This window comes from Dipteris shenzhenensis, chromosome 17 (assembly GCF_047967505.1).
Source record: "Dipteris shenzhenensis isolate YYH24624 ecotype China chromosome 17, Dip_SZ_1.0, whole genome shotgun sequence".
Classification (NCBI taxonomy): domain Eukaryota; kingdom Viridiplantae; phylum Streptophyta; class Polypodiopsida; order Gleicheniales; family Dipteridaceae; genus Dipteris; species Dipteris shenzhenensis.
In genome coordinates this window covers 11897982-11970070 of record NC_141612.1, presented here as the reverse complement: position 1 = coordinate 11970070, position 72089 = coordinate 11897982, and the positions used below count along the sequence as shown (strand labels likewise).

The window sequence follows — 72089 nt, the reverse complement described above, 5'->3', positions numbered from 1 at the left end:
CCACGACTGCAAATGCGATTGCTCGTGGCACACTCGATCGAAGGTCACTTCTAGACAATCCTCTGATATCTTGGCGAAACGTCCCACTAAGATCGGCTCAAGAAATCGTGACGAACGAGCTATCAGGTGTGCTCGCATACAACATCGAGAACAATCCAATATTGCGCAAGTACAATTCTTTAGCAGAGCATGCGGACATCAAGATGGGTATGTGCATCTTGAGTCCTCAAACCATTGCAGGTATCTTGGAACTACACGATGAGACAGCTCCCTTCGAGTTAATGTCAATAGCGGAATCTCAGCCTGAGCTCCTGCTTTTGCAAAACATGGTGGACCCCGCGAACCGTCACGCCTTTGATGCAAGGGACAAGCATGAGTTTGCCTCCATACAGCTACGGGGTACAGAAATGCTTTCAGAGAGGGTCGCTTCATTCCACGTCGACGGAGTAGCAGCAGCTGGCAGTGCGTGCGTTGACATAACCATGGAGTCAGCAGTGTTCCCCTTCCTGTTCCCTTTCGGACGGGGCTACTATGATGGCTGCATACAGTTTAGCAACTATGTGAAAATGAGAATATGCACCTTATTCTCTATCTACACGCTCTACAAGCCGTACTTGTTGATCATGTTCCAGTTAAAACAGGCAGTGATGATTGCCAATTCAAGCAACTCTACATGCTTGCAACGAGACATCGACCAATATAGGAAAGCTAACCCTGCCATGACCGATGAAGACGCAATGAGACACGTGCTTCGCTACAGCATGCCATCAACAATGCCGAGGTCCCCATCGTGGCATCGATGGCAACTGAAGGACCTCATAACGATGGTCGATGCTTGGGGCCTCCCAGATTTCTTTCTGACATTCACTGCAGACGAGGTCACCGATACATGGTGGCAAGAAATTAATGTGATCGAGAGCATCGCAACACATTATAATGCGCAATTCACTTGGAAGGACTATCCTGTTGAATGCGTGGCACTTTTCCACGCACGCTTCCACATGTTCATGCGCAAGCATTTGCTTTCATCCGACGGTCTGCTTGGCCGAATACAACACCATGTCGTTCGTTATGAGATACAAAACAGGGGCTCCCTACACGCCCATGTCATATTGTGGGTCCACCATGATGACCGTCAGCGAATTGCAAATGAGATTGCGGCTTACGTCCCCAGGGACGAGGCCCTGGATCCTCGAAACACAAGGCTGCGAGAACTAGTTCTCAGGAAGCAGTTGCACGTATGCAGGAAAGCGTGCTACGTCGGACCGTCACACCACAGTTGCAAGCACAGCTTCCCTTTCGCAACACAGCCAGAATATGAACCCATCCTCGACCCTCTGACGCAACGTTGGTTGTATTACCCGCCGGGACATGAGCACCGAAACGTTGTCCCTTACCACCCTTCCGTGTTACTGTTGTGGGGTGCACACATGAACATACAGCGGGTGACAAACTCTTCAATCTCTCACTACCTCGTCAAGTACGCGATGAAATCTGAACCAATGGGCAAACTGAACATCCGTTCAGAAGACGCCTCACGTTTGGGGTTGCAACATCTCGACGAAGTAAAGCTGAAACTCATTGCCGTGAGCCTCCTATCAAAACCAACCTCTCCAACAGAGGCCACGCTAAACTGCATGCAGATACCAACAATCACAAGGAGCGAGACCGTTCACTATGTCGACTCCTCGCCACCATCTCTAAGACAATGCATCGTCTCGCGAAACAACAACGTCACCCTGCACCCGGTCGACATATACTGCGGGAGACCGAGCGTCATCGAGGATAGCACGTTCTACGGTTACCATAGGCAATATGTGATCCGAAAGCCCAAGGAAACGCAACGTGGAACGGTCGGCCGGTCTTGACCTCTTCGGCAACAGGATCGCAAAATGTGAGCGAGTAGTCAGATTCTCAGACTACCACCTTGGACATCAACCAGAGGGGTACTTCTACAACGTGCTCTTGCAAAAACTTAGCTTCGGGAATGAAACGGAGCTCATATCACCTGCCAACACAGTTGGATCCTACTTTGTCGAATGCCAAATGCGCGGCCTCATATTGAGCAACGAGGACCTCGAGATGTTTGTGACCGAATACATGCAAAGGAACTTACTACTGACCACACGGACCAGTTGATCAATATGATATTGCAAAAGGTTGCGATCATCCGAGATTGCCCAATGGAAGCGCCTAACATCGACCAGCAAACCGTCGAAGGGCCAACACGCGCGAGGATGTTGGAAGAAATGGCCGAGTTTCACACCGTCGCCAATGCCGCATTGACAGTAGAACAACAAAGAGTCTTCGAAAGCCTGGCTTCAACAAGCTCGGGGCTACACGTTGTCTGTGGAACACCAGGTAGCGGCAAAAGCTTCTTGATACGGTACTATGTTTCGCATCTGGTAGCACAAAACAAAACGGTAATACTCTGTGCATCAACAGGGGCGGCTGCAACGCGGCTGAGCGGGATTGCAACCACTGTACACTACCAATTCAAGATCCCTGTGCGCAGCAGTCAATACCCACTGAACATCCATGAGACGGATGAGCGACACCTCGCAATCAAGGAAGCCAACGCGATCATCATTGACGAGATGTCCATGCTAACAAGGATGACTTTCGATCTCGTGGTAAGACAAATCGTCAATGTCACTAATGGCACATTGCATGAGCCATTCAGACACAAAATGCTCATAATTTTTGGTGACCTGGCGCAATTACCGCCAGTCTACAAACACCGCGAGGATCTCTGCGAGCCGTGCCACATCACGTCCTCCGCGAACTGGGCTGCAGCGAAAATGTACCACATGCAATTCTCGGTGCGACATGCACGAGACATGCCGTTCCTGGCATTCTTGCATACCATAAGACTCAGGACACCCACAACTGACGAGATTTCCGACTGTTTGGGGCAGTGCTTTGTCGACAGGGAAGGTGCATGCCACTTCATCGATGCCGAAACAACCATCATTTGCACGCACAGAGTCGATGTCGCTACCTTCAACGATGAGCTTGTGGAGAAATTCAACACTCCCGAGATGATTGTGCATGTTCAAATACACAGTAACGCCGCGAGCGAACCAGCTCTCAAAGAATGGTTGGAGGACAAAAGCTTCAACAAGATAGGAAAAATTTACGTGGGGGCGAAGGCAATGATAACGGAAAACATCGACCTCGCAATAGGTGCCGCAAATGGAGCAATGTGCAAAATCAAGAGCATCAATGCAACTAGCAGGGGAGAAATCAATGGTATCATTGTCGTCGTGGACACAACAGCGGCCATGCTCACATTACGACGCTCGAAGCATCAACGAAAGGCAATAAATGGAAAATGGTTCCACAAGTCCACATTTCCACTAACCCTAGCATACGCTATCAAGGGACACAAATCCCAAGGCGTAACCATATCCAACAAAGCACTGCTCATATTTCGAGGAGTGTTTGCCCCTGGCCTAGCATACGTGATGTTGTCCAGAGTGACTGAGAGAACGAGGCTGCGCATACTACATTGCCCACATCCAGACATATTCAGACCAATTCCACGAGAGTTCTCATAGCCGACAACACAACCACGCGCATAAAGGTATTCACTACCAGAGATTGAAAAAGGCATAGGCAAGTCATGAATATGTTACGTCAAACATGCGTGCAAGGAAAATGGTTTTAATATCTTGTCTGTTGTCGAGAACAGGTGCAGAGAATCAAAAAGCTCGGGACATTGCAGCACAAGACATGGACGCAGACAAGGTAAATTCCACATGCATGAAAGAATCTTTTTTTCTTGAAGATTTAAAAAGACGGCTCATTTGAAAAGACGGTGTAATAAGTCGTGCCTGCAAGCAGCTATTTGAGCTATACAAAAGCAACGCGAAGGCAACAAAACCTCCACCAGCAAAGAGGAGGTTCTTCCTAACCACAAAGCAATTCCAGCTAGCAAACAATGCAGGAGAACGTCCGAGAGCTTACATCAACGGCTTCAACACGTATGCAGAACTAAGCGACTTCATTGACAACTGCAATAGGCGTTTGCCAGCTAAAAGAGAGCCGGGAGGCTTGAGATTCGCAAATGGTGCGTAATGCTTCCGAAAATTAAAAATAACCGCAACAATTGAGAAAAAGAATTAACGAGTTGCAAGAACAACAAACTCATCATGGATTGCACTTCTCCTGCAGGACTCCTCAAAGAGATCCTTGTCGAGCTTGACATTGAGTTCGATGAGACCGATAGGATGATGGAAAGTTTGGAGGGGCAAAAGCTACTAGACACGAAGACGAAAGGGATCACAGCGTATGCGTGCGAGCTGCTGTATTACGGGTACAACGTATCCTTGGAGTTGCTGAGGGACACGACGCGCGATCAAGCAATGGCTATACTCGAACAATTCATGGAACAATTTGGAGGGACGAATGACGCGACGCACCCGGTGACGACAATGGAGAAGCTTACGTATATTTTCGACAGGGACTTATACGAGGAGCGCTTCGGTATTGGAAACGATCCTTTCACACCAACAGAGAAAAACCAGGGCAAGTAAATAAATGCATTCTATTATGGACCTCAAACGGAAAAAAAAAGACCGAAAACCTCGATGACTAATGTAATTGTCAATGTTTACGCAGGTACGACATTGAAAGACGCGAGCCTCCAGATGAAGGAGGAGCCGCCCGCGCAAGGGAATCGCGCGAGCCTCGTCGTCTACTGCATCACGTGCAAGCCCAACAACAGAAAATACATAGGGAGCACGACGGACCTGCCGCGGAGGATCAAACAGCACAATAAAAAACCACCGGCGAAAATGAAAAAGGACTTGCAGCGTTACAAGCCCTTCGAAGAAAATTTCGAAATCAAAGTTTTGGAAACAACAGACACTGTAGACAAAGCACGAACTTTAGAGCAGTACTACATAAGGAGCCATAACATAGTAGGTCCATTAGGTTACAACACGCTCGAGGGCCATCCGGCTAGAGCGCGGAAGTACTATTTCCTAAAGCGTAGGAACATAATTTCACCCAAAAAATAAACATTTGTGCCTTCGAAAAAAGAGATCCAATGAAGTTGCAAATGGTGCTGGAACTTTTGTCATACATGCAATGCAGCTTTGGGTTTGGATTTTTCCTGTCACAGTTACATGCTTCTGGCTCAATTTGGTTTTGATTTATTATTTATACATTTCTGAAATACATCTCCCCATTGTTCGCTCGAAGTGGAATGACAATAGATTTGCTTACAGTGCAAAGAATAGGAATTTGTCTTCCTCCGAAAAAAAGAAAAACTACGCTTTACTGTCGACATGAACGACATCCAGTGCAAGCAGGACTGGATGATAACGAAATCTCTAGAAAAGGTTGCATGCAATTGAACATCAATCTTCTGCATCATTTCTGACAACGTCACTCATGTGAACCTCAACAAGATAGCAAAAGAGAGAAGTATTCATCAAGAGCCCAGCTGGCCAAGTACTCTAGTTTTTTTTTTTTTAAGGTTGAGTAGGAAGCAAGAAAGGAAGCATGACGTGTGCATTTGGGAGGTGGGTATATTCTTGAAATAGAGGATTATACATAAGATCTAAAAAGAGTCCAAGGAAATATCCCTGTTCTTCTCTGCTTTCTCATTTTGCTTGCGAGTGTCAAAGGGTGCAAGGTGCGTTGAAGTTTGAAGTTTGGATCACTGAGCAAAGTCCAATGGACCCTTACAACAGAGGCTATCAAGATTTCCACAACTTCCACTATCCTCCTCCTCCTGCTCCTCCGGCACAACAGCAAGGTTGCTGCTCTGATGGCTCAGGCTCAGACTCAGACTCAGACTCGGAAGACAGTCCTTGTGCTGCTCGAGGTAATTCACAGTTTCATCAATACCCCTCAAATTTCCCTCCTCCTCCTCCTCCTCCTCATCAATATCCCCCCTTCTTTCCTCCTCCTAATTCTTCTCAGTATCCTCCTCCTCAATTCCCTCCTCCCCACTTCCCCCCCTCAGATCACTCCACCCATCCTCCCCCTCATGCATCCCTTTACCCCCCCCAGTTTCCCTCTGCCCACTTCCCCCCCCATTATCCCCCTAGCTTTTCAGATCAGCAATTGCCCTCCGCCCCTTTCCCGTCCTCTCAGAACGAAACCCACCTCCCTCCCACCACAGAATCCCCTCAGGAACAGCTCGTCGTCCTTTCTTGCAAAGGGAACCCCAGCTTTAACTTGGCCGTCGAAAACAATGGCGTTGTCATGGTACCTGCCAATGCCCAAGACGAGGCACAGGTACTTGTCTTTGAGTGGTTTCTTGTCCTTTTCTCAGTCCGTGAAATAATTAAATAGAGCGTGTCTTTACCGTAAATTTATACGGAGGAAATATCGCAATCGGGGTTCTTTGGAAAAGCAAAAAGTATCGCAACCGGAGTAATAGGTCAGTAGAGAATCTTTTCAAGTTATCAGCTACTTATGCTGTTGTCAGAAACGTTCTGAGTGTGCGCTGCAATGAGTAGCATCATCAATCACCTTCAACATTTTTTACTCCTCATACACTATGGTGATCATCCCTGGTGGTAATTAGACACACGGACAGTCATTCAAAATCTTAACTATTGACGTAACGTTTGTTTCATTGAAATATTAGAAATAATAATGCATATAAATCTATCAAGGATGAAAGATGATGCATTTATGTTTGGGATGCTTTTTGTAGCAATGGGTGAAGGACCGTTCCTATGGCATGCGCATTACGGACAACTATGGACATCCTGCCTTTAGCCTGATCAATAAGGCCACCAAGAAAATCCTTACGCATGGAAAGAGGAAAGGCCAGCAGGTATTGACCTCTGCAGTTGTTTTCCAACCACTACCAGCTAGTATGTCCTATCTCCACTACTTTAAACGATAGTTCAGGTCGTTTGCCTGTGAAATACAGGTTCACTACTTGCATTTGGACACTTTGCTTTGTTGCCATGATGGCTAGCTTGCTATTTCTGAGTGTTTGAATCTGTGAGACAGGTGCTTTTCACGGAGTACCGCACGAACTTGAGAGACGACGATATTTTGTGGACAGAGAGCCAAGACCTTGGGGAGGGTTTTAAGACTGTCCGTTCTGCCAGTGATACTCTCCTCAACTTGACAGTTTTTGAAGGAAACAAGAAGATAAGGAATGGTTCTGCCTTGGTACTTGACTCATGGCATCAAGGAGATCATCAGCTGTGGAAGTTGTTACCCCTATGTGAGTTTTTCAACCCTCACCTAGTCATTTCTAGACCTAGCCGTCTCTTGAATGTAAACTTCAAATGTAACTTGTACTTGTCGTCACATATTTGACAGTTTTGGAGTAAAAGTAACAAACGGCGAGCATTTAAGGCAAGTATGGTCCTCACTATTGATATTGATGTTCTGCAGAACGCAACTTGGTTATGGACTCAGTGAATTGGTACAGCTTTCCACAATGCCTGGATAATGGGCGGTCAGTGATTAGCATAATATAATGTGGTTTGGTCAGTCATCCTGTGATTGAACAAGCCAACCAGGGAAAGTCTAAGGTGAAGGTAGATCTTCATTTGAAAAAACTTGATTAGCACTTCCCCTAAAGGCAGTGCTTTAGGGACATTTGGGGTCAGTAAATGTATGCGTTTGAAATTGTGTTAAAAATTTGTATGATAACATAATTATTATTTTCAAATTACCTTCTTTCCTCAATAGCAACTTCACCTTAGAATGGGTGTTCATACATGGATGGGGATGCCAATGACAACAGAACTACTGCATGGTAGCACCCGGAAGAGTGTTTGTACTTAGTACCATTTCCACTCACCGTATATAGCATTCATCATCTGAGTTCACTCTGATTGGCTTATTTCTTCTTAGTAGAGTAGCCTTGCCTTGTGGAGTACTTTCACAGATGTAATTGAGAATGTTTGGTATGGACAGAGCTTGCAAACCATGCCTTTGTCTTCATGTGTGTTACGGTATTTATACGGATAGATGTAATTGAGAATGTTTGGTATGGACAGAGCTTGCAAACCATGCCCTTGTCTTCATCTGTGTTACGGTATTTATACTGATGGGTATATTCGTGCTAGAAACTGGATTATGCAAAAATGCCTTGATTGCTCTCTAGACAATGCGCTTGTACAGTTTGACTGGGAGTCAGGTATAGCAGGCAAATAGGAGCTTAACAGACAAGGTGGTTGTACATGAGGATTCCGTGGACCTGTATATATCTGAAGCCTGTAAAGTAATTATTATTCTGGATTGGACCTGGGCAGAGGAGCTTGGAAAAGCATAGATCACCAAAGAAGACAAGGAGACCTTTGACAAATCTCTCTCAGTTTGTATATCTGGATCATTTAGCATCTGCTTATGTTTATGAAGATAATGTCAAGCAGTCCTTCAAAAATCCGAAGGCATGACTCAAGAAATGGAAGTTCTGACTGATCACTTTTGAGGTATAAGGGTAAAAGTCTGACATACGATTACAGTCTATAGTAGCAGTGGTGCTATGTTTTCCACCTTCCCTCATGCTTATTAGTACAACTGTGGTCTTTATGTCATGCTGGCGAACACTTGTGCCAGGTGTTTTGGTAAAGAAGGCATATGGCACTGACTTTTGGAGTCTCAATTTTGAATTTGAGATTGGGCCAAGTGAGCCATGTGTGTGCTGAGAAGGATTAGAACCATAGATGTCTTGCATGTGTGATGGTTGGGCCCTGCGCTATCATCATAGTGCCTTCAAATTTTACATAAAATTCCATAGGAGTTCAAAACAGAGATTGTGTCATGAAGAATCTCTTGCATAGGGGGCTACTGTTAGGTTATGTCAGTAAGCTTAACATAACTGATTCTGTTAAATTAAAGATAAGTAGAACAAGGGAATTACATTCCCATTGGTTGGTACCCACTATGTTATACACTAAGTGATTAAACTTCGGGGAGGGGGGAGGGTTCACATAAATTGGTTTTTTCATCAATCTAAAGTCCGATCTTTAAAGTTGAGGTCAGCAATGGATTCATCTTTTTTCAAAACCCGAGATGGTAGCTCATGCTTGTGTACTCGTGAGAACATCTTTGCTTACTAAGTTATTATTATTCTTTATTTTTTTTCCGTTACTCATAAATTTCTTAGGAGTTGCTTATAAACTCTCTTTCATTTGTTGTAGTCTTATGAAGGTATATATTGTGTCATGGAGAGTTTAAGGAAATGGAAAGTGTGTTGTCACTATCATGGTAATGTATATGTTGCAAGCCGAGCAGAAGCTGATACGAAATATTTAAAATGGTTGTTTTCTTAATAAATGCATCCCTAGTAAGGTAGCCTAAAGGTTGCAGTGTGTGTTGTCACTATCTTGGTAATCTATATGTTGCAATCCGAGCAGAAGTTAGTACATATACACGATACCAAAGATATAAAATGGTTGTTTTCTCTATAAATGCATCCCTAGCAAGGTAGCCTAAAGGTTGGACTAATATCCTAGATTGCTTTGAATATACCAGGAATGCATATGGATGCTAGGTTTTGTAACCCAGCTCTATGCAGCAACGATGTTTTCCCTCAGTGGCTTAATTTTCAAACCTTCATGTTTGAAGCTTGGAAGCTTTTGTTGCTTATACAGTCAGTGTTGCCAAAGTTGCAATGGAAACATTCTGACTTTCCTAAAGACTAGATTTATATTCCTACATAATCATTTTTGCTTAGTTTTACAATGCATGCCTTAGCTTATTGGTACATTGCCTTTTCCATCTTTGCCCTCTGAGGGCAAGGCCATAGTTGTTGTCTCTTCATCAAGCTAAATGTTGGACTTGTGGCTATTTGCAAAACATGACAAAGGGGTTCCAAATGCCTCCATTTTACTTTTAAGGCTTTGCCTAGCAATCATCCCATTGCATTTGTCTTTGATTGGCATCCTTGGAATAGGTACGATTTTTTAGTGTGGAATCTACACGACATGTCTCGTAGGTAGGTGTTAGAGCAAAAACGGTTGCCATTCTTTTTATGGCATTCACATCAAATTTGTGATTTGTTGAAAAGTGCTCTACAATTGACCTTGTACCATTATGTTTTACCTTGTCAACACATGCTCAACACTTGCAAGGTATAACCATTTACATTTTAAAAATAGTGTTTTCGAAAAAATGTTTCCATATCTTTATCATCACACGTGTTGCTATTCAATTTGAAAATTCCATTGCACTTTGGGACATTTCCAACCTACAACTTAAAATTTTCTTAGATGCAATATCACTGCCCTCTCTCACAACCATGTGATGTTTTGGACTCATGTAGGAGCAGCCATATGTTCCTTTTTTAGGGTGAGAAAACGATCCTCTTGAATGGCCACAAGAAAAGCATGTTTTGACTATCATTGGATGATCCTCAATGCTTTTAATAGGATAAGTTGTGTCTACATGAGTAGCCCATAGATGAGTGCCTCAAGTTAGTAGACAAGAGATGCCTACTCTCAAACACCACCATCTTTGACTATGGTTGTTAGACACAAGTGAAAGCCAGCACATGACAAGTAGAGGAAGGTGGTTTCAATTAATGAATTAGTCCACCATTGGTGTTGCAGAAGTTGCAAATGCTTATAGGTTGAAGTGTCAAAGAGCATGGCACATTTTTACTGTGGGAGAAGTATCTGAAAAATGTTAGATGTGCCAATGCTAAAAAAGAACCTGCTTTCATTTTCAGCCTTATGTGATGATGGGAATGATGTTCTTTTGACAAAATCTAAAATGCACAAAAAAATATTCCTTCACCAAGGTTATTGGCTTGGGCAATAGATATGGAAAATTCTATACATTTAATGGCTTAGTGATGAAGCTGGAACATGCATGTTCTATATTAAAAGAGTTCACAATTGACTTTTGTCACAAGAGGTGGCTAAGATCAATCCCAAAATCCTTTGCATGCCAGAAATATCTTTGGAAAGGCAACCTATGCATCCACTTCATAAATACAACCCTCACAAAAAGAGAGATCTTGCTATACCCAACCTAGGGCATCCACCATGTTAAACGAGTAGAAAAGGGCACTGTCCAATGTTGGTCTTGTGTGCATAGACTTGGTTGGGCCTATGAACACTCAAAATTTTTGCAAAAAGAAATATATCCTGACTTTCATCAATGACTATTCCAAAAACCTTTGGGTGTACATCAAGTAAGAAAGCGTAGACATTTCTCAACTTTGCAAATTCAAGGCTCTTCTTGAGAAAGTGGGAAAATGTTAGGAAGATCAAAATTTTGAGATATGGCATAGGGGGTGAATATGAAAGCAGTTAAAAGACTTTGCAAGAAGAAATGCCGTCAAGAGCAGTTGACCACACTGCCTCCATTCCGCGATAGAATGGAGAGATAGACAGAAAGAATCTATATCTAACTAAGGCAACTAGGTCTGTGCTCAAAGACATTGTATGCCAAACATTTTTTAGGCAAAAGGGGTGTGCTATATATGTGCTTAGCAGGTGTCCCAACAGAGCATTGAATAACATGACACTCTATGAAGCTTGGTTTTTTTTTTAAAGGCCAAGTGTCATGTATTTTGGTTGTATGTTATGCATATGTTTCAAAACAACAAAGGTAGAAGATGGACAACAGAGCAAACAAATGCATTTTCATTGGGTATAGGGAGCAAAGAAAAGGGTACAAGCTATACCCTTGTGAATACTATAGCATAATCATTAGCAAGGATGTCATCTTTAGAGATAGGGGAAAGTCCACCAAAAAAAAAAGACTTTGTGATAGGTGAAGAGGAGAAAGTGGAAGGGCATGCTTACCAACCTTTGTCACCCAAAAGGATTTGCGGTAGGAAATCTTGTCCCCTTGTGGAAAAACAATATCAACAACAATTGCAACAGTCTAAAGAAACCAAGAAAAATCTTGAGAAATTACGAGAATGGTTGTGAAGATAATGGAGGATGTGGAATTATAGAACATTTATTAGAATAACAAAAAGAGGCAACCACCCAAGTTACATCAACCCAGGGACAGTGGAAATGCAAAGCTCATGAGGCATGTGTTTGGATAATAATGCCCCTCAGAGTATGCATGTGAAGACAATGGAGGATGCAAAATTGTTGGACATTCTTGAGGGTAGCAAAAGGAGACGACCAGGTAAATTACATCACCCATAACCCTCATGATGCATGTGTTTGTGTATTGGAAGAATGCCATGGGATAGAAAATGGATGTCAAGGATGACACTTGCAGCCCTTCCACCTAGAAAAATGTGGTAGGATGGCAAGTGAGTATACAAGAAGAAACTCAAAGTAGATGGATAGAAATGGTAGGATGCAAGTAGTGTACAAGAACAAAGTCAAGTAAATGGATCCATTGACAAGTACAAAGCAAGCGGATAGACTTTTCAAAGACTCTTTGCAATAGTTCCAAAGTCTACTACTAAAAATGCTTTCCATGGCAGCATATTTCTCATGGCCTCTATGACAAGTGGATGTCTTTTTGAATGCTAATTTGGATGAGGAGGTTTATATGGATCAAGCACCTAGATTTGTGTAAAAGTACCAATACCAAAAAGTTTGCAAGATTGACAAGTCACTTTATTGGCTAAAGCAAGTAGCCAGATTATGTGCATAAAGATAGATGCCTCCTTTAAAAGTTTTGACATGAAACAGGCCATTCCAGACCCCAATCTCTTTATGCTACCAAATAATGACAATGCCATACTTATCATTCTCTATGTGGATTATCTATAAGGAATGATCAAACAAACAAATTTTGCTAAAGGCTTGATGGAGAAATTTCACATGCAAGACAACAAATCAATTTCAACTCTCATGGAAACATGATTGAAGTTGGACATCGATGTGGATGCGAGAATGTATAGGCAATTACTAGGCATCTTGATTTATCTATGTTAACTAGGACTGACATCTCTTATGTGATAGTTGTGTGAATCAGTATATGCCATACCAGTCATTGGCATGGGTAGAGAAAAGGATCCTTGAGTATAGAGGTGTTGTGCAATTTTGGAATCTTGCATGGGTAGCTTAAAACTCTACAACTACAAGGGTTTTGTAACAATGATCGGCCGAGTATGTTTGGATAGGTATATGGAAGCAAATATGAAGTGATTTGACTCCGAAGATTACTTGGTGATCTTGGTATACCATAGAAGGGTTTAATTCCTATTGGTTGTGACAACCAATCTTGCATTTCTTGGCCAAGAATATTGTGGATCGTTCTACGCCTAAGCACGTTGATTTTTGATATCACTTCATCCCTAAGAAGATGGAAAATCAACAAATCTAGATGATCTATTATTCTATCAAGGACAATCCATCATATATATTCACCAAGCCTCTTGTGTAGTCTCAACGGTGACTCACGTGTCGTGGGGATCCTGAAGGAATGCCGATGGAGCCTCCACTCTAAGCTACTCCTTGTGAGAGCAATGCAAAGCACGAGCCATCCACAAGTGTCACTCAAGCAGCTCCCGGATTGTTGCAATGTGTTTCCCTGAGAGAAAGAGTGAAAGGGGAGAGGGGAGAAGAGAGGGAGAAGGGGAGGAGAATGAATGGGGTGGAGCAGCAAACACAAAGTCACTACAAAGGAAATAAGAGAACACCAAAAACACTCTTGGAAGAGAAGAGGGAACTTGTATTCCAAACTTGTGCATCCAACAATGAAGACCAAAGTCAACCACTTGACCTTTTATACATGTCACCTTTTGAAGGGAGGGCCAACCCTTATCTCTTTATACCACTCTCTCTTCTCATTCTTTTACCATCCTCTTGGGCCCATCTAGCTCCAAGACACAATCCTAGCTCTATGGACTTGCCACTGTCCATTAAATCACATCACTAACCACCGGTGGCATATTGTTAACCAATTGGTTAACATGCCTCCCTTCCTGATCTCGATCCAGTCCTCTGGATCGTGCAATGTTCATGGTTGTTGGAGTGTTGTCAATGAATATCATGTAAAGTAGTCTTTCTTGTGCACTGGGCTGAATCTTCTTTTGGTTCATTGCAGCAGAGGGATGTAGTGGCTCCTTGTTATAGAATGATTGTTGGAAGTATGGATGAGTGATTCTTTTGGAGCTGGCATCATCAGGGTTTGAGTGAGCCGAGTTGAGTACTTGTGACCATTCAAAGAACGAAGAAGAAAAGAAAAAGAAAAATTCAAGGGGTAAGTTATTAGGAAGAAGGTGTGAGTAGGGACTGATGTAAGATCCTAGTGGTGTTAGTGTTAGCAGAGTAAGTAAAGTGCATTCGCATGCTCCTCTTAAGTCCCATATTTGATTTGAGTGGGACTTCTAATGGATTCTCATCAGACTATGTCTTTAACATGCCATGTTTGAACGTTTGGAGTTGAGCATGACATTGTGTCTTGCTTCTCTACATTGAAGTTCCTTTAAAATCCATTTTATGGATTATATTTCATTGAGGGCTTTGCTTGGAAGTATTTGATCCCAATAAGGTTGTGGCACCATCTGGAGCTTTATTTGTCTGTATCATTAAATCAAAATGAGTCTAATAATACACCATACAAACCCCTAAAATGAGGACTATGGCTGAAGAGGTTTATAAAAGGGGGATTTTAGAAAAGGCTTCTAAGCTAGAACTGAAAGATAAATAAAAATAAAGAAAAGAGGATGAGTAGAAGTTAGATCATTAATGGTGATGTTAGTAAAGGAATGTGAAAAAAGTGTTGAGGGTCATAAGAAACTCATTCAAACCCATATTGGTGTAATCACCTTCAACCTGGAGTTGAATGCATCCTTGAGAGCTACTTGTAGAGAAGCACTTGTCGTTCCATGTGTGAACTCAAATTCAAGACCCTGATGACTTAGGCATAAGTTAGTGCCTTGTTCTATTTTGGCTCTACTGATGGGATTTGTTGTTGATGTTGATTGCTGTATGATTTGCGGTAGTGTTTGTAACTTATCTTCCCAACCAAGGAGCCCTTGGGCCGATCCACATGTTATAAATTTATTGCTCTTTATGGACACATCTAGACCTATCACTTGGAACTGAGTTGCTATTCACCCAAATGACTTTATTACCTATGAGTACATCACAAGGTCAGTGCAGTGACATATTTACCAATTGTGACCCAAACCTAGCAAGAACATCATTTTGTAGACCACCACAGGAATATGAATTGTATAGCTATTTGGGACCTCATGTAAGTTTGATAATCACTTCAAAGGAGAGTACTAAGACATCATTGGAGATCTTTGTTGGTGAGCAGTTGTCATCCCATTGGCAGCAACATTGCTTGAAGTTCTTCGAGATCCTTGATTATTGCAATAGCACATTCTTGTGGAGCTAGTCATTTTTAGGAGCAGGTTCTTGTGGATCTACTATTGGCATGTTTCTTATTGTTAGTGTTGCACCATTGAACATTGCGATCTCCCACATGTACCACTTCTATGATGCTCATCGAAATAAAGTAATATACGGAGGATATATGTTCTATGTATCAAATGTGAGTAGGATCACAATGTCTCAGAGATCTTTTGCTTTTGTTCAAACCAAGTTTCAGCTGAGAAAGTTGTCAAGGATGAAGATAATTCATTGTTCACATTGGAAGGTTCTTGTCAGATTTCCGTTGTGATGGTCATTACTTGTGTGGCTGATTCGTGCGTAGCTACCCTGATGATAGATGCCAAATTTCTTAGTAAGGAAGGTTCTTATGTGGCTCCCAATGTGGATTCATCTTTTGTCATGGTAGGTTCTTGTGTTACTATCTCTTTTCAAGACAGGTTCTTGTGTTACTGCCAGTTGCCTTGAAGATGATGCAATAAATTGACATCCTTTTGATAGACTTGCGGTAGAGCAGGTTCTTGTGTTATTGTCTCCCTTTTTGAGATAGGTTCTTGTGTAACTACTCGAGAGGAGGTAGATGAATTCCTTCACGTATGATCCTCCTGCATTGGTGTTTTCCCTTATCCTTGCAAGAAGTTTCTCACTATTCTTAGCATCTTTGCAAAGTAGGTTCTTGTGTGATTATTACTAGTGCATTTGTACTCGTCGTTGATGCTTTTGTATTGATAGAGTTGGGCCTCTGCTCCTACTTTTCTGATGGTGTACATTTAGGCTTACAAGACAAGCATGAATGAGCCGTTGATTGTTCTAGCGAGGCTTGGGTACCCATATGTAAGAGTTTCCAAGGTAATATCCCTAGGCCTCTAGTAGTCTTGTGGGAATCCATTCCTTAGTGGGATGATTTCCATTTCATACCCCACACCATATGTTATCTCTTTATAGACTCTAGATGGGTGTCGCTAGGAGCATCTTTTAGTGCTTCTATCTTCCATTGTTGGCTCAACTTGTTTAATAGATCTGTGGCCAATTCTTCCATGTTGAGCACCTTGGGTGTCATGCTTGCATCCCTAGCTACTTCTAACGTTGAAGCCTTTATCGTTTGGGACATATTAGAGGAACCTAAGGATTTATCCTTTTGGGGCTTTTCCCTCATGTTATCCCCTAATCGTATCGCCGTCTTGCTACATAGCTCAAACGATGTGGGATTCATAGCAAACAAATGATCATGCAGCTTAGCATCTCGTAGCCCTATGACGAATCACTCATCCTCTCATGGGGTTCACATTGCAAGTTCAAATGTTTAATCTTGGCAATATAGTTTCTTAAGGACTCAGTTTCCTTCTGCTTCACGTCATAAAGCTGGTTAATTGGGCTCCACTTGGGACCACGGGGGGTAAACCCCAAAATGAAAGATTTACGCAATGTGTCCCAATTTATTTTCTCCTTAGGGTTTAAGGCTCTAAACCATTGTCCAACCTTGCCATTAAGACTCAAGCTAAAAACATTGACCTTGTCTAGATCCATGATATCACCAAACGTCTCACAGATTTGTTCAAATTTCTCAACAAGGGAGACTAGGTCTCCTTCTCCTACAAACTTGGTGGTTAGCTTGGAGATTGTGACAGGCTTGCTCCTATAGGGGTTGGTATCCCTTCTTGGAAACATTGGTTGTGGAGCAGCGGCCCCCCTTCCTAGTGCTTGTACTAGGATTCTCATAGCTTCATCTGTCGAGACCCTATGAGGCACAGGAGGAGGTTGTGGAAGGCTAGGCCCTATCCCGTACATTAGCAGTCTTGATGAAGGGTTCCATGGATTTGATGGCATGAGGTTGGGATGGGAGGATCCAAGCCCACTAGGCATTTTCATTATGACTTGGGTCGGGTTGGGTCTAACAGGTTGGACTAGAGGTCCTTTATGGAGCGGTATGTTCCCTATAAGCATAGGCCTATAAGGGGCACTTGTTGGGTAGGGAATATCTCCCATGTTTTGTTGCCAAGGAGGCATCATAGGGGCTTCTGAGAGGTGGACAATCTTTACTCCTCCTCCCCCTTTACTGTAGCATTTGGGACCCTTGTGAGAATGTGGGTCTAGATCCATCCCCATAGGATTGTCTATCATCAAAGAATTGGTACAATGGGGGTTGATAACCATTAGGTATTGTGGGACTTGGTTCCCTGAGTATTTCTTCTGACATCGATATGGTTGGGCTAGCACTTGAGGCTCTTCTGGTGCTCTAGTTTTTCGAGCAAATAAGTTTAGTAAATCAGCTAGGTCTATCAATTCAAACCTTCCCATGATGTTGGAAAAGGTTTCCCTTAATCTTGCTGCTACTATAGATGGGGTAGGAGAGTGGAGATCATTGGGTATGGAGTTTAGAGCTATTGAGGCTCTAACATTGGAGGGTTCACCCATGTCGCCATCCTGACTTAGGGACTCTTCCGAGCTAGATAACTCACCTGATGGTGGTTCTTGCAATGAGTGAAAATCGACTTTTGAGCTTGCTAACCCTAAGGATGCTAAGCTAGGTATGGAGGTCGACAAGATGGTATTTGGGGCATGCCTTTAGGCTCAGGGTGACCTTGTAGGACTCTTCTTGATCTCAAGATCATGAGTTGATTTGCACAATCGAGGCCCCAATTCTAAATTGAGTTCACCTCAATGCGGGGTCAAGGGTGGCAGCCCCTTATGCCACAGCAAGGCAGGGTCTAGGGACAACGTCCCGGGGGGGGTGCGAGGGTAGCGCCCCAGTGATCTTTTTGCAAAATGGGGTTTACTTCAATGCAATTTGCATGCAAATTTCATCATTTCTTGATGCTTGGGGTCCCAATTTTCATGTGCTCTTTCCTGATTTTTGTGTTCCTGGAGCTATCCCTATGGACGTGGGGATAGAGCTAAGGCAACCACCCATGGGGATAGAGCTAAGGCAATAACTCGTGAGGATAGAACTATAGCAATGACCCTTGGGGATAGAGCTATGGCAACGACCCATGGGGATAGAGCTAAGGAAACAACCCGTGGGGATAGAGCTAAGGCAACGACCCGTGGGGATAGCACGTTAGCGAGATAGAGCTAAGGCATCGGGTCAAAACTTGTTTGACTGGTGGGATAGCTTACTTATAGTAATTAATTAGGGGAGTGGGTTAGGTACTGACATGTGTCAAGTCATGGGAATCGAGCTAAGCCAATGGGTCAACGCATGTTTGACCGACAACGAGATAGAGCTAAGGCGATGGGTCGTGGGAATAGGAGCTAAGGTGATGACCCATGGGGATAGGAACACATAGTGTTGCCATCTGGTTTTTTATTATTCTTGACAATTTTGGAGTTTCTGTTCAAGTCTTTTTTGTGATAGGGGGATGCTGAACTACCTAGTCTACCTACTCAATGCAAAAAACAAGAAAGAAAAACAACATTTGAATCTAAAATGAGAGATTTCTTGAAGAGGTGATTGTCAAAACTCAAAACCACTTTCATTTTCAGCATGATTCATCAGTCTTGGTTGTTTTTTGTGAGTTTTGTCACCATACACTCACTAATGCCATGTCCGATGGAAAAAGATTAAGATGAAAAGAGGTTTATAAAGAAGATTGATGTCTCCAAACTCACCCCCGTGATATTTAGAATCCCATCCAAGACTTATGCAATCCAAGTGATTAACCATTGAACCATGATTGAGTGTTCCTTTTCATGATGTGGAAGTTATCTTTTCATGTTACCAAAAATGAGAAAAAATGTTGGTTACCACTGTCATATGCTAGTTAATGCTATTAAGCACTTATAGTTCCTAGTAACCACTATCATATGCTAGATAGAACCTATAATGCTAGCTACCATTACTAATGCTAGGGAACACTATCTCTGAGTCCTCTCCCTAAAATGATACACTACCCTTCCTAATGCCTCTCATGTAGTCTTTGTCTTCTTTTCACTATGCTAGCATCTTGATCTTAATCACCTTTCTCGTTTTACCTTATATAGTAGGAAAATAAACCTTTCTCCATGTTGATTACCTTTTCCTTCTCACATCATTATGGATGTAAAATATTATATCACATGCCATCATTCGGATTGCATAGTTTCCGAGCAAAAACCTACGAGCAGAAAAGTCCGAGCTATAATTTTTTACACCAACCATGCTAGTATATTTCTCAAAGGAATATACAATTCTTTCTTAATTTCTCATTTATGGAACCATATACTTACTTATTTTTCATTATAACCCTCATTTTAGAGAACATCGTCTATATATGAACAAATAGTGAAGACTTTAGAAACTCCTATAAATACCTCCCTACCATACTCTCTTTTGAGGATTATGGTAATTCAATCAATTTAAAAGAGTTTCCCTAATCTTTAGCAATCCCATATTTGAAGCTCTCATCTAACAATGTATACCATATTCCTTGGATGAGTAGAAAAAAGATATTGGAAACCTCATACTTGAAGCCTAGGCCGTCGACTAAATATGTAATATATTATTAGCCTCATCCAAAATCTAGGGTATGGGGGGACAAGGTCCATATATAATATGCATGTGCAAGGGAAAAATATGAAAATTTCATGTCCCCCCAACCTCAAAATATAAGGTATATACCCTTGAAAAATATGCAAGATTTTCATATTTGTACATATTTTTCATAATATGTGAGGCCCAAGGGGGGGGGGTCTTTTGGATGAGGGGGGTAAAACAAAAAATACACTTAAATATGAAAACCCATCTCCTTTCAAATTGATGTAACTTTTTCATGTGTTACCCAAATTTCAAGGTGCAAAGACATATTTGAAGCTCTTTTAGTGTAGAACACAACCATGTTAATTTGAATAATTTCTACTCATGGCATATTGTTAAATTCATCTCATACTCACAAGACTCTGATGGGTTTCCTTACTAAAGGGAGTTGGCGCCCTAGGACTTGAAGCCATTATAATCAATGATAAATTAATCTCTAATACATTATCAAATATGGAAAGGCAAGGGAGGGATTTTCAAAATATTCCCAATTCTCCAAACCTAAGTACTTTCAAGGAAATGTAGTCCCTACTAAACTCCTTCCTACCATAATATGAATTAGGGAGAAGTTGTAACTCTCATATACATCCTGAAATTTTCAATTTATCTCTTTTATACCTATAAAAAATTTATAATTTTAAGCCTACCATTGCATAGATCATGAAATTTTGAATATTTTTCCTGTTTACAGCTCCTCAATCTGAGCTAAGGGCAAAAGTTATGACCCCTTCTACGTAGGCTTTCCAAGGCTATTCCGCTGACGGAATAGGATTGGGGCAAGCTCTTTAAACCATATTCCTCTGGAGAATACACTTAGAGGGTCTATTAAAAAGGCATTATATATTTTTCTTAGGTCATCCTGAGGAATTGTAATGAGGATTTTTGCTCAAAATTTCATGATCCAACCAATGGTGAAAGGAAAAGAAATGATTTTTGAAAGTCATAAAATAAGTCACCACTTGGACATTATATATGTATATTATATAAAGGTATATTTATAAGTATATCTATTTATCAATATTTCATATTTACTTACATATTCCTTGAAATAATATGGAATTTTTTGCTCCCCAAAAATGATGAGCCTATATATTTTGACACCTCCCACCTTTTGTGTGCTCGTCGCTCGGGGGTATTTGCTCAAAAAATGGAAACCCCCCCATCATGATAGGAATATATACATAAACAAAAATTGCAAAGATTGTCTTTTATGTACATGGTCATTAGTCATCATAGCGTGGTTGAGTTGATATTGTTTGGCAAGAAATAGCCATGCTTCATATAACAAAAATGGATCCACAATGCAATTTGAACACCCATAACATAACCAGCATTACTCAAGTAGTCATAGTTACATCAACTCTTGTAAAATTGTATAGGATCCAATGGTTCCTACTCAAAACTGCTCATAGTGAGTGCTTCACATGTGGCTATGACTGAGACACATGTTTCCCCTCACCCTTATATAACAATCTCTTACAAATTGACCTTTTGCATTTAGGTTTTGGATTGTCTATCATCTAAGGGAGAGGAGTCAGTCAATCTATCCACTAATTAGTACTCGCATGTGGTAGTTCCTAGTTAATATACCTACATGTGGTGGTAGTACCTAGCTTACTAATTAGTACGTGTATGTGGTAGTTCCTAGATAGTACCTACATGTGGTAGTATCTAGTCTGCTAATTAGTACATGCATGTGATAGTTTTTAGGTAATGTTCAAAATTGTTTTGTACTCTAACTCATTTGTTTATGGAAAGCTGAGTTCTTTCACCAATGCAAAGCACAAAATCCACAGTGCGCATTTTGTTGCAGTCATTTGAATCTTTGAAGCCTTTTTTTATGCATAAGGACTAATACACATCTTGTTGTCAATGCCGTGTGCGAATTTCCTTTTTGAAAGATGATGCACTCTCAGAACTTTAGCCTCCATGTAAGAAGTTGTCAATGAAAATGTATAGTTTGTACAAGTGGTGACATAAGAAATGGCTACTCTACTACTCTACACAGCTACAAAGGTGCCACTCATTTGTGAGAATCAATTATCTACCCAAAATAGAATGATGTGTCCTTCCATTAGAGGAAGTGTTTAATGGGTGAATGGAAGGATTTTGGTGTGAATAAGTTGGCCTATTATCCCTTAGAGAAAAAAAAATAGGGAAGAACATTACTATGAAAGTATTTGAATATGTGAATGTTGCAGACAAGCATGGAAACCAAAAGAAGAGGGAAGATCTATTAAACAAGGAGATACAGTGCCGAGAGTTTTTGGTGCTCGTGAAGGGTAAAATGAAGTACTTCATTAAACACAACTATATAGTGTGATGACAAGGGCTTGAATTCAAGGAGTGCATTCATAAATTCTTGAAGAACCTAAAGAAACATATAAAACTCTCGAAGAATTACTAGAATTTTTGTGAAGATAATGGAGGAAGAAAATTTAAAAACATTCCTTAGAATAACAAAAGGAGGCAACCACCCAAGTTACATCAACCTAGGGATAATGGAAATGCAACGCTCATGAGGCAAGTGTTTGGATAATAAATGACCCTCAAAGTATGCATGTGAACATAATGGAGGATGTGAAATTGCTGGACATTCTTGAAGGTAACAAAAGGAGGAGACCATGCAAATTACATCAGCCATAGCCCTCATGATGCATGTGTTTGGATAATGATGACCCTCAAAGTTTCACTTAAGTAGATAAGCATGTGCATTGGAAGAATGCCATGAAATAGTAAATTGATATCAACTTGTGGTCCTTCCACCTAGAAAAATGTGGTAGGATAGCAAGTGAATATACACGATGAAACAAGTGGTAGGATGCAAGTAGTGCACAAGAATGAAGTAATAACAAGACTAAGGCAAGACTAGTTGCCAAAGGGTATTCCTAAGAGAGGGGATAGACTTCCCAAAGACTATTTGCACAAGTTCCAAAGTCTACTATAAAAAATGCTTTCGATGGTAGCATGTTTCTCATGGCCTCATGGCAACTGGATGTCTTTTTTAATGCTAATTTGTATGGGGAGGTTTATATGAATCAAACACCTAGATTTGTATCAAAGGGGAAATACCAAAAAGTTAGCAAGCTCCACAAGTTACTTTATTGGCTAAAGCAAGTAGCTAGATCATGTGCATGAAGATAGATGCCTTCTTTGAAAGGTTTGACATGAAATAAGCCATTCTAGACCCAATCTCTTTATGCTACCAAATAATGACATGCCATACCTATCGCTCTCTATGTGGAAGATCTTATCATTAAAAGGAATGATCATACACTCAAACAAAGTGTGCTAAAGTCTTACTAGAGAAATTTCACATGCAAGACAACAAATCAATTTCAACTCCCAAAGGATCGTGTTATGTGCCTACAAATAAGGCCACCATTAAACCGTCACCAAATGCAAAGGTTTCTTTATAAAAACACATCACATTAGAAGGAGAAATTTCATTGGCTGATTCACTTAAGTATCTAATCAGTCAAAATGTCTTAAAGTGAACTAATCAATTCCGCAGTTACTGCTTCAATAGGAGAAGCTTCCAATGAGAAGTAAATCATAGAACAACAATGTAAAGAATCTTAGAAGTTCCAATGACAATAAGTCATAAGGATCCTGCCATGTGCCTACAAATAAGGCCACCATTAATCCTTAGTCAAATGCAAACACATCCTGGTAGAAGGGCAAAAGGTGTGGCTAATTTGCATAAGCATCTAATCAGTTGGAGTGCCCTCTAGTAAACTGGTCAATTTTGTATTTAGTGCTTTGGTAGGAGAACCTTCTAATGACCAGTAAATCATTGAACAACAATGTAAAGAACTCCCCTATTGGACAATAGCCTTCAATTGACTTCTGAAAAAATATGTAACCACAGTTTGCTTAGCTTAAAGCTCTTACAAAACCTCCACAAATAGTAGGGAGAGACCATTTTTGGCCACTGATATTTTTCTAACACCACCGTCTTCAAGCAACTCTTGATATTATCAATTGTAAAAGAAAAACAACAATGTCAAAGATAATATATAAGCCTTCTTCAATCACATCTCCTTTAAATAACTGTTATTGTCACTACTGATAGCAAATGCAATGGAAAGAAACTTCTAGAGATAATAAGCCTTCTTCAATCACATCTCCTTTAAATAACTGTTATTGTCACTAGTGAGACAACAGCAAATGCAAATGCAATGGAAAGAAACTTCTAAGGACTGGCGACCTTCAAGAAATGTGTAGGCTTGCATCACTTGTCAGGTGTCACAAACTGGCTTTAGATGAGAACTCCTTGTAATACAATGCTTCATAGCCTCTACAACCCACTACATGCTCTGAGTTGCATATGGAAACCAAAAATGATTGTAGCAACAATAGGGCTTAAGGTTTTCTAATGGACTTGACAATACATTCGCAGAATTTCGGACTTAAAAATGGCCTCGTAAGGATTGGATTAGTAAAATGTAATTAGAACTAACAAGGCCTATAAAGGGTCCCATCACCCCCATATGAGTCTAAAAGTGCACTCCCAAAAAGTGCACCTCCCTCTCCCACTTGGAGGGGCCTCCCACTTGCAAAAAATTTCCCCTCTTTATACCTCAAAGTGGTCCCCATTCCCAAAAAGTATCTTGCTAATACCCCTCCCCCTAAAAATTTTGACTTTTTTTAGAAGTTCCAAAAATGGCATGAAACCCTTCCAAACCTTCCCCCAAACCATGCCTCTGCACCCAAATCACTTTCAACCACTAAATCCTACTTCTTCTCACCATAATCACTTTCCTCTTCCTAAATCCTGCTTCTACTCACTATAGTCACTTTTCAACTCCCATTTTGTTATGTTGCAATCTCAAACATTTGTTGCTTTCACAAATCATATTCTATCCTGTGTTAATCTGAAATCTTAGTTCCTTCAACTTCCAATCTAAAAATCTATTTTTGAAATCCTCTCATGGCTCCATTGCAAGATCGCACCAACAAGCCACAAAAAAGGACCTTGCACATGAAAGTTGCACCAAAGTACAATACGACTCGTCACTGCAATGGTCAACAAAGAAATATTACATCAAGTACGATAGCAAGGAGCAAGGCATACCCATGAGAAGATAAAATCTAAGATTAATGAAGATAAATTCTTTTGTTACATTTCTCATATCGATGCGTAGTCTAGTTATGGACTAGCATACCTTAGGGGAGATCCAATTCCACCAATCCATGTAATCTATTGTGTGAAACAATCGATTAGTTTCCATTGGCAACAATCCCCTTGAATCTATCATTGGTGTTTGCATTCATACATTTAACATACCACATTAGTATTTTGGGTGTGGACAATTCATAATATCAGTGATATACTTGGCAAAATGACCTTCTATTAGATATAGGATAGTGGCATATTGCTTAAAGTCACATTCTTGACTCTTTTCAGCATCGGTTCCTACACATGAACATCATCCTTGTAAAGCCTCTTGGCTATTTCCAAGACATCTTATTATAGTTTTGATTTTTGGCATCTTTGGCAAATTGTTCCACATGATGAATCACACATTTGTTCAATACTTCAGTCACATTCACACAGGTTGCATCACGGTTTATAAAATAGCTTGTTTTGAGGGAGGATTGAGCAAGCTGCCCACAGTGATAGCTCAAAGCATAAACCCCATAATCATTAGCTCACAATGCTTTCATGGGTGGAAATTCTCGATGGCACATGAGTAAGCCTCAAGCACAAAGCACCACTTGAGTAATCCTCCATAGCACATGAGTAAACCTCTAGCACATGAGTAAGCCTCTAGCACAGAGTAAACTCTGGATGGCACATGGGTAAGCCTATAGCACAGAGCACCAGATAGAGCACTAGATAGTGTCTAGCATGGAGCTACTCAAATTTTGATGATAATCTAGTCACATGACTTTGGATGAGATCTGTAATTGGAAAGAGCAACTTCTTTGACCTTTTGTTTCCAAAGATATGTATCGGTTTACAACACCTATTTGGACTGCATAGTCCTTGAGAAAATGGAACATATGTATCACACGATTGCATGGACCAACCTCCACATTTTGATCATGCACATATGTAGATAAGCCCTTAGCATGAGTCTCTTCCATCCACATCAGCACAATCAAATGTTATTGATGTACAGCCATCACATGTATGCATGGATCCAATTCCATCTATTACTTTAGAGGGGGTGCAAAGAATGGTGTAAATTGCACCACAGAGATAGGGCATAGGGATAAAAACTTACCCTAACCCTAAAGACAATGTGTATATTTAGTCATCTCTTACATACTCCTCTCTCTATCTCCTCAATCCTCTAACATTTGTATCTTTTCCATGGTACTCATTGTAAAAATTCATGTAGGAGTGCATCTCATCCATAGTGTTAATCGATGAATGGTAGAATGAAATGTCAATCCTCATTTGCTCATTTACCTTCTAGTTTCCATGCATACCTATAACATCCCATTGTTCTTTAGCTCAATGATCATGGTAGATAATCAAACACCTCCATCTACATCCGTAGATGATTTTTTCTCTATGCAATTGATCAATCTCTTGCGTTACCATATTTTGATAATGTTGATTATCCAACACCACTATTACGAAATAGGCTTGGCATTGGGGGTTGACACAAGTCTATTTGTATGAGTCACTAGGATAATTAATTTTATGTCAATATACTCCCAAGCAAATATTGTGTACTTTGCAAGAGTAATTTTTTGAAATTCTATACTAATTTGGACTATTTTTTATCTTTGGAAGTTTCCCAAGTTGAACTCCCATACAACTTCTCCTTCAGTTATCTTGCAATATTTACTTTCCTTGCCTCTTCAACATCCTCCCATGAATAAATAAGGAAACAATTTCTTCTCAGCAAGTCTCCTTCAAGTCAATAATAGACTATAAACAAATCTACAATGGCTACCAAGATCACATATATAAATACCAACTATTTTGCAAATTCCATTGTATGGGCCTCTTTGGCTTTAGTAGTCTTAGGTTAAATCCCCCTTGCAAACCGAGAATGTCAAACATCATGACTTCTTAGTGTTTTGTCCTTACTACCATGGTTTCATTAGCTGATTCATGGATAATTGAGGGCTTTTCTCAAAAGCACGAAATGGATATTCTCACCATACATTTGGATCGCGAGAAGATTCACTTGAAGTAGAGCCCAATTTGTCTGCGCTTAGACTTGGTCCACACTTTTGAACCTCTTTTTGGTCTGCCCTTAGGATAGCCTTAGCAACGATGAGATTTTGGCAAAGCAAAAATTAGGCATTTCTTGAGTTTTTGGAACTGCATTTTTCCTATTGGCTCTTTTTCATTGGACTTGAATGCAGACTTTAAAGTGGTTGACTTTCTCTCTCTCACCTCTCTCTCTCTCTCTTCTCTTCTTTATCTCCTCAAGTCTTCTTACACACAATCTCCACCTTTCTTCTCTCTCTCTCTCTCTCTTTCTTTCTCTCTCTCTCTCCCCTTTATCTCCTCTTCCTTCACACCATTTTCGGTGGATTCCTTTTTGTTTACTTTATTTTATCTTGGGTAGGCCTTGTGAATGATTGAATATCATTCACCTTGTTCCTATGTTGGTCTTCTTTTGCCTTATGGACCACATAAAACTCCTTTAGTCTCTCTCTCTCTCTCTCCCACCCCCCACCCCAAATCTCTCTCTCTCTCCGCAGGCTCACTCTTGCCTTTTCTTCTCGGCTTCTCCGACCTTGCTCTACAGCACTTTCTGCCAACCTTGCTCTGCAGTGCTTTCTTTCACCTAGCTGCTCCTGTACGCCCTCATGCTATCCTCCAAACCGTGTGCCCTCTTCGCCCACCTGCTCTCCTCAAGCCCGGCGTCTGCCCTCCTTCCCCCCACTTGCTCAGCTCCTCCATGCCCCGCCCGTCTCCTCTCAGCCGGCCTGCTGCTCCCCTCTGCCTTGTAGCTCCTTCTCATGTTGCAGCCCCTCCATGCCCCGCTTGTCTCCTCTTTTCCCACGTGGCTGCTCCTCTCCGCCCTCCTCTAGCTCGTCTACCCTCTCCGTCCACCTTCTCTCCTCCAACCCGTCTGCCCTCCGCCCATCTTCCTTCCCCCGTATGTTGCACGTCTCTCACCCACCAGCTCTCTCACCCGCCTGAAGTGCCCCCCGTTTGGCTTCTGCTCCTACTCCGCCTGGCTACTCAACCACTTGCAGCCCACCCCCCCGTCCTCTCCATCAACAACCCTCCATCCACTCATACTGCTCCCCACTACAAGTCCTAAAGTAGCCCCCCTCGTCACCCACCAGACCGCAATGGAGGGGCTCTGCTATATGGCCTAGCCCAGCTTAGAGGCCCTTTGCACCTGTGCAACTGAAAATAACAGAGAATTGGTAGTTTGCAATGGGGAAAGGGGAAATAGAGAAGGACACTAACAAAGACAAAAACAAGATCAAGAAGGAAGTCAAACCTCAATAGGTACAGCTCAAACTCGAAGATGTCAATACGCGCTTCAATCGGAGTGGGCTTGGAGTGGATAGCAAGGGGAACCGTAACACGTCCACCTTAGTCACAGCTGCAAACACATCTACCTCTAGATTGATAGGATCCACATCAGTCCTAGCTACAGCTACATCGACAAGGTCTACTTCAGCTAGCTGCCACTCCTATATCTACAGTGACACCTACAGCTACAATTATAGTTACATTCACACCCATGATAGGTGGTCCATCATCGACCTCAGGTCACCCTCACCAGAGGTGATACACACAGGTCCGCATTACTAGACTTTCCTTTCACATCTCCCTCTCAATCAGCCATCTCTCCCACATCCTACTGGGATTATCTCATCCATGCCCCAGTCATCTCTCGCATATCCTCTCATCCAAGTCTCAACCATCTACATTTATCACCCAACTTGCTTGGTCACCGCCTACCATCTTGCCCCACCCTCCTACTTTTATACCTAATCCTTTTCGATTTCATCTAGGGTAGGGACTAGCTGATCCATCACATACATGGGAGGCCTTGCTCATAGAGGTACACAGTATATGAGGACGAGAGGTGAGTTTGCTCGCTTCGGATAGGAGTAGGCCCAATACACCTAGGATCTAGCTCGTGTCATACAGGAGGAGGCCCACCCGCTTTATTCAGGAGCAGGTGGCCTTATCCAAGGGCTTAGACAGGACATTTCACAGCTGAAGGAGTTCACCTCTATTCGTATAGTCCTAGGGAGGAGTTCACCTCTATCCGTATAATCCCAGGGAGCACACCAGTTGTTGAGGCATGGATTTTGAGTATGCAATCTTTCATTGAGGAGACATCACAATGGGTGGATGTGGCCAAACGAGAACCAGCAAAGGCAATTGTTTCGACCACTCTCTTGGAGTAGTAACAGAGAGCTAGTAAAGCTCTTGTTCATAGCAGTATGTTACTTTCCCCCCAGACCTCACCCTTTTCCCAAGATGTTTGAGAGGAGAATGAGACATCATCATACACAGCTCTCTATCAAGATGTCGTTGATTTCTTGAGTCGCGGGTCCTCTTGGTTGGGGACTTCAATGCGAGGACAGGGACACGTCCTGTATCACTCCTTGACTTCAGAGATGATTCTATTATGTTACTAGACATTTACCTAGAGGATGCAAGTCTTAGCGGAGAGTCGAGCTCCTATCACGTCTTATGGGCAGTCATTTGCTAGATCTCACAAGATGCATGATCTCACTGATTTATAATGGTCTTGATAGATGACCATCCTTGGGTTCTTTTACTTGCTTCCCTCATGGAGGGGGGTCTAGCGTTGTTGACTACATCATGGGATCCCTTGCCTTTGCCTCCCGCATCACTAACTTTTCCGTTGCACCACTACTTCCTGGGGCTGACCACACCTATCTCTTCTTCCATATCTCCATACCCCATCTCGTAGTACCCTTCACCCCTCCGATCACTCATAGCACTTATCAAGACATACATTTCAACCGCAGTCTTTCACTTAGGTACCTAGCGCACCTTTCTACGCTCCTCACATACATTGACTTCATATGCCTACTAGAGGATCACGCTACCCTGATCACTCGCTCTACTTGCCCACCACCACTTGGGACTGTCCCTTGCAACAGTTGGTATGATGATGAGTGTAAAGCTTTGCACCGCCAACTAAGATTCGAAACCAAACTTAATCTTCCGACTAAGCCTGACATGATATGTGAGCACCGTCGACTGGCTCGTAGGAAGAAACAGGAGTTTATCCGCCGAACAAGGGGGAATTACTGAACAATTTGTTTAGTAACAACTCCAAAGACTTTTGGTGGAGATTTCTATAGAGATGATCCCCTTCACCTCTCACCGACACTAAAGTTTAGTATGATTGTGCACACACGTTATATGACATCCTGGATCTGACCTTTCTCACATACCTCATCCTATTTCTTATACACTCTTCACTAAGGGGCATGTTAAGGACGCTGCGATCAAGCTTCATAACGGCCGAGCGAAAGATCATGAGGATCTATGCAATGAATTCATTGCATATGGGATTAACATCCTTGCCCCGATCTTAGCAAAGCTCTCTAATGAAGCTGCTTTTTGCCTTGGATTCCCACAGACTTGGACTCTTAATACTATCTCACCTATCCACAAGGCAGGGGATCCCATGAGCTCGGGGAACTACAGGACCATTACGATTGGGCATGTCATGTCCAAGATTTATGCATCAGTGCTTGATTTTGAGGTCAGCTGATTCGCAAAGATGATGCAGCTTAGAGCTTATGGACAGGCCGAGTTCTGACATGATCATGGGACCATGGACCATATTCTCACGATCAAATGTATTATTGAGGAGGAGAGGACACGGAGACAAAGGGTTTATCATTGCTTTCTGGATTTTCACAAAGCCTTCGAGAGAGTTCCTAGAGCCCGTCGCCTCATCAGGCGTTTGCAAGACTTGGGCTATGATCAGGAGGTTATCTTGGCTACTATAGCAATTTATGAGGATCTCAAGCAGAGTCCGGAGCTGGGTGGACAGATGAGATTCTGAGTATGATTGGAGTCAAACAAGGATGTCCTTTATCACCCACCTTGTTTGGTCTCTACACAACGATGAGCTTGAACCAGTCATGCAAACACTAGGGGGGGTTGTATGCTCTCTTGTTGGACTCTGATTCAGATATTGCTTTATGCAGATGATGTGGTACTCCTATCGTCCTTCACAGCAGAGGGGTCTAGAGACGCTTGGATGCACTACAGTATTTTTATGAGTCACATGATCTAAAGGTCAACTTTGGTAAAACCAAGGTCAGGATCTTTAATACATCTCGGGTCACGATGCATTGGGAGCGATTACTTTTGCCAGGTCACCAGTCAAGATTATTTCATCATGTACCTATCTAGGGGTTATCTTTTCCGAACCTATTTTCACCATGAGAACAATGATGTAGGCTCGCCTGAGCAGAGGATATGCCTCGTTATCCAGATTGGAGAGGCAGTGCTTTTGTTCACATTTTCAGGACCCTTGGGCCAAACGTCTACTCCTTGACTCCTTGGTTCGACCTGCAGGCATGTATGGCATCCCTTGTTGGGAGCCAGACTTGTCTGATATTGAGTGGGCTTGTGTGGAGAGACTACAGATTCTTATGTTATCACAGATGATTCGCAGTAAGCTATTAGTTCCTCACCGGATCATTCACGCCAAGTTTGGATCTTCACTACTGCAACTCGATGCAACATTTCATGTCATTACCTACTTATATCAAGTCAGGGCATACAGAGATCACACCTCTCGACGTAACAAATTATCATGTTAGCATTGTCCTCCTCCATGGCGTTATCAGATGCAGGGGACCAGATATGCTGGTTTGCGCATACAGTGAGATGGTTTGAGCAACTGGGGTTACATATGGATAGACTTCCTCCTTTCCAGTACACCATTGATGCATTATTTTTCCCACTCCGGTATCACGAGGTCAACCAGATCATACGTGAGAATCTTCTAGAGCTACACACATTCTGGACCTGGTTGGAACCGAATGAGCTCCTAGTGAAGTTCAACTTTGACAGAGAGCATTGCCTACATATCTCGGATGAGGGTTGTAAGGTATACACGGATTCACTTGCCCCATTCATTGAGGATCTTTATTGGGCAGTTTCAGGTCTCTTCACATAGACCCCGCATTGAGAGTGGTCGGGCAGAGGGTCTAGCAAGGGAGAGGCATATATGTGCTTTCAAGTTGAAGTTGAGTCCCAGGGATGTTTTTATCGAAGTTATGCTTAAATATCAATATAAAATCTTGGTGAAAGTTTTCAAGCTCATTTTTAAGTTTTACAATATTGGTAGAATGTACTACTTTTTTACATATTTTCTTTTGAATTTTGAAGCAAACAATGTAATCCTGGCAAAACTTTAAATTTTTTCGCATAAAAGTTTCAAATCATGGTAGCGAATGTTTCAAACATTTATTTTTATTAAGGCATACAAACTTTCGATGCCAATATAAAAGTTTAGCTTCTTAATGAAACTAACTTGAAAAAATCATCCAGAAGGTTGAGTCGAAGGAACATTTCATCTTTAGATGCCCTGTTTACTATGAGATCAGAGGACATTTTTATTGCCTATTCAGATATAACTCTAGACTGTTATCCTGATTTCTCTCTTTTCCAAATCAGAGGTGCCCAACCATGTTCATTCATGAGGCAGTTAGGCATCGTGAATGCCTACTCCAATCTCAAAGACGAGGAGCATACCCTAGTGAACTTCTCTTCGAGCATGATCACGAAGTTCTTCCAGGCAGACCATATCGAACCCCCCTCCCCCCCTATAGGTCCTAGGCATGATCGAGAATGACACAGTAGCTCAAGCAAAGGGTTGATGCACAAATTATACTTGGGGACATTCCCTCCATGTTCAAAGTGGGTGTGAGACCAACAAGGGCAACTATTGCCGCTGTTAGACATAGAGCCGTGACCAGGAGACAGCATAGGATTGCATCTACAAGTGCTGATAACATTGCCCCAGCATTCTATATATGATTTTATGCTATCGTTCCCTCGCTCTTGACGAGGAAGGGGACCACACTGTCCTTGGAGCACATTTCACTTTGTATTATGTTGAGAGTCGCTCTGGTGATGGTGATGGTGATGGTGATGGTGAGATGGTGATGGTAATGGTGATGGCCCATGGTGAGATGGTGAGATGGTGATGTTGATGGTGATGGTGATGGTGATGGTGATGGTGATGGTGATGGTGATGGTGAGATGGTGATGATGATGATGATGATGATGATGATGATGACTACTTTTTTTTATATGACTATGTAAGATACAATTTTTTTACTAATGATGATGATGATGTTGATGATGATGATGATGGTGGTGTTGGTGATGATGGTGATGTAGGTGACTACTTTTTTTTTACGACTGTAGGAGACTTTTTTTTTGCTTTTGTATGGGTGTGGATGCTCAATTAGTAGCTCCATCCCTCCAACTAGCTTGTATCAACTTTCTCATAGTCTCATAGACCTATCGGTTCCCGAAGACTTTAATAAACTTTCTTTCTTTTAGTGCCTTAGCCTTGAGTTGTTGCATTATCCCTTGGGTAATTTGGTTCCAATTTATTACTAACCTTTGGGTACAAACACTCTCTCAAAATCTACAACCTTTTATGTGTGCTTCTCTTCTTTCTTCCATAGCAAACAATCATTCATATGCTCTTCCTGTTGGAAAAAAATTACATCATTGTTGCTTTGCTTTCCGCAACCTTGTAGCCTTGGTCTCTATTACAAGATAGTTGACCACAATCTTCCCTATAATGGCTTCAATAATTCTCTCAGTGCGGATCTATCATCGACTTCCTTCCAATCAAATCTCATAACAGTGATCATCGTTGTTTAAAATCACCAATCTTTGTATCATGCCTTTTCCTATTTTTGTCATCCTACACTTGCATTATGACCTTGTTTTTCACATTCCAAGCAATATGTCTCATTTTTGTAGGCAATCTCTAGTCCCCAATTCCTTCAATGCCCCTCTCCATGGCTTTTTGAAATTAATAAAAAGTCTTCTTTGTCCATCCCCCCGTCTCTCCTTTTTGGCAAAGAGCTATATGGTGAGAACCTTTCATCACCCTCTTCATTGTCGTGTTCGTTGCCAAACATCACCTTTTTTATATTCCCATTAACTTGCATGGAACAACTTAACGTCTCATGCATGCCCAGAAAAGGAGACACATCCATGCATTGCAATAGGCCTTAGGCTCAAATGAAACTCTATTCTTTATCTAATGGGAAAGGAAATGAAGGGAAACTCATTTAGTACATGGAATGGCCTTGAGATGTAAAATACGACGGAACCTCATGGCTTACATAAAGAAAGGACCTTAATACAATTGAACCTCAAGGCTTCATAGAAAGGGCCTCAAGACTTGACTCTATCAAAGAGCTTTGAGTGTATGGCTTCTCATAAAGTAAAGACCCCAATACAATGAAACCTCAAGGATCTATATAGAGCACCCAAAACCCCCATGTGTGCCGCAAGAAAGTAAAAGCGTGGAGGCCCAAGATACACTCCATTGTCTTGCCCTCAACCATACCTCATGCATCAACAACAGTCATAAGCGATTCTCCCTGCTATTGCCCGTTTAGTCACGCCATTTAGATGGCTCCTTGATTGGCTCCTTTGATGCTTTCTTTAGCTGCTCAGAAGTCATGGCATCTCCTTTCTTTAAACCACTGTTGTACCTTCCTTCTTGAAGGAGCCCCAGAATTCTTGCCACCTACCTGCTTGGGCCTTGGAAGCTCATGCTTTAAGCATATCTTTTTCCAGCATGATTTTCTCCAGTTTATCCACTACGGTACTTCAGGGGTAGGGGCACTGGAAGTTGGGCACCTTCCTTTGGCCCACAATGATTCTTGATAAATGCAATGATTTCCGACCTCCCTTCCTGTGCATGGCATGTTTAAAGTGCCTATATAACTAGATCATTTTGTCTGCTTTCGATTGAACAAGTAAGGCCAGGTAGGAGAGGATAGGAGATAGCAAGCAATTCCTACCTCCCAAAAACAAAACTTGAAAATGTATTTAACGAGTTGATCAATGATCTGCAGTTCAGTCTCCAGACTCACAGTGCTGTATAAAAAGGTGTCATAAAAACAAAAGCAGGCAAACAAATACCCCATGAGCCAAATGTATAACCTGTCAAAAAGCTTCAATATATCTTTATTCACACGATCGACATCAAACGAGTTGGCGCTTTTGCGAGGATTGAGACACAGTTTCATACATAAAGTTTGCAAGATCAACAATCAGTTCCGGTGCTCTGCATACCGCGACTAAACTGCGCATAAAAGGATCCTGAAATTCTGGAAGCACTAGGCTGCACTCTACTGAATGCTATGTCAAAATGGCACATCCTTACTTCCTGAGCATTCAGATTCTCCTGCACACCAAAGTTCAAACATGCAATTTAATATCATTTCCAATGCCTTTATAGAATTTTCTGTCAATGAAAGACAGTTGACAGAACAACAGCTGTTGCAAAGCCAACCTCCAAAGATGCTATGGCTGATTCCCTACAAATAGAAGCAATATCTGCACCAGTATAGCCATCAGTACGTCTGGCAAGATCTCCTGTATCTACGTCCACCCCACATGGCATTTTCTTTGTATGAATTGCAAATATCTGCAGTCGCGCAGCTTCATTAGGTGGGCCAACATACAGCAACCGATCAAAACGACCTGCAGAATTGTCACAGAAAATAAGTCCTCTCAAAATAAAAGAAGACCAAAACTTTCCAGACTATTTAAGATGTCCGAAGAGAATGACATTTGAATGGAAGTGACCCGTGTCATGAAGGGAAAAAATTAGAAAGAATTAGGCATTTAAACCATTAAGTCCGGCAATCCTTTTCATATTAGTGTCAGAAAAATATAGAAAAGAACCAACCTGGACGCAGTAAGGCAGGATCAATTTTGTCAGGACGGTTTGTAGCTGCAATCACTGTGACACCTCTTCTAGGGTTCAAACCTGTGCACCCCATGATATGATCATTAATTCAGTATGGAATACCTCGAAGCAACCTTCCTTCAAATGAACTATAACACTTACATCAGATGTGTACAGTTTCCGAGCAAAAATGTACGAGCAGAAAGTCCAAGCGATAATTTTTGACACCAACCTTGCTAGTATATTTCTCAAAGGAATATGCAATTCTTTCTTAATTTCTCATTTATGGAACCATATACTTACTTATTTATCATTATAACCCTCATTTTAGAGAACATCATCTATATATGAACAAATAGTGAACACTTTAGAAACTCTTATAAATCCCTTCCTATCATACTCTCTTTTAAGTATTGAGAAGCTCTCATGTAACAATGTATACCATATTCCTTGGATGAGTAGGAAAGAGATATTAAAAACCCTCATACTTGAAGCCATTATAACCGATCATAAATTCATCTCTATTATATTATCAAATATGGGAAGGAAAGGGAGGGATTTTCAAATTATTCCCAATCTCCAAACATAAGTACTTTTAAGGCAATGTGGTCCCTACAGAATTAGAGAGAAGTTGTAACTCTCATATACATCTTGAAATTTTCAATTTATCTCTTCTGTACCTCTCAAAATTATACTTCTAATGTTTTTCCTTTTATAGCTCCTAAATCCAAGGTAAGGAGCAAAAGTTATGACTCCTCCTTTGTACGCCCTACAAGGGTATTCCGTTGGGAGAATAGGGTTGGGACAAGGTCTTCAAACCATGTTCCTTTGGCAAAATACACTTGGAAGGTCTATTAAAAGGAGTTATAACTTTTTCTTAGTTCAGCTTGAGGAACTATAAAGAGGAGATTTGCTGAAAATTTCATGATATATCCAATGGTAAAAGACAAAAAAAGGAAGTTATAAAATAAGTCACCACTTGGACAGTATATATGGATATATCTATCTCTATTCATCAATATTTCATATGTACTTGAGAGTATATATTTTGACCCCTCCCACCTTTTTCCAGCTCGTCGCTCGGGAGTTTTTGCTCGGAAAATGGAAACCCCCCACTTACATTGAGCTTAAGCATTAAATTTGAATATTTTAGCACTAACTTTATACTAACAATATGTATATTATTGAAGAGCATCTTACCAGCCTAGCAAATATGTAACCACCAACCCTCGACCATAAATTCTACCCTTGACTACTCTGGAAAGAAAGAGGACAAACCCCTCATCACATGTGTCGTATCCTGCACATCCTCCTGCTTTAGCATCATTCAACCTCTAGTAATAGAGGTTTGATATAGGGTGCATATGGGATGAGCAGATAAGAAAGGGAGAGAGAGATTAATTGAGTGACAAGTTGCTTGCAAGCGGTGGTGACAACTTGTTCACAACCAGTGGTCACACATCTAAGAGAGATCCTCAAGGGCAAAGCAAATGAAATTTTTGATAGTTGGTCTTGGTATGTGTTCTTTCACAATCTACATATGCATCTTTTAATGATATCCCGGTCTTCAATAAAGAACATGTTTTGCAACATCCGCAGATTTCTTCAGATGTAACAAACATTTGGAAACTCCAAGCAAGCAGACGACTCCAACGTTTATGGTTATACAGAATTTGAATGTAAAGTTATAAATGCCATCCTCCCTCTTTTATTGACATGGAAGACCGCAAAGAAGAAAATTACAGAAGGCACAACAGATTAGAGGGGATATTCAAGAGCAAAAGAATGCTGGAGACAGAAGTTTACGCATGACTGTTTTCTGTAAACAGGAAAATGGGGGCACTAATAGATTTTTTTGGTTTTGTGCTCATGATACATGAAAAGTGAATTCATAGTCAATAAGCAATGGATGATAATGATTGGAGCACATTTGGGAGAATGACGATGCTTGTATATCTGCTAGCTGTTTAGTAGATTTCAATAAAATAACAGTTACATTAGCAGACCATTGTTGATAGTAGTGAAAGCCAATGGTATTTATGGTAACAAATCATGCCAACTGAGATCTAAATGTGCTTGCTCTCACTGTTCAAATTTTTCATTTAAAGCTGACAAAAAGTTGTACCACAAACAAAGCACATAACATTGAGCAGAAAGGGCTTATACCATCCATCTCAACAAGTAGTTGACTTATGACCCTGTCCCCAACTGAAACTCCATCACTGGTTGTATCACGTGTTACGGCAAGACCATCAAGTTCATCAAAGAACACAACAGAAGGGGCTGCAGCTCTTGCTCTTTCAAACAATGAATGCACTGCCTTTTCAGATTCACCCACCCACTTGCTGAACAATTCGGGTCCCTTAACTGCAATGAAGTTCAGGCCTGCCTCTGTTGCTACAGCTCTGGCCATAAGAGTTTTGCTGCATCCAGGCGGACCATACAACAGCACACCTCTGGGAGGATGTGCTCCAATGCGGGAGAATGCATCACTATGCCTTTGTGGCCACTCCACAGCTTCCTGTAAATGCTGCTTGACTTCCTCTTGACCCCCTATATCAGACCAACGTACTTTAGGTACTTCAAGCATTACCTGTTTTGCACAATTAAGATCAGCTCTCTCTCTCTCTCTCTCTCTCTCTCTCTCACACACACACACACTCTTTCAGGACCCCCCCTTTTCGACTCAGTAGAGTGGCTCCAAGTTCTCTTGTTATCACAGATGATCCGCAGCAAGCCATCAGTTCCCCAACAGATCTTTTAGGGCGAGTTTGGGTCACCTCTGTTGCAGCTTGATGAGGCATTCCAGGCTCCTGTACCTCAGGACGACGTAGATTACCATAGCTAGCACTGTCCTCCTCTATGGCCCTAGCGACTGAGGGTGATCAGAGATGCCGGTATTCGCACACATGAAGGTGGTTCGAGAGATCGGGCTCCACATGGACAGATTACCCCCTTTCAGAATAGCATTGCATCCCACTCAGATATCACGAGGTCAACCAGATCATCGCTTGCGCATCTCTGAGGAGGGTTTCCATTGATCCACCAGGCTATACCCAGATCGGTGGCAGTGAGAGGGAGTGTCGGAGATTGTATGGTCACCTCCCAATCTATAAGCCCCCATATGAGGAGAGCATTGGGAGGGGTGAACCAGATGTGATGTGGCTGCAACATGGCCAGCACTTTGACTGCCATGTGGGCAGCAAGCTCACAGCTAAACACAGAGATGTGGGACTGCCACATGGGCTGCCATGTGGGCAACAGGTTCAAGGACTTACATGGCCATGAGTGGAGCTCCTAGCGGAGAGATCTTGTACAGAGCAGACACGTGGTGAGGTGGATCATCAGCTTGCAGCAGTTCCAGGCAAGATCTGGAGCCTGGAACATGTCGATTGGAGCATGGAGGCCTGTAAATGACTGCATGGGCATCCTGAAGCAGTCAGGTCAAGATTGGATGGCTTGGAAGAGCTGGTACAGCCCAGGAGTGCATGGGTCTAGAGGCGCCTTCATGAGAGGTGTCTGCAGCTGCACATATGGGGCTGGTACAGCAGATCTAGGGCGAGATCCCAGGGCTGGTGCAGAGCCGAAACAGCAGGCAGAAGGCTGGAGCTGATAGGCACCCGGCATGAACAGACCAGGGGCCAAAGATCAGGGCTGAAACAGGCCCAAGACAAGGTGGAATGGGTGCAGAAGGTTTGCACCTGTTTGGAGCAGGCTATGGGCCTGAAATTCGGCTTGGGACAGGTCGGGTTAGGGCAGGACTGCCTCTGCCAGTGGCAACCTGCCATGTGGCCAGGCAAGGCCAGCCATACCTCAAGAAAAGTGCCCCCACCAGTTGATTTTCATAGACTGGGGCAGGCTGCCTCGTTGGCCAATAAGACCCCTATTAGGTTGGTTGGTTTGGGGGCTACCAGCCCCTGCAAAAGGGGATCCCCTAGGGCTCCTTCAACACCTATTTGAGCAACAGATCACCAGCAGACTGGAACAGTAGGACAGCATACTTTGGGCTTGTTTGGAAATATCTTAAGACAAAGCACATGTAACCAAATAGAAATGATTATTCAAACACAGGGCAATGCTTTAAGAAGAGGATAGTATTTTAAGAAGCTTGATATCCACTTGTGACCCTAGGTAGCCTTGACCTATATGGACCCATATGGACTCACAATACCATAAGACTTGCTAGCATCCCATAGGATGCATTAGGACCTCTTTGACTTCTTGCAACAAAATAATGGGTCATTGTCATGCCCAATGGGACTTTTAGGAATTTGTAAGGGCCAAGGGATTACCTTAGAGACAGAGAAGGGCTTATATCCAGGAGGACAAAGAAGGGCTGAGGAGCTGCAGACAGAGCTTGGAAAGGGCTGCACACCTAGGCTGACAGTTAGGGCGGCAAGGTGCAAGGATCATAGCACGGTAACTTACGTCTACAAAAGCTCAGCAAGGAGCACGCGGGCTTAGGGATCTAAAAGTGCCAAGGAGGTAACAGGACAACTTTTGATGAGGAAAGAAGACCACGGTTTGGTGGGACTCTGGACTCTTTTGTATTGTGCCCTTTTGTGGACGGAAATATATCTTATGTTGCTTCAATATCCCTCTTGCAGCATTGTCTATTTACTGTTCTGCACATATGTTTGTTGAGTACACACAAGTAAAGAAGTTTTGGATTCCACAGTTAAACACTTCTGGGTAAATTCATGGACTCTCTATCAGTCTTCCGTTGTGCGATACCCTTTGTTATGGTCATTTCTGTCATTTCTAACATGGTATCAGAGCCCTGATTAGAAGTTCACGAGAAGTGGAGCCTGAACGCAAGGATCTTGCTGAAGGACGACCTTGATTCAAAAGTTGGGGGAATATACGTCGACATTTGGAGGATTGTGCCCTTGCGAGGAGGAGGGAGGCTCAAGTTCAGATACATGTACAACTTTCTTACTCTTCTCAATTCATTGTCATGGCTCAAAGATACGCTATTCCTAATTTTGGGGACACAGGCAAGTTGGATGGGACTAATTACCCATTGTGAAGATGAAAGTCCAGAGCCATTTGGTGTTGAGGTAGTCATGGGAGATTGCGACGGCCAAAGATTTAATGCCTCAGCCCACAGTAACTCCAGCCACAGTGACCGCACCAGCAATGACTGTACCAGTAGATGCGGTGTTAGTGAGAGTCTAAGCCTTGGCCAAATCATTGTTGGCACCATGGCAAATGCAAAACTTCCTCATATTCAGACAGAGGACACTTCTTTTGAGGCCTGGACTACTTTGAGGGTCATGTATGAGTTGAACAACGAAGCGAGGAGTCTAGACCTCGAGACAGACCTCTATGGCATGAGCATGGATGAGGGGGATTCAGTACAAGAACACATCACCAAGATGAAGGTGGTGAGAGATCAGCTGGGAGTAGTTGGTCAAAGGACAAATTCGGCAAGGATGGCTAGGCTATTGCTTGGCATGCTATCAAGGAGCTACAACAATTTCATGACCATGATGATTGCAAGGCAGAGGGCGGTGCTAGTAACATTAGAGGAGCACCATTTCTTCTGCAGCAAGAGGCTCACGAGAAGAAATACGACAAAACCGATGACAAATCTCTTATAGCTCAAGATGGGAGCAAAGGCAAGGGTAAGGGTAAGCTTGGCAAAGGCAAGTCCAAGAAAGACAAGTCTGATGATGGAGTGGACTATTCAAATGAAGAAACAAGAAGAAGATAAAGAAAGAGAAAAAGTGCTTCTACTCTGATCGGCCAAGACATTTTGCAAAGGATTGCACAAAGAATAAGGCAAATCAAAAGAAGGGGGCCAGCTTAGATTCAGAGGAGTCAAAAGCTACTGTGGTGGTCATCGCAGAGATTTTCTTCGTGACACCTCCAAGTGTTGCTGAGATAAAGTATGCAAACTCTACTGTTATAGTGAGATTGTCTGACATTAAGAGATGGCCAGATGAGGAGTCGGGAGGATTCTTCAACAAGACCTATGGATTCAGAGATGTTGTGACTTAGAGGGAAACATCACAGGATTACACAAAGGAAGCTGTATTTGAAAGCAGTTCACGAACAAAGATATGCACACACCGATCTGCAAGCAACCAACTACATGCTGGACTTCACGACGGATGACATGTTTGTCCGAGTTGGGATTATTGATTGGGGAAGAACCCTCCACTGGACCGAAAGTCAATATTCGCAAGACCCGACTTTTGCTCCTCCTAGGGCATTTCCATGGTTAGCACCGGAATTATATGCCAGTACAACTACACGAGCAAATCCCAAGGGCGCATGGGCACCGGAGTCAGATTTCTTTGCCGTTGGATGGCTATTTCGGCAAATTGCCAACTTTCTCATAGATGCTGCAGACGCTATCAGTGACAACTCCGTGAAGGGCAATGTTGCAAGGTTTCAGCCTCGTTTCTCTAGAGCCATGCTCACGTACTCTGTATGCACATACTAATAGATCAATAATGTGCAAAATTGTCAATTGCCATGTATAAAAACATTTCTCCAATCTTGAACAAATTTATTTCCCGAATATGTGTGGCATGGAGATTTATCATTTCACTCATTCTTATTCCGCCAACGTTCAGTAAATGCGCTAGACCTCGAGACAAAGCAACCATCTAATTGCCTTGCCCCCTGCTGACATAATTGGATGGATATAGACATGGTAATCTACCTAGGGACCTAGGTGATGGCAAATTGCCTTTTCCCACTGGTCCAAGTAATATGGACTTATGCTTGGGATTTGATTTCTCGAGTATGTTATTTGGTTAAAGACCTTGCCCCAGATGGATGACGGGTTGAAATAGACCCTGAGAGCAAGGTGTCTGTAAGAATCCGGGCTGTTCACCCATCATGAGAGAGACCGTTGGAGGAAGTTGGTAGCTGGATTGCTCGATTCAAAGGCAGGTACGTACCTGAAGGAGGTGGTGCCATCTGTTGCTACCAAAGATGGAATTGTGTACCAGGGTGGTTTGCTTATAGGACCCTACCTGGTGGACCAAGAGCCACTGGATGAAAAGCCCAGAATCAACATTGACACCAAAGTGTTCAAGAGGGCTACCACGTGGGAGCTGCTGGAGCATTTCATCGACGAGTTGGGATTGGGTCAAGATGTGTCAGTGAGAGGGGGTGTTAAAGATTGTATGGTCACCTCCCCATCTGCAAGGCCCCATATGAGGATTGCATGGGGGGTTGAACCTAGAGGTGTTGTGGCTGCCACATGGGCAGCACTTTCACTGCCATGTGGGCAGCAAGCTCACAGCAAAACACAGACATGTGGGACTACCACATGGGCTGCCATGTGGGCAGCAGGTTCAAGGACTTACTTGGCCATGAGTGGAGCTCCTGGTGGAGAGATCATGTACGGAGCAAACATGTGGCCAGGAGCGCAGCTCACAGCAATTCCAGGTAAGATCTGGAGCCTGGAACATGTTGATTGGAGCATGGAAGCCTATAAATGACTGTGTGGACATCCCGAAGGAGCCAGGTCAAGATTGGATGTCTTGAAAGAGCTGGTAGAGCCCAAGAGTGCATGGGTCTTGGGGCGCCTTCATGACAGGTGTCTGCAGCTGCACATATGCGGCTGGTACCGCTCTAGGGCAAGATCCCAGGGCTGGTGCAGAGCTGAAACAATAGGCAGAAGGCTGGAGCTGATAGGCGCCCAGCATCAACAGACCAAGGGCCAAAGATCAGGGCTGGAACAGGCCCAAGAAGAGGCAGAATGGGTGCAGAATATTTGCGCCTGTTGGAGCAGGCTTTGGGCTTGAAAGGGGGCATGGAAGAGGTCAGGTTAGGGCAGGACAGCCTGGGCCACTGGCAGCCAACCACGTGGCCAGGCAAGGCCAGCCATACCTCAAGAAAACTGCCCCCACCAGCTCGGCTTTCACAGACTGGGGCAGGTTGTTTGGTCGGCCAATAAGACCCCTATTGGGTCCGTTGGTTTGGGGGCTACTAGCCCTTATAAAAGGGGGCTCATTCAACATCCACTTGAGCAGCAGCTCACCAGCAGCACGACAGCATTCTTTGGGCCTACATCCAGGAGGACAAAGAAGGGCTGAGGAGGTGCAGACAGAGCTTGGAGGGGGCTGCACACCTAGGCTGACAGTTAGGGCAGCAAGGTGCAGGGATCATGGCACAGTGACTAAAGTCTACAGAAGCTTGGCAAGGAGCCAGCGGGCTCAGGGATCTACAAGTGCCAAGGAGGTAGTAGGACAACTTTTGGTAAGGACAGAGGACTACAGTTTGGTGGGACTCTGGACCCTTTTGTATTGTGTCCTTTTGTGGACGGAAATATATCTTATGTTGGGTCTCTATATCTCTTGGAGCATTGTCTATTTACCGGTCTGCAGATATGTTTGTTGAGTACACACAAGTAAAGAAGTTTTGGATTTAATAGTTAAACACTTCTGTGTGAATTCCTGGGCTATGTATCAATCTTCCGTTGTGTGATACCCTCTGTTATGGTCATTTCTTACAATCATCAGGCCCACCATGATATCTCACACCTTTTTGGGACTCCCATTTACGTATCTAATGTATCTAGCCAGACTTGAAATTAGATTTGATATGATGATGGTGATGGTCGTGATGCTATGACTATCTAATACGTAGCATTAGCATGGTGATGATGCTCATATGGTAGCTCCACCCTTACAACTTATTACATCAGGTTTCTCTCAATCTCATAGACCCATCAGTCTTCCAAAGACTTTAATTAAATATACCTCTCCTAGAGGACCGGGCCGCTTTGATTAGCCGATCATTGCACGAGGCTGCCCTTCACACCTTCCCATACACCACATGCTCTAACCGTCCACCGTCTCTAGGGTCCGCGCCATGTAATAGCTAGTACGATGACAAGGGTAAGGCTCTTTGCCGACAACTCCGCTTTGAGTCCAAACGTGGCCTACCAAGCAAACCGGACACGTTACGCGAGTATCGCCGTCTAGCATGCTAGAAGAAACAAAACTTTATTCGCCGAAACGAGGAGGAATTACCGAACATCTTGTTTAGTAATAACTCCAAAGACTTTTGGCCATGGTTTCTTGAACGGCAGTCCCCCTCACCACTCACAGATACTCAAGTCTGGCACAACTACGCCCGCACATTATATGACTTTCCCAATCAGTCCACTCCTGATCTTTCACACACACCACAATCGACTTCTTGCAATCTATTCACTAAAGGGGGCATCAATGCATATGGACCCTCAACACTATCACACCTATCCACAAGGCAGGGGATCCCATGAGTCCGTTAATTCACGACCATTATGATTGGGCATGTCATGTCCAAGATATATGCCAAGGATATTTTTTATGACTAGGGTGACATGTATGATGATATCATTGACTACGTCTACACAATTTTCTCTCGCATAGGTTAGGATGCTCGCTTAGTAGCTCCACCCTTTTGCTCATTGTATTAGGTTTTTCCATCAGTCTCATAGACCCATCGGTCTTTAGCAGACTTTAATAAAGTCTCTCTCTCTCTCTCTCTCATATGTATATGTATATGTATATATATGTATATATATGTATACACACACACACACACACACACACACACACACATATGTATGTATGTATGTATACATATACGTATGTATGTACATATACATATACATGTACACACACACACACATACATACATACATACCTATGTATGTATGTATGTATACATATACGTATGTATGTACATATACATATACGTATATACACACACATACATACTTACATACATATGTATGTATGTATGTATGTACATACATACGTATATGTATATGTACATACATACGTATATGTATACATACATACATACATAGGTATGTATGTATGTATGTGTGTGTGTGTGTGTGTATATGTATATTTATATGTACATACATACGTATATGTATACATACATACATACATGTGTGTGTGTGTGTGTGTGTGTGTGTGTGTGTAAGAGAGAGAGAGAGAGAGAGAGAAACACATAAATATTATGGAAATTAAGAAGGGGAAGGGGGGGCAAGATTGTAGAGATGGCAAATGGAATGATAGAAAATGCCAATATGCTTCACCTCCTCGTGACTTTTGGATTTTCACTAAAGCAATTGCAACGATAATTATCACAAAAGTTTATAGTAGTTTCCCCTTGACCTGAACAAGTTTACCTAGAAGCCTTTGCAACCCATATTGCTTCAAATGTTTTGATAAAGCAATATACTTTGCTTTTATTGAACACAAAAATCAATTGTGTCCTACTTCTTCGAGCCATACTACGCAATGCTGATTGAGCAACAATGTAAAAGCCACTATGGACTTTTGCCTTTCATCTCCAATCCAATTTGCATCACTAATCCAATGAGCTAGGGGTTTTGACATGTACCCTTCAAATATGAAAGTTAATGGTCCGTTGTATCCTTAAGAGCTTCAAGATCCCCTTCACCAATTTGCAATGATGCTTACACAAGATTGACATGAAATGACTAACCACGCCTATCGCATAATTGATATCTGGTTTGGGTACTATCATCAGAAATCAGCTTCACAACCCCTTCAACTTGGAATCGCTCATTCTTAATCTTAAAAGTATTATGTCATGTTCCAATTGAATTGCTGACAATTGAGAGATCAGTGGAGAAATTAGTGGATCTGGAGATGCTCTCCTTAGGCACATGCATTGTATTAATTGCCTACATAAGGGCACTTATATTCATGAATAAACACGTCTTTTTCTTCATTGTTGGTACTCTCCATGCTTCCATTGCTGCTCCATCATGTGGTATCAGGGCCACTTCACATGTTCTCCCCATCTGCCGCACCATTTCCCAAGCCCTCGAAGCCCAAGTACCCTCTTGATGGGGCAAACCTCTGGCTAGGAGGAATTAGGAAATGCTTGCGCCCTTTGCTTGTGCCGACACAATCTTCACCCAACGATGTTTTGATTGATTCGGCTTGCACACGTAACATTCTGAGAAATGCTTTGAGCTACAGTTAGGCGATGCCTAGAGGAGTCTGCAGTTCAAATCTGAGCTGCAGTGGTCCCGGATTTGAGGAGAAATAAGTGAAAAACCAGTCTCCTTGAAGAGAACTCAAAGCAAACCAGTCTGACTTGCTACTGCTACCCTGGGTGACGTGACACGGCATTTCGCCCAAGCTTCCTACTGGCTCTTCACTAGTAATAGACCTTTCATTCTATTGTGAAATCCCTCTTGGAGCTGCTTTGATCAGTTTGAATTTTGCCCTCCACTCTCTGCTTGTTGCTGGAATCAGTTGTTGAGTGTTCTTTAGTCTTCATGTTTGACTAAGTCAATAATGGCATAATTGGAAATTTTCAGTATTTTGACTGAGATTGAGCATTGGTACTTAGTCATTGAACTCATGGAAGGTTCCATGAGTTCTTGTGGTTCCAGCAATACTCCATGTGTTAGGAAAATAAAGAAGAAGAGAGCTCCAAAATATATCAATAGAAAAGTCTCTAGGCTTCAAGACAAAACTCAAGTCCCTCACTACTATCAATATGCAAAGAACCTTGGTTTTTCAGATTTTCTTACTTGCAATATTCACTTGTATGGTGATGGTTCTTGCTAAAGACTTGTAAAGGGATTAGACACTGCCAATATTCATAAGACCTTCCCTATGGCTGTCAAAACAAAGATAAACACGTTTGGGGGTGAGGGATTTCACACATGACAGACCAAACTCAAGTTCGTTCTCATGAAAAAGGGGATTTGAAATATTGCTAATGGGAAAGAGAAGAAGCCTACCACTAGGGAAGGAGAAGCATTATGGTTACCTAGAGATGAGAAGGCATTGGCTATAATTGCGCTTGGGTTATATTCATCACATTGATGGTTGTAAAACTGCACATGCTACATGAAAACACCTTGAGACTGTCTTTGGAGCACAGGGAAAATGTTCCAAGTATAGCCTCCTCATTAAGTTCTTTGATCTAAAGTTGGATAAAGGAGAATCAATATCCTCACATCGAAACTCCATGAAAAGTATGTTGACTCAACTAGCCAGCATCAAGTTTAAGCTTGATGATGACATTGTGATTGCTATGTTGCTTAAGAGTCTACCTGATGAGTATGGTACCATTGTAACTACTCTCACTAATCTACCACAGTCCAGTTTGGTAGATATAGAGGCATCCCTTTTGGAAGAAGAAATAAAGATTAAACAAAGAAATGACTACAAAGAGAGTCAGACATATTTGGTCAAAAGCAGGATCTACAAGCAAGAGCAAGATGAAGTGCAATTTATGTGGAAAGCTTGGTCACTTTGAAAAGGAGTGCTATACAAAGAAGAGACTTTCAGCAAATCTTGTGGAAGAAGCAGAGAAAGAAGAAGAAGAACCAGAGGAAATTAAGGCCCTTACTGCTTTCACCGCCCAAGTCAATCTTGATGTCTTCTAAGTTGTTTTGTGTGAGGTCAATAAGGGTTCTCTGCCCTAGGATGTCCCCTTTAAATTATTGTTAGTCTTACGTGTGAGTTATTTCCTTGTCAAACCTATGGAAATTTCCCATGCATAGTGATTGTCCTTTCTCCCAGTTGTAAACCAAAAGCCATGACCGGAGTGAGTCACAGGTTGGGGTCATGAGTGTTGTCACTAGGTGTGAACAAGCCATGAAGCTTCCCATGTACTATTGTTGAGGTGAGATCATCAATTTGTGGGACATATGTTGGGACAAATTCATGTAATGGAGTTGTACCAAGGGGTGCAAGGTCAGTGTGAGTTTGTGTGTCACCACATGGTGGTTAGTGTAACTAGGTTAGGTGGTAGAACGTTCTCTTAGGTGTGATTGAGAGATTTCATGGACTTGATTGAGAGATTAGTGGAGAAATTAGTGGATCTGAAGATGCTCTTCCTTTGGCACATGCATTGTATCAGTTGCCTACATAAGGGCACTTCTACTCATGAGTAAACACGTCTTTTTCTTCGTTGTTGGTACTCTCCATGCTTTCATTGCTGCTCCATCAAGTACCACAATCCTATTGGATAAATAGGGTCAATGCCCCACTGGTGAGCCCCCAGATGAGGTGAGCTCGGGGGGCTGACACCTCACCAGGCATTGGGTAGGACCTGCAGGGGGAAGGGGTGAGGCTGCCCTGTGGGCAGCAATATGGCCGCCACATGAGCAGCACTTAGATCCACTTCCAGGGCATGAATGCTGCGACTGGTACAACAGCGACAGCAAGAAGTACAAAGGTACAGCAGCAGGCTGCGCAGGAATAGCAGAGTTCCAGACCCAGCTAAGGGGCCTGCCATAGGCCCAACAGAAGGCCCATTTCTAGGTGTGCATGCGACAGCCGGCAGACTGGTCAAGAAAGACCAATCTGTAGTCGGCCTGTTTCCAGGGGAATGCACCTGGTCAGGTTGGCTAATCTGGTCGGCCAGATCAGGACCAGGTCGAGCTATTTCGAGAGGGCATACTGCCCTATATAAAGAGCGTCTAGCACGGGGCCAAAGGCATTCACTTGTGGCAGAACTGAGCATCCCCTGCAGACTACCACCCTACTGGAGAGGATTGGGGAGGGCAGGAATGCAGTAGCAAGCCTACGATTCAACATACAGAAGGTTGAATATAATGATGGCATGACCATTACGATGATTGATCCGGACTGCTGTAGTTTCACCAACATCATTAGGATCATCAGGATTGTCATCTGCATCAGTTGTCCAAACAATAGTAGGCATGGCTGCTTTGACACATGTAAAGGTATCATTGAATAAATCCTCTTCTTTCTACCATCCATCTAGGAGCCCCCCAATTCTGATTTTCAGAGCATTATCCTTCCTAGCTGCATGTTCTTTAATCTCTTCTTGAATACCAGCTTTGCTTGCCTTTGCATCAAACTCCACAATCACTTCTTGCTTGGCTGTCTGCACTTCAGTTTGGACTAGATTCTTGACTGCAGAGACCAATTGGGGAGTAGGGGGGGAAGCATTGCAAGACTTTACAACCTCTTCAATAATTTCCTTCTTACCAGGTCCTTCCAAAACTTGGATTCGAGCTACTACATCTGCCAGTTGCATCCGCAATTCTCACTTGATCCTGTGAAAAGCAAATCTGTTTGTGATACCCAATAATGGGTTGGTCAAAATGACCACCTCGTTCATATATGTGTGCATATGGGGAAGGAGTCTTGGCTGCAACTGAGGCGTATCTAGCTCTGCTGTTGGAGGTTGTTGGAGTGGAGGGGGGTTTTGACGAAGAGGATAAGCTAGGCCATTCTTTACTGGTCATATCTACTAAACCCCCTAGCTAAGCTAACCCCCTAGTTGAGCTGGGGGTTCAGCTCAGCTAGGGGTTCCTAAAGGTTCCTAAATCAACACCTACCTACAACCCTGAAGATAGGCGAATCAGAGAGAGAGAGAGAAAGAGAGAGAGAATCAAATTAGGTTATCCACCACACCACCTCCAAACCCAAAAAAAAACTAGTGCTAACACAACGGAACGAAGATAAACCAACGTACCTATAAGAAAGCAAATGAAATGCCAACACAAACACAAGGAAACAATTATTATCATTATTATTTAAATATTTAGTTATTATTTACTTATTTTTAATTTACAAATACCAAATAATAAAATAAAAGTATGGAGAGGGGGGATTTAAAAATAAAATAAGTATCTAAACTAAACTAAACAGGTACCTAAAAGTAGCCGACTTCTATATAACTAAACAGGTATCTAAGAGTAGATGACTTCCATAAATAGAACAAACCTAAAAATTCAATTCATTTAAACCTGACCTCATCATACTCTTTAAAAAGGGATGCAATTAAATGGAAAAATGACATAATTAAGGGAAAGTTCAAACCTCTCGCATTGCACTAGGTCGTACCCTTGTCTTGGCTTCCTCAAAATCATCCATCGTTATCCTCAAAAATGCATTATCAGTTACCTCAATGTGACCGTGTTTGCCAATTGCTCCTTCACTATTAGACGTTGCCAGATCAAGACCTTCAAGTTGACTTATAACCTCACTCAACTGGCTTGAAACTGGCTTTGATGTCTGGCTTTTGTATGGAAACCCTTGAGCACTGATGGGAGATCCTTGTGTTTTTATTCTCATATGTACATGACGCCGTAGAGCAGTCATGGCTGCTTCATTACAAAGTGCTGTGAGATCTGCACCCACGAATCCATGTGTTGCAGCTGCCAAAGTCTCAATCTCTACCAGGGTCAATGTATGACTCATTCTCTTAAGAAGACCAAGTAATATTTCACACCTTCCAGATGGAGACGGCACTCCTGCAATGTAATTGAAGGGCAGAATTAACAAATAAGAGAAAAGGGGTGTATCTCCTTCAAAGTGCCTTATTCTTACTAGCACTCACTACAAGCAATGTGTAACCCAAGTAATGTGAAGGAGACTGATGCCATGTCATAGTCCACCTTCTCAAAAAACAGGGGGGGTTTACTAAAAATTTGATTTGCTATTTTCGTGTGCATAGAAACTGGTACACAAAAATTATACTAAGTCAACCTGGAAAACAAAGGAATCGTACAAAAAGATAGATATTCCGAGAATGCTTCAACGAATCTACTATGCCATTTTTACAGATGGCATACCCATTGTATATTGGATATTACTCAATATCTAGAAGGCTATTTGTGAAACAATTTAATCTGAGGCAAGGAATGATTCAGATGCTGCATTTATTTCATATTTTTGCTCCAAGGTTTCCTTGTTTTAGGACTCTACATACCACGGTCAATGTGTTCAAGTCTTAAAGCTGCCTCTTAGATCATCTGATGTTCACTTCACGGTTTAAGAAAAGGACATACACTACTCAAATTTAGATTTTGTTCAAAGCATACAGTTGTCTCACAGAATATATTTGTCTCCTAGTTTATATGCATACCAATTTCAATTTCTTTATCAAACCTCCCAGGTCGACGCAAAGCTGGATCAATAGCTTCAAGTCGATTTGTCGCTGCAATGACCAACACACGTTGAAGACCCTGACCTCCTCCATCCATCAGTGTCAGGAGTGTAGAAACCAAGCGTTGTCCAAGTTCTTCACTCCCCACCTTTCGTTGGGGAGCAATAGCATCCAGCTCATCTATGAACACCTTTCAGAACATCATATCACAAATCTCCATGCATAAAAAAGAGATAATAGACAATAATATGGCAAAGAAGAGGCAGTACCACAGATGGAGCTGCTTTTTGAGCTGCTGTAAAAATGGCACGAAGAGCTGCCTCACTTTCTCCATAATATTCACTTATGATCTCAGGCCCGTTTATAGGAAAAACCTTCACACCAGCCTCAACTGCTGAGGCAAGCGCAAGTGACGTTTTCCCAGTTCCTGGTGGTCCATGAAGAAGTACACCATGGGGAGGCTGCAAGCCTAATCTAGCAGCACCAATCCGATAATCGAGACCACATTATGTGTCAAATGGCAGCTTACAAGGACGCACTAAAAATTTCAGATTTATCCTGACTCAGCAAATGCTGTATGCTTTTTCTAGGATTGTAAGTGACTCACAAAGCTCAAAAAGACCAAATCTATAATACAGTACAGACTCAATGCTCTATGATTGCTGCTCTATAGTTAGACCTTATGAAAAGGTGTCAATCACGCATTCACAGTGCTCCCACAAAATCCTCTGTAACGAGGTATGAATAATCAACATGCCGGCAGCTCACGTCATTTCACCAAATATGAAATCAGTCCATCATGCACAAAATAGATGATGGAAAGCCATCTATGTCCTGGATTCATCTTCCCTTCACAGCAGCCATCTTGGAAATAGCAATACGAAAGAAGACAATCAATAGCAGAGCTTGCTTCTTCACTTGGTCACTCTTAAAAAAGAAAATATATAGATGAGAACAGAAGTAAACATAGCAACATAAAAGAAAAATTGTCTCCCCCTTTATTCACAAGAGTTCATTTGCAAAGCTCCAAACTTTGTGAGGCACAAGATTGCTTACATCTTATTATTCCTATATGGTTAAAGAGCATATCCATCTTCATTTTTTTGTTGTGGTGTGGTGTGAACACCCCTTGGGGCACTTTTTACCTCCAATTAGGAGGTCTTTTAGGGTGAGTTATTTGCAGGTCAAATTGAACTGTTGCAGAATTTGCAACAAGCAAATTCCTATCTTGCATTGTCTTTCAATAGCTCATCGGTATTTGTCTTTCTGTTTTATACTTCCACAATTAGATCTTGGTCACCATATGGCCGAAGATTGCATCAATAGTCGAATTGTGTTACACACTTTTTGTCGTGTGAAATCCAGTTGTATTTATACTACAAAAAGCAACTATGTTACACACCCACAAACACACATGCAGCTAGGAATGGTTCACACAACAGTGACTAGCTACAATGATAATACAATATCAGTGCCCAGCAGTGGATGTAGACCTGGTATCAACAAATGCTCACACAAACATACACACACTTGAGCATTCATTTACATAGAAGTCTTCATACTTAGTTCTTGTCAGGACTCCGGCTGTGAAAGGCAGACTCAGCCATCACATTCTCTAACTATTGAACATGATTGTTTATCTTGGAAACTATAGGAGAGGATGATAATCCAGGCCTTTTGGCTAAAAGTTTAAGACATTGGGCTTTCACATGAGTAAAGTGTCGAAATTCTAAAGACTGAAAGTACTATTTTAAAATATTCACCTCATAAGAAGCTCAGGTCGCAGAAGCGAAAGCTTGATAATTTCCTTCAGAGTTGAAATCTGCTCAGAAAGCCCCCCTAATGCAGCATACGACAACCTTTCCAAATTTGTCACAGCATGCTCTGCAAGTTCCTCAGCCTTTTTCAGAGGAGTTGCATCAGTATCCTTGTGAGCTTGCTTAAAAGTAGCACTGTGCCCCACCTGTGAACCTAGTTTAATCTGTGTCTTACTCCCTACATAGAGTATTCTAGGAGCTGAAGAATATATCATATCAGGCTTGCTGTCCTTTAATGTCGTCTGACATGAGCCTGTAGAGCCCTCCTGTGAGAAGATTTTGGCATCAACAACTTGGAATATGCACATTTGCCCACAGACTGGAATAACTACAAAGTTGCCTTTGAGCAAATAGCGACCATGAAGCAGACGACTAGCAAATCTTTCAAGCAACATCGTAGCTCTGTCATTCTCATTTCCAAAGATGGAAGAAAAAGTAGACTGATTTTTCAACCACCAATACCCATCTTTCCAGGGATCTTTGCCTGCTTCCTTGAAAGGCTGTTGTCCAGGCTCACAACCAAGAGGAGACATAGTTTCCATTCTTGCAAAGCTTGCCTCATCAGCCCACGTCTGTACCTTTTCTGGTTGACTCTTTACTTGCTTACGTGCTGGTGAAGAAAATGAATCCCCTCTAGATTTTGAGAGCAAGTGCTGACGTTCAGGTGTGCCTTTGACAACAATATTGGATCCAACATTATCATCAAAACCACTTCCTATATCAAGGGGGCACCATCTAAGATCAAGCTCTTGGCACTCTTGAAAAATCACTTCCACAGACGCCCTGCTAGAAGTTTTTGATCCTCTGATATGCTCAAGTCCACAGCCAGTAATTGCACTCACACAAATCTGTGTCCCTGATTGAGGCCATCCCAAGGCATGAGCTAGCTGTTTTGATAATCTTACTCCATCTTTAAGCTGCAGTTTGACAATTGCACTATTTTATCAGTATTTAAATAAAATCAACTTCTAATACATATGTAGGCCATGTGAAATAATGTTACCTTGCGACAAGGCCATGCGCATGCAATCACAGAGTAAATACCCAGTTCATCCTTCAGCTGGTCTTCAACCACCACACCAAAGTGCCTGCTGCAGAGGCTTGCTAGAGATTCCACTTGTGGAGTGGGAAGAACTCCAGTACTGCATGAAAGACACACTGAAACCTGCATCATGACAGTCAATCTTTTAGCCCTTACAAAATGAATTGCAAGAAAGGACTAACACCCATATATCTAGATGAATCCAGGAATATTCCGAATCTTATCCTTTGAAAACACAACAAATAGTACAGTTTCAATCTCGTGACAGTCACAAGGTTGACAACCATAAACTCCATCATGCATCTATGCATCCCCACCGACATCATCAGCGCCCAATGGTGGGTGTAGACCATAGTATAAAAGAATGTTCTCACACATACATATCCATACACCCACACACACTTGAGCATCCATTCATACAAAAGTATTCGTACTAAGTTTCAACACCAAAGGAGAAGGCTAATATACCTAGATGAATCCAGGAACATTCCCAAACTCATCCTCTAAAAACACAACATAGTGCAGTTTCAATCTCACGAGAGTCACTCATAAGATTGAAAACCATAAACTCCATCACGCATAGCAGGGACTAGCTACTATGACATCCCCACTGACGTCATCAACACCCAACAGTGGGTGTAGACCATAGTATAAAAGTATGCTCTCACACATACAAATCCACACACCCACACATACTTGAGCATCCAAAGGAGAAGGCTAATCCTAGAAACTATGCTAAAACTTCCTCCCTAAGCCTGACTTTAGTCTAATTTCATGCCTGCAAATTTATATTCTTTTTTGTTTCCACCTAGCCTTCTTCTCACATCAGAAATGATGATTTTAATCTAATTTACCTGGTCCTGCCCTTCAATCTTTTGCTGTGCTCCCCATCTTTAGACAAGAGCATGGAATACATAAGGTCCCAAACTCCTTTAAGAAAAACTTTGCAAGTGAATCTGGAATGGCACTCAATTTTCTTTCAAACAAAATAGCAAAAGGAACACAGAAGGCAAAGACAGACGTGAGTTGAAGGTCCCGCCCTCTCTGCCTTCTCTTCTTCTTCCCTGCTCAATCGCCTCGCCTCGCCCCGACTGTGCACTGACGTGGTGCCCACCCCGTTCTTGTTTGCATGCCGCCCGCATGTCACCGAGGTGCAAGCTCTGTTCGTGGTGCGCTAGCTCCTGCTGCCACAGCTCCTTGGTGGCTGCTTCCCTCACGCTCGGGTTTTGCACAGCCCGCTTGTGAGGGCCTTTTTGGGTCTTGGTCTACCTGCAGCCAGTCGAGGAGCTGCCCTCCTTGATTCGGTTGTTTTTCTGGGCTGAGTCCCCTTTTTTGGCTCTGGTGGTCATTTACCAGCTGGACGTGTTGGCTGCTATGGTGAAATAAGGAAGGAGAAGCTCTCTCCATAGCTCACCCCATGGCTGGTTTTTCCCGGAGGGCAGTTGGTCCTTTTCAGCATCCCCCCTCTTCTTTCCTTTTCTTTCTTTTCCCACCTCTACCTCCCTCTGTCAGCAGCAAAGAGTTCCTTGTTTATTCCAGAAAAGTGAATCTTGGTGGTGATCCTTGGTCTAGCAAGAGGGCTCAAATGGCAGCTCCCTCGACTCCCACAACCGTTGGAGTAATACTTTCCCCAGAGGATAAACATGTGAAAAATGTCGTACAATCTCTTCAAGATAGAGCACCGGTGGGCAAGATTGTTGGGCTCACGCCTATGACGAGCCATGTTCGTGATTGGCTCAAAGCGAGTTTGGCCCCAGAGGGCTACCACATTCACGAGGTCACCATCTTTCCTCTCCCCCGACACTACCCAAGCCTGGTAGAGCAGAGCCCCATCTTCCTCGGCCTACACCTAGTGTATTTCATTCCTTGGTATCATGGGTTAACAATTGATAGCATGGACTCGATGCACCACGTGCCAAGCTTCCCAGAGATGCTCCGCTTTCCGGGGTTCCTAAAGGAGTATCGCCCTATCCATCCCTCCACCGGTGGATGCCTTGGCACAATGTTAAAGTCCCCACCGACTACAACAGCCTCAGTGGTGGCAGATGATAAGAAAGATCATTGTGTGCCCATAGACTTTGCCAGAGGAGATCTTCCTCAAGACACTAGATAGGGGAGGGCTCCACAAAGGGTGGAGGTTTATGGCCTCCCAAGTCAGTGCCTTTGTTGCAAGCAAATAGGCCGCTTGGCATGGGCAAAGCCGGCACTCAAAACAAAACAAAACAAGCAAATGGGCCACTTGGCACGGGTTTGTCCTAAGGGGACAGGCTGGGCACCCCTTCCCCCTTAGCCCTATAAGATGCAACAGTGGGAGTTTCATGAGGACAGAGCACAGCACCTATCCACATTGTCATGTGTGGACACAAAGATCATACTGATCTCTCCTGCATGCAACTTCTCTCTGACGTAGTGATAGTGAACCTCAATGTGCTTCGTGCGAGCATGAAACACTGGATTCTTTGCCACTGCAATGGCACTCTGACTATCAGTGAGAATTGGAGAAGGACCCTCCAATGACAGATAAAGATCAGCAAATAGACGACGCAGCCAGAAGGTAGCCACTATAGATTGTTTCTTGCTCAGCCAGGAAATGCAAGCTTTACCCAAAAAGAAACAATTGCCACTAGTGGACTGTCTAGTGTCATAATCACTAGCCCAATCTGAATCACTGTAGGCATGCATCTGCAAGTCACCCCCCCTGGGAAATAACAAGCCAAAAGACTTCGTGCCCTGCAAATAACGGAAGATGCGCTTAACTGCCTGCCAATGCATAGTTTTTGGGCTGTGCATGTACCTGCTCACCTGAGATACTGCAAACTGAATATCAAGTCTAGTGTTGCAGAGATAAATGAGGCATCGAACAGCCTGATTGTAAAATGTGGCATCAACTGATTCTCATGCATCATGCATTGTGAGTTTCAGCCCCGGCTCCATGGGAGTGGCTATGGGCTTACAATCATGCATGTTAAATCTGTCCAAGAGTTTCTGTACATACTTGGACTGAGACATAACAGTGCCACGTCTCTCTTGAGAGAACTGGATCCCCAAATAAAAGTGAAGCAGTCCCAAATCTGACATGTCAAAGTTGGTCTGCAAATCAGCTTTGAAATCTGCAATATTATCTTCATTGGACCCTGTGAGCAGTAAGTCATCGACATAAAGAATGATGACTAAAATTTCCCCCCCATCCTTCTTGATGTAGAGGGTGCTCTCAGTAGGACTATTGTGCAGCCCCTTGCTGGTCAAAAAGGCATGAATCTTGGCATACCATGCACAAGGGGCCTGTTTCAGCCCATACAAAGCTTTGTTCAGCTTGCATACCTGAAGTGCATTTCCTGAAATTTCAAAGCCTAGAGGTTGTTTGACATAAACCTCTTCCAACAAGTCTCCATTTAGGAAGGCTGTTTTAATGTCCAACTCATGAACATTCCACTCAAAATGTGCAACCATTGCAATAACAGATCGGATGGTGGTCATCCGGGATGTAGGAGCAAAAGTCTCCTCATAATCTGTGCCCTTTTTCTGAGCATAGCCTTTGGCAACCAGCCTTGCCTTGTATCTGTCAATGGAGCCATCTGGCTTCCGTTTGACCTTGAAAACCCATCGTGTACCAATGGCATGTTTACCTGGTGGCAAGTCTACGACATCCCAAGTCTGATTTTTCTAAATGGAATGCAATTCATCGTGTATGGCATTCATCCAATGCACATTGTCCTTTGCTTCTTCGAATGTTACAATGACACTGAAAGCTAATGCATCCGTGGAAGGATCATAACTGCAAGTCAAAAAGGCATATGTATCATCATTACAAGTGGCTGTACTATCCCGAGCATCTAGAGCAGCCAGCCTAGAATTTGAAATGCAAGATAAAAAGGCATAGTCCTATCCAACAAAGTTGGCTGCAGCATCCCCACTGTCAGATGCATGAGGAGCTGAATCTGAAACAGCCACACTGGAGCTGTTTTTCTTCTCTTTTGCAAGCCTTTTCCTGCATTCTGCAATGTGATGACCTGGCCTTTTGCAGTAATGACAAAAACCCTTCTTCTTGGGCTTACTTGCATCATTCTTAGCCTTTTGTGAAGGCTGTCCTGACCCACTGGAAGGCTGATTTACTGATGTCTTTGCCTGTCCCTTTCCTTTTGACTTGAACTTTGAGAGCATAGCTTGTTCACATGCACGTGAAGCCAAGTTTTTCCTGGTCTGCTCTTCCTGAAGCAGAAGTCCTATCAACTCATGAAAAGTGAGAGGATTTGCACCCCCCCTCAATGATAAGTTCAGCGAGGTATGAAAGCTGAGATAAGTCTCAGGAAGAGAATTCAGAGTGGTGGTAATCATCTCTGAATCAAGAATAATCTCATCAATGTTCAATAATTGCTCTCTAAGATCCTGTAGCTTTGTGAGGTGGACTGACATGGAGTCACCCTCTTCCATATGTGTATTACTTAACTCTCTTTTCAAGAAAGATACCCTTGCATCCTTCCGGGCTGCATACATGCTTTCTAAGATATCCCACGCTGCCTTCGAGGTCTTACACGACCAGATATGCGGAATGATAAATCTTTTCACTGAAAGAGAGATGCATGACAAAGCTAAGGCATCCCGTGAATCCCATCTCTTTTGTTCTGGAGTGGTGGCTACAGCTGCACCAACAACCTGTCCTGCAACTGCACCCTGTGCACGACCTCTTCCACCTCCTTGTTGGGGAGGGGTATTAGGTGCCATACCTGCTGGTCCGATCTCATCCCCATTCACATAATCCCATAAATTGCGAGAAATCAGAATATTGCGTACCATAAAACTCCATAGGGAGTGGTTGGTACCATCCAACTTGTCTTCCTGTGAAAGACCACCGAACGGGAAATCATTCTGATTTTGCTGGGCCATATCTGAGAAAGAGATTTTAGCAGATACAAAACTGAATTCCCTTACTGGGAATGAAATGCACAACTCCCAAAAAACACAGCCAAGCACTGGCTGTAAATGCAACTCAGATTTCTGCACTTGCACTGTCAGAAATCTGTCCAAGCATCAAAAACTCTCCAGAATCTACCAAAAGTGCTGCAAAACACTTCAAGAAAGGCAGTGTGAACTAAAATCTGTCAAATTGCTCTCCCAACACAAAAGCCCCAATTTGTGGCTTGAAATCGCAACCAGAAAGGGGCAAATTGAACAAAAGCCCCAAATGTTGCACAAATTTTGCTCTGACTACAAAAGCCCCAAATTTTACTGCAAAATTGCAGTGTGAATGCAAAAGCCCCAAATTTCTTCAACACTTGCAGATTTACTGCAATGTTGCCCAAAAAAATCCAACTGTGCTCCCACAAAACTGAGCCAAACAATGGCTATATGCAAAGAATGCGCCTGCCAAAGAACCTTGCAAGTAGAACCCTGCTCAAAAGTCTGTACTGAAAACGACAGATGCACGAAGCAAGAAGGCCCTGCTGGTACGGTGACTGTACGACAGAAGTACGGATTACCGTACTGTACGGTATGTACGGTATGCAGGTGTATGGAACAATACTATGAACCGTACGGAATCTGATGCAGGAACTGGTACGGAACTGTACGACGAACCGTACAGTATAGCAACGAGCTGTACGGCTGACTACGATGTACAGTTGGAACAGGCGCTGCAACTCTACGGCGCTGCAGTTGTACGGACGTACGATGCAGCAAACGGAGACTGTACGGATTTGTTCACGGGCAGTTGTATGGCGGTTTGTACGTACACTCCGGGATCTGTACGGCGCTGTCGACGAGGTGGGAGCTGTAACGGCACACGTGTGAGCTGTACGGGACAGTACGGAAGGCAGTGCATGTATAATGCGGGACTGTACGGAATCAGTCCGTACAGATTGTACGGACCATCTGTACGGACAACGAGCGATTGGAGCAGGGAGCTGTTGGGCTGGAGCTGGAGGCGAATGTCCAACAGGAGCAAGAGCAGGAAGAACCTGCTCTGATACTAAATGTGAGAAAGGGAGAGAGCAACAGTGAGAGCAAGAAACGGGAGAGAGAGAGAGAGCTGAAAGCTTAGTTGCAAATAGATGAGTGTGAGAGTGATTACAACTGAAGGGGTGAGATAAGGTTTTGTCCTAGTAACAAAACCTTAGTAGTCACTAACCATAGTTAGTGGACTAACTGCAGTTAGGGGAAAAAACCTCTTAAAGAGGGAAAAGTGCCCCTAACTAGCTTATTAAATTACATTGGTCACTGCTGAATTATATCTATAATTCTAACAGACTCCCGGATAGTCTTCGCTTCTCCTTTGGCCAGAGGAATCATGATGGCATGTTAGAGCGACCTGACAGATTCTACATTGGGGATTGGGAGCCACAGGTATTTTTGCAAGGACTACAATGTCAGATCAATCTACACTTGTGCCTCATCTAGAGCAACCAACCACATGGTTTGGTGATGCTTATCCGAAAGGCTCATTCAGGCCAATCTAAGATGCCAAGAGGAGTTTGAGTGGCAGCCATTCATATGGGTTCAAGACCAGGAGGGACTTATATTGGGACAGAGGACGTACACAAGATGGGCACAGTGGGATAGTGGCCCAGCCAATTCTTTCAAGGCATGGAGCCACCTTCCCGCGTAGGCAGAGTCGTGTGTTCGGGCACTCTCACATTTAAAAGGGACGGGAAAAGATGGTGGAGGTAAGCGCTACAATCCTAGAGTCTTGGTGGGAGGCATTCACAATGCCTCAAACCCCCCTCGTTGATACGGGTAGTTTTCTAGGACGACTGTGCCCCTCAAGGTAAAGAGAAGGGCATGGAGGCCTTCTTCAGCCCAAGACTACAAGAGATCCCAGGGTTGACAAGTCACTGGACTCGCTCAAGTGGCAGAAGATCAAGATAGTGGGCCGTTTGGGCAAGGACTGGACCATTTAGCTAGTTCCGGTCTCGGCAGGGCAAGACGATAGCCTAGTGACACCCTATGGTTATGGGAGGGCCGACCTCTTCAAGAGATTCAATGAGATCCGAGTGAGTGGTTCTAGACCGTACGATTGGCCACTCGAACAAAGTAGAGGAGGTGCCCTTCTTCTTGTACATAACACGCATTGGCCGACGTCTTCAATTGGAGGCGATATCATGGACTCCCTTGAGAGAGCATCATTGGGTGGAGCAGCAAGTTCCCCAGCAGGTTACATTGCATTTCTAGTCACGTCTTAGGACCAATCACAAACCACGGAAGATCTCATACTTGTTCTAGATGGTGGCAAATGGAGTTTTGCCCATTAGCCCTTGGTTGCAGCAGATGCGTGTAATGGTAGATGCCACCGCTGCTCAAACAAAGTTCTAGAGATGATCCTGTATTGTTCGTGGGGCTGCCCCACAGCACAGAGGGTCTAGATGCCAATACACAAAGATTACAGTGTGACTTCACCTAAGCGATGGTTGCATGGCTGAAGCGGGTCATGCCTTCTCCATTGATCCAACCTCTCCAGCCTACAGCATTTAGGGCCAGTGGGTCTTCAGGATACATATGTGCTTATATATGGTATACATGCTTTTGTCGATTGAATATGCATACATACAATATACACACGTTACGTATGTAACAGACATTTACATTATAAAGAAATATATATAAATGACCATCTGTAAAGCTTGTAAATATACTTCCACCCACTTGCATGTGTATCTGCATGTGGGTGCGCATACATATGGGTGGATGTGCGTGCGTGTGCATGGAAGCGAGACAGAGAGATGTACATATATGACACCAACACAACCCCAGAACTCGGACCTGCAAAACCAAGCACAAAGAAACAACCATGGAAACAATGAAGATGTGTGCAAGCTAGCTCACCACTCAACCATGACGTCCACGAGGAAAAGACACGAGAAATTGGGATGTTTCCTCCAAGCCATGAGCTGAGTTGTCGGCCCATCTCCCAACCAGCCTAATGTCCCATACCACCAGGTGGCGCCCCATGGGCCTTGGATCAGCTGCTAGGTCTCGGGCCATGCTAGGAAGCAGGTGCACATCCGCAACACTATCCAAGATCCAAACAGATTAGGAAGAGCTGAACTTGCTCTAGATTGCGATGCTGAAAACTAGATTGCTATTTTTAATGCACTCGGTTGGCAAACCCGTTATAAAATCCATATGGAAATACTTTCTCATTTAGGACCACGAATTTGCAATGGATATAATAAACCCACCTCCGTAGACGTTCAGCCTTGGTCACTCGACCGATTCGGCAAGCTACGACATAGTTCTGAACAAATTCCCTCATTTTAGGCCAATAAAAAGTATGCTTTACCAAAGAGAGTTTCTTGTGTGCCCCTAGATGTCCTGCACTAGGTGCATCATGACACTCTGGGAGAATCTTGGATCTAAGATCTAACACATCCTGTTACACAAATCTTTTCATTTCAGAACAACAACCCATTCGGAATCATTCACTGACCTCTTACCGCCCGTATCTTAGGTGACACAATCCTTAAGTCTTGGTCACCCATGGAGCTTCCATCCTAGATCTTTTGCCAATAAGGACTGAAATGACTATCAATAGCGCAAAGCCCTCTCAAGGATTGAAATAGATCAAAGGATATATCTCTGTAAATGACATAGCATTTACCATCTTAATTCAACTGAGAGCATCTACTACACTATTAAGGAACCCTTTCGATACCAGATCTCCAAATCGGAATCTTCCATTAACTCTGTCCATCTAGTCTTTCTCCTCCTCAAATCACAAACATACTTGATTGACTGATGATCGGCCAATACCACAAATTTAGAACCATACAGATAGGGTCTCCAAACCTTAAGAGCACACACCACTGCATAAAGTTCCTTTTCTAGTGTCGGCCAACAATATTGGGTGTCATCCAGCTTTTTACTCTCAAAAACAACTAGTCTACCCTCTCGGAATAACGGAGCCCCAACCGCATAATCACTGGCATCAGCCTCCAACACATAAGACCGGGTAGGATCGGGAAGAAAACCTTGTACCTTCAACAAGTCTTATGCACTTTCAGCCATGATTGCAACCTAAACGGAAACAAAGTTATCTTTCGACATCTCAAAGGCTGAAGCGTTACTTTTCTTTGTAAGGATTCCACTGCAATGAACCTCAGTCCCCAAATGCTGCTGTGCTTTTGAACGATTGTATGTCTTCCTCTTATAACAAAAAAGTACCAAGATAGCTCAAACAAGCACTAAAACAAAACAGCTCCGGAACTAAATGGGTTGATCTTACAGAAACGAATTGGGAAGCCGATAGAGACGCTGAGACCATAACAGCCTCAGGCATCCACAAGGTGGCGCTGAAGTCTGCATCTCTGCTGTCGATCTCCAAGACGCTGCAGATCTGGGCAGTAGGGGATACAAGGCCATGCAGTACGGTCGGATGCTGAGAAAAATCAGGCGGACTTGAGGGAGGACAGGCTTGCTGAGCTTGAGTCCCTCCTCCGCCAGCACTAGCACGTCGTTTGGACTTGGAACTCCTAGTCGGCATGTCTGCCTCTGCTGCTGCCTCTAGCTCCCAAGCAACAATTTCTCATTTTGTTCTAAGACAATCCCAATTTCGTACATGCCGTCACCCATATCTAATTTTGTATGCCTTCCGTGTGCTTCATCATCTTTCAAACACTTGTTAGCCCTGTTGTTAGCAATGCCTCAAATCGATTGAGCCCAATCGCTTGGGGCCTTAGCACATGGATGGGGTAGCATGGGTTTAGGATGGGAATCTTTTTGTCATCATTACTCCCATCCTAGGCCAAGTGGATTTACAATGGGAGTAGCCACTTTTTCTCCCATCGGCAACCAGAATGGGTTTTCCTTTTTTAGGGATCCAAAAACATGGAAGGATGACATGTGTCCTTATCCCCACGTGGTCCCCACCTCTTAAACAATTGAAACGATGCCATGTGTCTTCTTCCAACTAAACCCATCCCTAGTTCTCTTTTGTTAGCACATGGTGGGATGGGAATAGGATAGAAATATGCATGGGACCACCTTTTGTTATTCCCATCCTATTTCTTCCCATGTGCTAAGCCCCTAAGTCGGCTAGGTTCACATTACGCACCCCCATAGAACAAAAAGAACTACTTGGAAGATGGCCCTTGGTTCACACTATGCACCTTTGTAGAGGAAGTAGCGATTGGAAGAGTTCGCATAGAGTGGACGGCCTTCATGAGCTCGAGACAAATCTTGTGTCAGTGCCTCGGTCCGTCGTCCCTCCTATTGGGCCAACTAGGATGGCAATCCTTCACATCGCCTTTTTCAGGATCACAATCTTAGACTAACCCCGTCGATATCTCTTTCAAAAATTTGAATTTTGTTTCCCCACATACCTTCACCCCTCACACACCGATGGTCCCCATGCTTGATGGCCCAACCACTCAAGTAGGCAAGTGCCCCATTGCATGAGGTGCAACTGCTCAACTTTTGGATTAAACCCACGAATTTAGTAGTGAGACGGCCTTCATCTCACGACTACTTAGGGAGCACTACTTTTTCTATTTTTCCAAGTAACACCCAAAGCCTTAGAATCATTGACCTCACCAAAGAAATCCAATGGCCAAACTACTAGGTTAAAGTCTTGGAGGCAAGACAGACTATTTAAGCGCTTTAGTGGACCTTTGCATGCCAATTCAGCATGTTCAAAGTATCTCAAAATTTAGCCCCCTTGAAATTAATGGTAAGCAAGCAAGCAAAGTATATTCATTCAAGAGTGCATTAACACCATGTGTTGTTGCCAGTGTGTGTTGCACAATGTTAATGGAAAAAATTGGTGGTTTATCTTTTTTCTTGAAAACTCTATGTGGTTCTAATAGGGAAGTAGTATACGTGGTGGAAATGTCTTGCATGGGGGGTCAGGGTCGAATGGGAAGGATATGGGAGGAGGGATGGGTGGCGGAGCACAGCATGAGGGGTTTGGGCTTCCTTTGACAAGGGGAGGTGATGTGTCTTAATAGCCAATATTTTGGTATTGCCTTGAGAGTATGGATCATGAGAGGAGGTTGCATCAAAGTATTTGATTATTGAGCTTGCACTTTCTATTGAAGTGAGGCTTTTTCCTTTGCTTCCTTTTCCCTTTATTCCCTTATTTAGTTACCTAATGAACTAATTTTTTGGGTTATGAGGCTAGCAAGTTGGGGCAATTATCCATTAGTCGTCACATCAGCTTCCATGATGGATGTACATGAGGCTAGTCCACATGCTTTTCCTCCCTATTGTTGTTGCTACTTTACTTGCATTGGTTATGTAATTATAGCAATGACTTGTATTAAAGAAAGAGGGCCACAATATAGAGGGAGATTGAATGTAAGAAGACATGTAGCAAAATGGTATTTTAGCACACATAGGTAAAAGTATTTATTCTTGTCTCTTCAATTCTCCAATACTAATATTTACAATTAACTTTGATGTTAGGATTAATACTCTAACATTCTCCTATAATTAACTTAGATGTTAGGGTTAATATTTCAACACTCTCCTACTATGTCAAGTCTAACTTGTGCATACCTAAAAAATCTCTAAGAGTTTTGTAAATGCCTAAAGTCTTCACCTTCCCACAGGAATTAGATTTGGGTATACTTCTCATTAAGTCAAAATTAAAATCTACATTCTTCTACATATCAAAATTAAAATCTACATCCTTGTGCGTATCATGGGAACACATATCAGCATGGTTCTTATAAGGTTAAGGATTTAAAAACGATAAAAACTATGTCATGTAGTTGCACAAATGGTAGGTCATGGTGGTGCTCTCATGAGGATTTTCTACATTTGATGTTTGATTAAAGTTTTGTGTGTATTAATGTGAATTTAAACAATATTCCACGTATGAAGTAAAATACATGCCCTTGAGCAATGGGGATTATGAATGTGCTTTCATTGTTTCCTTATGGATCGCATGATTGGTGGGACCGAAATGCACTTTGGTGTACCCTTAGGGGTTTGCACAAATAGTACATTTGTATTGTCCTATTTGATTATATGAATGACACTATAAGAACGCTTGAAGCACAATAATACCAATAGTGATAGAAGATAAGCTGTATACACAAGAGGGAGATAAACATAAGTATGAATTATGCTCCCAATCAGATGATAAGCAATGCAAAAAATGACTTTCCAATGGTCCCCATCCTTGATTATTGTTTATTTTTCAAATTAAAGCCTATTGCTTAGCAACAAGTTATCATCATCATGTGTATGTCACTTGGTGCACTATACAGAGGAACAAGTCATGATACACAGTCAACCACATGTGTGTTGCTTAGAGCTAGGGCACACACTAACTTCAAACCATACATGTCTATCCATTTATTAGTTCACATGAAGCATTTCCTAAACATTTGTGTGCCCTTAACATGCACACTTGCAACTTGGGATTTAAAGCTGTGACTTGACTTGGATGTTTAGCATAGCTAGATAATTGGACAATTAGAGGGCTATATGCACAAGGCTCGTCTGTGGATACTCCAAGGCCTAAAGAAGAAGTGCGACGAGCTCGACCACCCGTTCGACGTGTGCATGCCCTCAACCCACCCACTCTCGATATGAAGTCAATGCGAAGAGGCATGGAACTGCTCAATTGATATCCTCAAGGAATGGGGGAGGTAGATTTAGGTATTGACCAATGGTTTGATGAATCCCTCCTATCACATCCACCAAGTATCTCAAACCATCTACATGTATGTGCATATCAACACCTCAATCACCCTAAACTCTCCCAACAATGATGTGACAACTTCGTGGCTTCCACCTTGGGAGTCTTAAAGCATGGGATTGAGGGTGCTTGGTGCATAGGATGGGACTCCACCCCCTCTTATCATCTAATTTAGGGATTCTTGAGCTCACCTTGTAGCACTACATAAGCTATTAATTCTAAAAGTGCACCCCCAAGTCTCAGACCTTGGTAGGTAGAGGAGAGGCACACCCAACTACGTTAATGGGACATTGCCAGCAAGGAGGGAAAGTCGGCAATAATTTGAGATGGGAAACTCTTAATAGGCCCCTTGGTAGTCATCTAGTGGCTATCCTATGTGAAGGTAGGGTCTATGAGATTGAGAGCACTGAGTCATAACTTGGAAATGTAATGGTACCTTGATTTAGAGAATTTCTTGAAGTCTTACATAGGATGAGCTGTAGCTTTTTATAGAGAGACCCATCAGATCCCAAAGCACACTTTGTCGATAGTCAATGGATACATGTGGGAGGCAATATAACATGAGGAGATTTGGGAGACAAGTGGAGTGCATGGATTAGGAGGAGTGACAATACTATATGGATCATCTATCATTGGGATTATCACCATCAAGAGGCATGACATTTTCTAGATTTCTATGGATTTTAATTCAGCACCCCCCTCGATAGGAGCTCTTTATTACAGTATGCTACTTCCACTACCTACACGAGGAGGCTGAGACTTCACTATATGCATCCATATACCCAAACATCATGGATTTCTCAAGTCGTGGGGGGAAGTCCTCCTTGGGGACTTCAATGTGAGGATAGGCATGCATCAGGTATCACTTCTAGATTTTTGCAATGACTTTGTCTTATTTCCAAACATTGATTTAGATAAGGCAAGGATGTCTTTGGGCGAACCCTAGTCACATCTTCTGTGCATGCATTCTTGGACATGAGCAGGATACATGATCTTGTCATTTATAATGGTCTAGATCGATGGCCCTCCTTGAGTGGATTCAGCTATTTCCCATAGTAGGGGGGCTTTAGTGTGGTTGAGTACCTGATGGGATCCCCTACCTTCACCTCTCATATCACTGATTTCTTTGTCTCGATGCCACCTCCAAGAGTGAATCACATCCCTCTCTTTTTTAATATATATATCCCAGCAGTGCTATGTGCACCATGACGCTGCTTATGCACACTATATATATCATGACATACACTTTGATCATAGCCTTTCATTTGAGTAGTCACACACCTTTCCACTTTACTTGCATATCTCAAGGACACCCCACTCCTAAAGGATTGAGCCACTCAATCGCTCGCTCTCTCCATGAGGCATCCTACACACTTTCACATATGTCCTCATTCCACTCACTATCGCCTCTTTGCTCAGCACTGTATTATAGCTGGTGGGATGATGAGTCTAAGGCTCTATACTATCCGCTTAGGCTCAAGACTCGGCATGACTGAATGAGGTAGAGACAATAGGCTCAAGACTAAGCATCACCGTTTGAATGAGGCAGAGACAATAGGCTCTCATATAAGGTTTGGGATGGATACAAGGTAGACAAAGGATATAGCAAGCACTATTGGGGCCAAATACGGACTATGAAACTTGGATACCTCATGTGAGACACATGATTTGAACCTGTCAATTTTGGGAAAACCAAGGTTATAATCTTCAATACATCCTTACAAACAATGTACAGAGAGTAATTCAACTGGATGGATTACGAATGGAAGTCATCGCATCCCACACAAACTTGGGGGTTCTTTTCTCTAGCCCAATTTTCACGATGCAACAAGGGATGCAAGGTTGACTAAGAAATGGATACATCACACTTGCTAGGCTCGAGTGCAAGTGCATTCACTCTCATTTCCAAGATCCCTAGATCGAGTATCTTCTCTTTTAACTCCTTGGTCTAGCCAGTGGGCATGTATGGCAGTCCTTGCTAGGGGTAGATTAGGCCTCAATGGAGAGCCTCTAGTTTTACTTGCTATTACAAATGATCCATAGTAAGTCATCACTCCCATGGTCATCTCCACTACTGCTTGAGGCAACATTCTATTAAACACATACCTCTATTGAATCAAGAAGTATGGCCCTTATACCATGGGCAATGGCTCTATCTTCATCTATGACTTTAGTTGATGGATGTGCTTAGGGATCACCTAAACTTTGATGTTGAGAGACTTACTAGATCTTTACTGGTGCTCTAGGATAGTGGCTAGAACTAGGCCTTTTCAAGCTCCCATTTTGCAACATCCACCCATTTGGAATTCCTTGCAATAGCCAATTGCATGGTGGCTATCTCTACTGCCACTGCTGGCCCACTACTTTATGGGAATGGCTATGGCCACAACCTCCTCTCATGGCCAAAATATATCCTGACCTAGGCTATGTACAAGGCAATCTTGCTCCATTTGTTGTGCACATAGGAACTGAAGCTCCATGACAATCTGTTCCCAAGATTAGGTGGATTTGGGTGTGGCTTGAGTGATGAATATGGGCAGGCTATGAATGGGGATTGAGTGATGGGGGCAAGGAGAGAGGAGAAGAAGATTGAGAGTGGTGTGACATATGGAATGTAGCAGAGGTGACTCTCACTGTAGAGTGGAATGGTGGTTGGCTAAGAGTAGGGGTGAGAGGAAGAACGCATACTATGAGTAGGCATATAGGGGAATGGCGGCAGTTGGGTAAGGAGGACATGTTGAGACCTCACTAATGCAAACATCAATGTCGATGTCAACATCCATAGTGATGCTAGTGACTATGATGGTGCTACCATTTCTAGAGATCATGACAATGTTGATGATGATGATGCTATTATGCTTGAGGCGAAAGTTAAAACCATTCTTAAAGCTATGAAGAGAGCTATGATGGTTGCCTTTTGAATAGCCATGCTATTTGTCTACAACCGTTGGGATACTTGCGGTTGGAAATCTAATTATTCTCACCTTTTAGCTATTGTTTGAGCTACTGATGTTTGGGCTACTCTTCCTTCTCCTCTCCTTTTATCCTCTTGCCATATTGCTTTGTTATTTTTTCCTCCTTTTTCTATAGGCTTCTTGCTAAAAACATGCTTAAATTAGGGGTTGGGAGAAGGGCGCAAAGCCCTTAACACTCTCCATTTCTATGTTCTTCAATAAGATAGCAATGCCAATGCAGAAAAGGGTCAGGCAATTGTAGAGAAAGGGTGTCGATGAAGAAGCTTAAAACGATGCCCAAATGGGCTGAAAATAGCCTTGTAAGAGCCCATAAAGGCCTTCAACAATAGGGCTATAAAAAACTTTCTTTTTTGTAGCAGTAGGGTACTTGCTAAGTCACTAAAGCACTCTATCTTAAGACCCTTAGGATAGTTTAGCACTTCTTTGAGTCGATCCTAGTTACTCTAGCCTAGTTAGTTGTACTTAATCTGACCCTCGTCTAGGTTAACTCAATCCTAGTTTAGCACGTTTTTTAGTCAATCCTAGTTACTCTAGCCTAGTTAGTTGTACTTAATCTTACCCTCATCTAGGTTAACTCAAAGAACTAACTAAACTAAACCCATCTAGCCTAACCTAAGGTGAAATCTAATCTAATTAAACCAACACCACCAGCTAAAGGTTTAGTTATAGCCTCAACAGTGGCACAAGACCGGACAGAGAAGGTAGTGATCAATGGTAACGCCTTCAGGGAATGGAAGGCGATGGAGAGGTTGATTGATGTTCACCAACAATAGAGATTGATGTACGGTCACAAGTAGAAGACAAGGTGCAAGTGGCAAGCTCTCGAGCAATGGCCGAGAGGGAGAAGTTGCAAGCAAGGGGTGTGGAGGGATCATATCCAAGCTAGGGATGAGCTGAGCAATGGCAATGAGCTGTGTTAGGTGGAGGCAGTCATGGAGCAACTAGTAGAGCAACAGGTGGAACAAGCAAGTGGAGTGACGATGGAGCAATGGTTGAAGCAGCAACTAGCAACATCATGAGGTGGACACACGATGTAATCATTTCACCATGTACAGAGAGGAGGAGGGAATGTGAGGGGGAGCAGAAGTATACACCATAATGATCATTTTACCCTCATTTTACCCATCACTCACTATCAAAAGTACACACCTTATAATCATTCCGCCTATCACTCACCGCTAAAAGTACACACCATATAATCATTTTGCCTATCACTCAATGCCAAAAGTGTTCTCTCTCTCTCTCTCTCTCTCATTCATTTATTTCACACACATGGGCACACACACACACACACACGTGCTTTGTCATTTACAAAATGGTTATTAAGAAGGTAAATTGCACCATGTGCATATAGAGCACACAAGAGTGGTAAAATGGGGGTGTCTCACATGTATGGATTGAATATGAAAAGACCAAAAGGGCTTCCCAACTTAGGGTTTATATCTTTGTCTTGTTCAATAGAGAAGTGTGCATATTGTGTAGAGATCCTTGTCTTGTGGTAGTTGCCTACTCCCTCCTCCAACCTCTCCTCTTCAACCTTTAACACAGGCTCTCAATGTGGTACCAAAACCATAGCTTCTTCCACACCAAGCCACAGTGCTACATAAGAGTGCCCAAGCCATAGTGCTACATACGAGTGCTTCCACTTTGCTTCAATCCCAAGCCATAGTGCTACATAAGAGTCTTGTGATGTGTGCATGTTTGTGATTAGTTTAGGCCATGGTTGTCTCCAATTATATTCTATTTGTGTCCATCCATAGTGGTTGTCTTAGATCTCATCACCAATCCCAAGGTTCCCTAAGAGAAGGTAAGGGAAAGCACGTGAGAAGTAGAGCTAGCACTTATAACTCCCCAAATACGGGCCTAGAGCTCAAGATTGAAGGTTTTCAATCTTAAGTGTGGGAGACTCAACTTATTTAGTTTATATGTCAGGGTTTCTAGCTTTGAGCGATGCTCAATCACCGAGGTCATAGTACCCATAAGAAAATTTTCATCCTCTTTGTATAGATTCCTCTCAAACTCCTATTAACTCTAGATTTTGCATCAGTTTTTTGTTTTTCTTATCAATTTGCTATATCCATG

General features: G+C 42.7%; 2 protein-coding genes across 3 annotated transcripts; one reads left to right on the top strand and one right to left on the bottom strand.

Moving 5' to 3' along the window:
- Nucleotides 1-5597: 5597 nt before the first annotated feature.
- On the top strand, nt 5598-8229 carry LOC147891692 (ricin B-like lectin R40G2). The gene is made up of 4 exons (XM_087388318.1): nt 5598-6252; nt 6677-6799; nt 6982-7201; nt 7375-8229. Coding segments are annotated over exons 1-4 (912 nt in total). The 5' UTR covers nt 5598-5685; the 3' UTR covers nt 7377-8229.
- A 25864-nt stretch (nt 8230-34093) lies between these two features.
- CIP111 (Cam interacting protein 111) lies at nt 34094-64164 on the bottom strand. 2 transcript variants are annotated; one of them, XM_087388091.1, is made up of 10 exons: nt 63613-64164; nt 54360-54521; nt 53303-54273; nt 51809-52013; nt 51519-51729; nt 50471-50904; nt 37827-38253; nt 35661-35741; nt 35262-35452; nt 34094-35153 (listed from the first exon to the last, which is right to left on the bottom strand). In XM_087388091.1, the coding sequence occupies exons 1-10, from the start codon at nt 63868-63870 to the stop codon at nt 35013-35015; spliced, it is 3081 nt and encodes a 1026-aa protein (XP_087244217.1). In that variant the 5' UTR covers nt 63871-64164; the 3' UTR covers nt 34094-35012. The 2 variants fall into 2 exon arrangements, with proteins under 2 accessions (XP_087244217.1, XP_087244218.1); XM_087388092.1 differs by having other exon boundaries at nt 51519-51618.
- Between the last annotated feature and the right edge of the window lie 7925 nt (nt 64165-72089).

Coding starts and splice junctions, on each gene's coding strand:
- LOC147891692 (XM_087388318.1), top strand. CDS start 5,686: ATGGACCCTTACAACAGAGGCTATCAAGATTTCCACAACTTCCACTAT. Junction 6,253..6,676: donor ATGCCCAAGACGAGGCACAG/GTACTTGTCTTT, acceptor TGCTTTTTGTAG/CAATGGGTGAAGGACCGTTC. Junction 6,800..6,981: donor GAAAGAGGAAAGGCCAGCAG/GTATTGACCTCT, acceptor TCTGTGAGACAG/GTGCTTTTCACGGAGTACCG.
- CIP111 (XM_087388091.1), bottom strand. CDS start 63,870: ATGCCGACTAGGAGTTCCAAGTCCAAACGACGTGCTAGTGCTGGCGGA. Junction 35,742..37,826: donor ACTACTTGTTGAGATGGATG/GTATAAGCCCTT, acceptor TGGGGTGCACAG/GTTTGAACCCTAGAAGAGGT. Junction 35,154..35,261: donor CAGCCATAGCATCTTTGGAG/GTTGGCTTTGCA, acceptor TTTGGTGTGCAG/GAGAATCTGAATGCTCAGGA.